Raw genomic sequence first — 72,089 nt, 5'->3', positions numbered from 1 at the left:
CAATGTGCATGTAGACAGGCATTCTTTGTTATGTTGCGGCTACTACTTTTGTGATGCATTTGGGAATTATTTATTTTGGGTGGGAGGTTGTTGGTCAGTCATTTCATCTGATTCCACGTCAGGCATCATTGTCTGATGCCAATTTACATTTTTCACAGGGCAATGTGTACCTTATTGGTACTGTGTTGGTGTATGGCTATTGCTTGCCATGTCATGTTGTGGTTTGGGAGGGTTTGAGTGGCATAACAGTGATGGTCATGGCCTGTTTTGCAGGTGTGTGTGATTCAGACCTTGCATGTCAGGGTCAGCCGCTTCTCGAAGCAACACGGTGGAGGTTGATCTCTCTCCGCGGCAGGGGCCTCACTCTGGAACGGCCTTCCTGCCTCCCTGTAACTTGAGGAGAACCATCTCCACTTGAGGAAGCACCTCAACACTTTCCTCTTTGCTTCTGCTTTCTCTCTCCCTCTCCCTTGCTAATTTCTTCACTGAAACTGCACTAAATCTGCAACTGGGCCACTCTCACCGACCTCGGTCCCTGGCCCAGCCACTCTCCACTTGCACTGCCTCCCTGGCAACCCCTGCACTGCGGGACTGTCTCTGTATCCCTACAGCCCCTCCTTCACAGCACTTGTCTGCACTTACCTTTGCACTTGCCACCAGCTGGCCTATTTATTTATTTTTTATTCTACTTACCCTGTACTGCACTCCCCCCCTCCCCTTCCCCTTGCACTTTTCCCTTCCACCTACCCCTGCACTTGCACGATCTAAATGACACCTGGCCTAGTAGGATTGTTGTCTGTCTTCCCTTGTTCCCCCCCCTCCCTGCCTCATTGCGCCTTGCAATACTTGTAGGCGTGTTACAAATGCCATATCATATCATATCATATATCATATGTGTGCCTTTTGGTCACACAGGATAGCTTGTGTTTAAGTAGCTAGGGATGCACACAATGTGGCACTTCCATGGCAACAATCTCAGGGTGGTAAGGTTGTGACAGTTGACTGTCTCTTTGTCATCATCAATTGTCACCTGGTATGTGCCAGGCCTGTGTGCACTCCGCAGGGGTGGGAGTTTAGGTGAAAAATGTGGCCACAAGCTGGGTCCGGGCTTCCTTGCCACGTGCCCTATCCCCTCCCATGGGCAGCGCCTGTTCCTGTGGTTGGAGTAGTGGGGGCACCACCATGTCCACCGGTACGCCCTGCCATGTTGCAACATTGTGCAGGACACATGCTGCCACAATGATCCTGCACACTACTGGTGGTGCATAGAGTAGCTGCCCGCCAGAGCGGTCAAGGGAGCGGAAGCGTGACTTGAGCACTCCGAATGTGCGCTCCACTATGGCCCTGGTTGCAATATGGGCCGCGTTGTATCTTACCTGGGGTGGTGTGGTGGGGTTCCGGATTGGCGTCATCATGTGGTTGCTCAGAGGGTAGGCACTGTCCCCTGGGGAGGTGATAATAGTTGAGATTATTAGGGTTTGGGTATTTGTCTGTGTGTGACTTGCATGCATGTGCACAGGCATTTGTACTCACCTAGGAGCCATGTGTCACCATGCTGCCCAGCTTCCAGGGCCCGGCTCAGGGCGGACATTCTGTATATGAAACTGTCATGGGTGGAGCCAGGGTAGTTTGCATAGACAGAGGTGATGTTTCCCTTTGCATCGCATACCACCTGTACGTTTATGGAATGCCAGTGCTTGCGGTTTCGGTAGATGTGCTCGGTGGCCCTAGGTGGACGTAGGGCCACATGGGTGCAATCTATGGCACTGAGCACTTTGGGGAAGTGTGCCGCCCTGCAAAAATCCAGGACCACGGCCTGCCTTTCTGCGGGTGTTCTGGGCATGTATATGTGCCTGCGGACTGAGGGGTGCGCTGCCATGATTGCCAAGACCTGGGGCCTCATTACAACCCAGGCGTTAAGGGCTTAACGGCGCCGTTGGCGCCGTTAACGCTTAACGCCTGATTACCATTTAATTTGAAATGCAAGGCGCTTACCCGCCTTGGTGCTAATTACCGTAATTTACGGTGCCGTAATTAGCACCTTCCCCACTCCCATTATGCCCTATGGGGCAAAAATGGGAATGGGGAAGGGTAAATGGGGAATGGGGATTTACCGCCCCACTCACCTTGAATGGGGCGGTAAATCCGCCATCCACCATGGTGTAAACAGAGTAGGGAACTTACCGCCTGGGTTGTAATGACGCCCTTGGTGTAGGCAGCGTGACTGCGTGACCTGTGAGACCCCCCCCACTATGGCAGTGGTCCGCTGAAATGACCCAGTGGCCAAAAAATGCAGGACATTGAGCACCTTCTCCAAGGGGCTCAATTCTTGGGAGCAAAGGGTGGGGGATGTTAGGTCATCTTCCCACTCCCTGACCAGGTCTAGGATGATGTGGGGTGGAAACCTCTACCTGCCGTAGACCTGGTTGTCAGGCATCCCAAAAAGGCTTGTCCGTGGTGAGAAAATGCGTGCCCTGGCTATTCTCCTCCTCCTGCGGTGTCCCACGATCAGTGCTGCGACAAATGGGGCATTCATCGTAGCTGTATATACGTGTTTGTTGTTTGCGTGCACTTTTATACTGTGCACGGGGACGCTTCCGCCTGCCTTCGTGTGGCGGATGCGTTGACGCCGCGCGTCTTTTGTCGTGCGCAGGTTTCCCGTATTGGAATCCATGAATACGGGTTGTTCGCGTGCGTGTGGGCGTTCCGTGTAGTTCCCTGCAGTACTTCCCCAGTTACGCCTTCTTTTTCACGCGTTGTTCCCCATTCCGCGTGTTACGCCCACTGTTCTGCACACTTTTGTTGTGTGCGCCACGCTATGTGCGCTTTTGCTGTCCGCGTAGCGTACGCCGTTTGATCACATGTGTGCCCGTGTGCGACATGCATGGATTTGGCCCACGACCAGCTGGAAACTACCGCAGTGCCTTCCTTGTATCGCACGCGTGCACCGGCTCTTGATTTCTCACACTTGCGCCTCCATGCGCCTGCTTGCGCTGGGATTTTCGGCGCACGTTTGTTCCATGAATCGACCCCGTGGTGTCCTAAAATGTTCGTAGGGGGTGTCCTAAAGACGTTGTCCATATTGTTCGTTGTCAAGTTGAAAATGTTCTAAGAACTCTTGCGGTGTCCTGAAATGTTCATAGGGGGTGTCCTGAAGACGCTGTCCGTATTGTTCGCTGGCAAGTTGAAAGTGTTCTAAGAACACTGGTAATGTCCGCGGACATTGAAAGTTTCCATAGGCCATAGTTGAAAAGTTTGACTCTATGGGTGTGATATGCTGCGGTGGTTGTGGCCAGGGATAAAGTTTCTATGACCTTTTGGTCATGCACCCAACACTCTATGCCCTGGCCACAACCACCGCAGCATATCACATTTATAGTTGCTTATAACTTTGGGTCAAAAACAAATTTATAAGGAACAAAGTTGTAAGATATTATGGGTGTGATATGCTGCGATGGTTGTGGCCATGGCGTAGAGTGTATAATATACTTACTGTTCGGTTTAGTAACTGGAGTACATGTATTTCTTGTTAATTTCTGTGATAAAAGAAAATAGCATGTTAGTATTAGTATTTTGTAATGACTTATTACATTGTATAATCAACAACTTTTTTTTTTGGGACCCTCATATTTAGTAGATTACAAACCAGAGTATTGTGCAATTTGCTCAGTTTCTGTGTTCGTTGCTAAAATCATTGGGTCTGTGGGAGAAAAAAAAATCCATGTTGGATTAAAAAAAAAACTTTTTCTGTTATGCTACAGTTTATTTGGTTGTTTGTTTTCAGTGTTCACTTGTTGCTTCTGGATAATGCTTTATACATTGGTCGCTGCATTGTTTTGGAGCAGTAACATATTATTTATTTGTTTGGATATTATGAAATTTTGGAGCAGTTAGATACCAGTAGGCGCATTCCAACTGTCTATTTATTGATATATTTTAGTGGTATTTATTTATTTGTTTGGATATTGTTAAATTTTTGGACAGTTAGATACCAATTGGCATATTCTAACTGTCTATTTTTTTTAATATATTTTAGTGGTATTCATTTATCTGATTAGTTGTTGTACAATCTTTGGGCAGTTAGATAGTTTTTGGAATATTCTAACAGTTTATATTTTTTTACTACAAGTTTTCTTAAGGTTTAAGTACAGTTTAGTTATCAAATTTTGGTTTTAAGAACATTAAATAAGCGTTTGTAAGATTTGCTGGTAATCTCTGCTTTAGAGTAATGGTACTATCATTACATTCAAACCATCCACATTTCTTTTTTATATATGCAGTGTAGTGCCCTGAATTGGTTGTGGCTCCTGCGTGGTAGATTATACCTATTGTTGTGAAGGTTTTCTTACCAAGTGATATTTGACCATGTGTGAATCCAGTCAGCTTGCAGTTGTTTTTGGTACCATCTGCATTGTAACTTAGAAGCATTAGTATTACGTATTTACTATGTGTTTGTATTACTAACTTGGAGCGATTATCTGAATTGCAGGTAGAACATAATCTACCATGGTTTGAATTTTGTACAAGTTGCTGAAATGGAATGGATTCACAATTAGGTATTGATATATATATGAAGCGTTCATTGGGGATTTCTTCTTGTGTCACATTGTTGCAGAGAGTGCATGTATGTTTCCACATGTATGAAATCTGGAAGATTTCATTTATAGGTATGTTTTTTGTTTTCCAGTACTTGTAGTAAGTACATTAGAAATTCTTGTGGATCTTCCTGTGAGTTTATAGTGAATTTTACCATTCGAGCACAGTAGTCCAATTGTTGTCTTATTCCATAAACACTATATGGGTTGTCAGGATTGTTTGCTGCATTTCTGTGAAGTGCTAACATTAGCATACACAATGGGTCTGTACTATGTAAGTATATGTTGTCAACAATTGGTGGTAACTGAAATAGAATATTCATTGCTACATTTGCGTAGCAACTTACACCAACTATATTTGAGAGTTTAAATGGACCAGGTAGTTCTGTATCTGACTGCTTTTTTTGGAGTTTGTCTTCCTTCTTTGTAGAAGTACCTGGTTTACTTTCCCTAATTGATTATTTTTTGATTGTGGTGCTTGATGAAGTATTACTTTCTTTTACTCTCTTTGGAGGATTTGCAGTGACATACTGTTGCATTTCTGTTTGATTTATTTTTCTCTTATACTGTTTTACTTTTTGTGGAACAGAATATGTGTTTAGATGGGGGGTGTATAGTTAGCGAAGTCTATTGTATTCTAAAATTAAAGGAATGTCAGCGTTTATTTTACTTGCATCAAAGTTGATTAGAAATAGACCGTCAAGTGTACGTAAGCATGATAGTGCTACGTAGCTCATGCCTTCTTTAAAGACTGTGTTACCAATATCTATCATTGCTTTGTCTAGGGTAAGACCTTGTGATTTTTTAATCGTGCCTGCGTATGCAAGAGTTAGAGAAAATTGTTCTCTGAGTACATACATGTCTTTGAAGAGAAGGAATCGAGCTGTTGAGCGTCCTATCCTTTTTACTTCTGAAAGTTTGTCAAAGAGTATATTGACAAACTGAATTTTGTTTTCACATGGGTATGTTTGAAAGCCAACAACTGTACCCAGTGCTCCATTAACTAGTCCTTGGTCCACGTCAAGGTTACGTTTAAGCATTTCTCTGCAATCTAAGGATAATTTTAATATCTTTTCTAAGTCTGCTGTGTTTGAGATTGATTTTTCTAAACTATTTAGTCTTGTTGTGGCTTGGTCACATATGGGTAGTGTCATACCATGTACATCTAGATTGTCTGTGGTGCTAAATTTCATTATTGGTTGAATTTCTTTACTTAACATTATTTCATTGAATTTAAAACAGCTTGCAAGAGTTGGCATTAAGGCCATACAATTGACATTTTTGTGGGCTAATTGTTCCATAACATCTGTAGCATATGCATTATCGCCATAAAGTGCATTAATTTGCCGGGTTTTCAATATTGCTTCTGCTTCTTTAGAAAGTATACCAACTCTGATACTTTTTAAGATGTTGGCATAAGTGAGATATGCATGTTTTCTGTTAATTCTCTGTATTGGAAATGTTGCCAAAGGTTGACATTTCCAATGCTGCCAACAGTTTTACGGCAGAGTTTGTGTCCTAATGTTTTAAAAATAGGCTCCCCTTTTACTGGTGTCAATTGAAGAAGATCTCAAAAAACAATAATGTGTTTTCCTGCAAAGAGCTCTTCATAGTTTGTTTTGAGTACTTCTTGTAATCTGAGGTGAATCAAAGCCAACATTAGGTTGGAGACCATGCTCACTTCATCTATTAGTAGCATTTGCATTTGTTTCAATACTCTGGGTAGTTCCATTGCAGCTTCTGCAGAAAGTTTGTAATAGTCTAATTTGAGCAATAGCAGTAATCGGTGTAAAGTGACACCACCTATGTTGTAGGCAGCTAAACCTGTGGGGGCAGTGACAAAAGCTGACAGTTTGTTGTTTGTCAATTGTTGAAGGAACTTAATGATGATTTTGATTAGGAATGTTTTGCCAGAACCAGCTTCACCACTGACGTACAGTAGTATAGGTTTATAATTACAGCAGGAACATTCTTTATTTTCATGTTGTACACCATGTGCAATTTGTTTTGTTACTTCTTGAAAAATGCTACGTTGTCCATTGTTTAGTTTTGAGTGTAGTATAGTTAAGTCTTCTTTATCTGCATACTAACACATGGTGTTTTCTACTTCTATCATAGCTAATTCTGCCTCATTTATTATTAGTGGTTCTCCCAGTGGTTCTTGGCTTCCTGTTACAGAAGGTAGACTACTGTCTTATCTAGTTGGGCCTGGAGTTCTTCTTCGTGTTGCTGTTCATTGTGCAACATTGTTTTGTATTGTGTAATGTTTACATCAGTTATAGTGCTTTCATTTGCTTTGAAAGCATCTTCATATGAGTCATAGTTATCTAGTATTTCCTCTTCTTTTCTCCATGGTTTAAAGAGTTGTAGCAGGGACATGTAATATACTTCTTTATGTTGAGGAGTCTTTAATGACAATTTGATATGATTAATTAAATTTGGTTTAGTGAGTTTAACTAAGCTGCCTTCACAGTTTGTCACTCTGTATTGACCTTTTTTTTCATCAGGTTTTATATTATTTTTGTATGTGTAGTTTTGGGCTACGTGGTATAGACACATTGTTTCCAAAGTATTACTTCTGTTTGGGTAGTATGTGTCCAATAAATTGTTTTTTAAAATGTCTTGGCTGTTGGGATCACGTTTGGCTATTGTTTCTATATCTTCGTATGATTTTAGAACTCTTTTTCTAGATTTAGCTGGATTTAGCCATACTATATTTTCAGATTTGCCATACAATTTAGTACCAGTTAAACAATCAGCTGCTTCATATGATCCACATTCTCCATGGGAGAGCATTTTTATGCCCAAGCTGTATAATTTCTGAGACACTGTTTTATCTGATGACAGGTCATTCCAGAGTTCTTGGAGCTCTGTCTTTTCTGCTTTGGTTAAGTATGCTGTGACATATCGTGCAACTGCAGTAGAATTGTCTGCAATGTACTGCACATCTATGTTTGCATTCCATAAGTGGGCAATGATTGCATTATAATCATTGATATATTTTTCTTCTTCTTTTCTTTTTATGTAATATGTATTTTTAGGTGACTTACCTTTAACACTATGTCTAACTGAAGACATGAGGTTGTTCACTTGACCTGTATTTGTAACTGGTCTAGAGAAATCAAATCGGCATGTGGTGTAGTATTTCCCTTTGTTTTTGTATTTGGAACGACAATATTTTCCACATTTGTGTCTTTGAAATTGTAAAATTTGTACATGAAGATCACTATTTGTGGCTTCTGATGGAATTTCACAAGTGACATATTTTTTAATAAACTGTAAAACAGTGGCATCACTGTCTTGCCCAAATTTAGGAGCTAATTGTAATCCATAAAAGCATGTGGATATGTGGTGCTCCTCTGGTTTGGTATTCTTTTCTCCAAAAGAAGTGTTGCACTTCTCCAAGGGGAGGAACAGTTTTATTACAAATAAAATGTAGCATAGCAATGAAGCGATGGTGAAAATATCTTGAAACATTAACAGGATCCAAAGAACAAAGTTCTCCAGGTGTTAATATATCTATGTTTGTTTTGTTTTTGTTTGATATGCGTAGGAAATCATGTAAATCTTCCCATGCATATTCTGCACAACTTAATGTAGCAAACCAAGTGGGTGGGCCAAGGTTTCTGATCATACAACGTACATCTCCATGACGTCGAATCCAGTACTCTTTAGTACCATGCATATTTGCTAATAGATTTGTAATATTTGATTGTAAAACCTCATCCTTTTGCTGCACTTTTTGTAATAATTGTGTAGCTGTGATATTTTGAAAGTGTGATCCTGATTTTAATATGTGTGCAACTCTGTAACATAAAGTTGCTAGTTCACTTTCAAAGAGTAGGTGGAATATGTATTCCACATTTTGTCTAAATTTGGGATCTTCAGAATACATCCATAATGAGCGGTATTCTGATGCTGATATTTGAATAGGTCTATCATCATACCTTCCTCCTTTGCCAGTAGGAAAGAGTAGAGGAAATGCATGTGCTTCTATACTTTTTTCCCATATGCTGATTGGTGATCCTTTTGTTTGATGCATTTGGTACGTTTCCAGTACATCTTCTATGGTGTCATTAGAGTGCAAAGGATAAATTGTATAATGGTCTAAAGTATTTGATATTGTAGCCAGATCTAGGAACTCAAATTGACCAGTTTCTTTTGTTTCTTGAATTGTTTCAGTTGTATCCTTCAAGTTTTCTTCAATATGAATTTCTTTGTAATATTCATTATTATCTTTAAGATATTGCAAGGTTTGTCTCACTTTATGCAAATCTACCAGCTGTTGCCATATGTTTTTGTCTTTTGTAGGTACTCCATTCACTAAGATAATTAAAGATTGCTGCATTGGACGTTGCACTCCTAGAGTATGCACATTTTCTTTTAGCTCTAATGGTAAATAAACTACTTTTCCACAAATGCCTTTTACCAATTCAGAAGGAGGTAATGTTGCTGTTTTTGGTTGAAGGCGTATTATTGCTTGAAATGGGGGCACTGTTTGAATTATGATGCTCTCATATAAATTAAGTTGTTGTAGGGGTTTTGGTAGTGGGTATAATTCCAAATTATTTGTGATAGCACGTGAAGGAGTTTGGTTGTTGTCAGGTTTTGTTGTGCAGTAACTGCAAAGTATTAAGGGGTCAGTTATTTCATATTTGTTTTCTGCTACAAGGTAGAAAGCTAATTCAAACCATTTAGAATCTTCATTGTCTTCTATTTTGTATGATAGGTCTACAGTTTTTGTATTACTTTTATAAAAAGTTCTGCGGTAACATACACACACAAGGTTTGGTACTTCAGCTGATGTGCTGATGTACTTTTAAATGTTATTATTTCATTTTTGTATGTGTTTAGTAAAAGGTTGCCATGTCTAGAATTGTTGCTAATTTGGTTTAAAGCTATTTCATTCTGTAAGTGGCTTTCACTTCCAAAATATTTTTTCTGGATATAGTCAATTTCTTCAAGTAGGTCTTTTGCTGTACCATGTAGAAGAATGTTATTTAAATGTTCTAGTGCTAAAGCAGGACTTTTCGCATAGTACACTTTATAGACTAGATTTCTTATATTTGAATGATGTGTTGATATCCTTTTGATATCATGGAAGGTGGTTTTACAAGTAGGTCCTGTAATGCAGGCCAATGAATGTCCTTGTAGTCCTGTGTACTTGTGTACTGGACAGGTATCCATATTTTGCAGTAGTTTAATTTTGATTTTGTCTTTGCTTTTTACATATTAATTGAGGAATTGGTGTAAAGACTTAAAAAATTGTTTGGGAATGTTACACATTGACGTGCATGGCCATTTGTACACTAGATGTTCTGATTCAGTTGAATGAAGGGGTAATTCTAAGTTTTCAGGGCATATTTTTGTAAGGGGTACTTCTTGTTCCATTATGGTATTATTCACCTTTTCATAATCATGACCATTGCTATGTATGGCAATTATATTTGTTTGCTTTTGTTTGTACGCTTTTTCACTAAAATATGGTTCTGTGCTCGTAGTGTGATTCTATTCACCTCTGCATATACTTAAGAAGTTCTTTCTGTTGACATTTCGTTTATTGACAAGTCTTTTTTGTAATTTAGTTATTAGTTTTGTTTGTGGTTTCATTTGGTTTAACACTAAAATAAATAACTTTCTTTTGAGAAGAATTGCACTGTCTATCAACGCTTCTAAGATTCATTTCCTATGATAGGTTTTAAGGGTTGAACCTGGTTTCTCGTCTGTTTTTATAAGATTTTGAAGGACTCTGTGATGGATCATTTTGGCTAAAATACTTTTCTTGTTATGCTTACTTTGAACTTTATCAAGATTTATAGAAGCAGTTTTATCTGTAGTGATAGCTGATTTTCTGTTAATTGTTTTCTAGTTTGTTTTACATTTTGATAGAGGAGGCAATGCTTTTCCACTTGAAACTTCTTTTGTTTCACTAAATGAATGTATTAGCTGTTTTGTTTCAACTGCTTTTACAAATTCCGCTAGATATGGATGCTTATTTTGGACACTTATTTTCATTTGCTCTACTTCTGCATTGTTTTCTATGGACTTGACTTTTGGTAGGCATTCTTTAGGGTCTGTTGAAAAAAATAAAGAAGGTATGGGTTGGGGTGTTCTGCAATGTATGTGTGCTGTGTGCATGAGTGTTTGAGTAAGATGATAAAGATGTATGTAATGGTGGTTGATTGTGCATTGGGAACTACAACTAGTAGGGATGGGTATTCTTGAATTTATATGCTACTAAACCGGGGTTCAGATGACAGAAAAAAGTAAGCTAGTGGTGTGGAGAAGTACAAATAGTAAATCTAATGTATAGAATTAAAACAATTGTTTGTTCTATAATATCCAAATTGTAGCGGTTGAGTTGGGTAATTTGTGTGTCCAAAAATAGGAATTAGATGTCCGCGGACTGTCCGCGGACTTCTAAAAAATACAAAGGACCCTGCTTCATTTATTTTCACTTCTATTTTTTAACTGTGAAAGGCGGCTCTGAAAAGAGCCTTATTTTTTTTTGATTTTTGTAATTTTGTATTTTTTGGGTTTTTTTATACACGACACACTAGGAGAGGAGGGGAAAGGAGGGGAAAAGGGGGGGCACCAACCACAGGGACAAGAAAGGGCGAGCTGAGAGTGGAAGATGTAGAGTGGGTTTTATTTGGGGAGTGAGCAGGTCTTCTCATGCTCTGAGACGACAGTCTCAAAAGCACTGCGAAGTCGCTCCCCCCTGCAGAGTACTGTGTCACAGTACATACATACAACTGTGACCCTCGAAAGGTAAGGGTCATCAGAATTCTGTATGGCCTGTGAGGCAGCTTGAGTAAGACGCTGTCCCACAAAGGTGGTCCTTGTGGTGACAGGATCAGAAAAAGAGGATGAAGTAGAGGAAATCAACCTACTAGGTTCTTCGCAAGGTACAATCTTGCAAATAGCCCCAGAGTGAAATGACCTCAGGTGTCGCTTCATGGTAGTGGTCCCAAAGCCGTACGACCGTGCCTCCCGCTACTGAGTATCATTTTGCACTCATTGCAGGTGACACGGTTCGCACAAGCCTTAGGACCATTCCCATGAATGGTAAACAACCGCCACACCCAAGACTCACACCTAGTGCGGTTAGTAGGGATTTCCTCTACCTCATTCTCCTCATTCTCTTCTTCCTCCTCTGCATCCTCACTCCTGTTCCCCTCTTCAGGCCCTTGGGGAGGTGGTGGTGGTGGAGGGGGTGGGGGTGGTGCTGAGGCAGACACAGCACCAGGTGGCAGCAGTGGAGCCACAGAAGCCATCAGGTTGAAGATGGAAATCTGCAGGTTGCAGCAAAAATCTCTGTGCTCTGTAGAATAGCCAGAAACACATTTGTGATGTCATCTTTGATGTCGTGGATGTTAGTCTTAGCAGTGCACGGTGGTGACACGAGTTATGGTTGCTTAGCTTACCATAACTGGCGAATTTCAGGGGTTTGTCGGTTTTACTTGGAACCATAACGTCCCTTTAACAAAGTTTTTTCACTGAATTTCATAGGTTTTTAGTAGCGCAACTTAACCATAATGTCCCTTTAACAAAGTTTTTTCACTTAATTTCATAGGTTTTTAGTAGCGCAACTTAACCATAATGTCCCTTTAACAAAGTTTTTTCACTTAATTTCATAGGTTTTTAGTAGCGCAACTTAACCATAACGTCCCTTTAACAAAGTTTTTTCACTGAATATATATATATATATATATATATATATATATATATATATATATATATATATATATATATATATATATATAACAAGAAGAAAAAAGAGGAAAACCGCCAGAAAACTGGACATGCAACCTGCACTCCAAGTCAAGGGCATGAACAGCAAGGTCCAAAACATACGGGAAAAAGATGAGCCAGAAACTTGAAGTGATTAGCTCACAAGTTTATTTAAAGATGCACGAAGTGCATCATGTTTGAAAAAAAACCCAAAAACCCCACAACAAGGCAGGAGACCAAGAGAGCAGTCCTGTATGGACGTGTTTCACGCTATACACAGCGCGTGTTCACCAATGGGGGCAGGGGCAAAACACAGTATAAATAGTCAAATAAGTCCCTTCATAGTTTTTACAGCTCAGCAGGTGAATGCACAGACAGCTGATACAATGGCAGACATCATGTAACATATAGGCATAGTGCTTGTGCCTAAAACAAATACTTGACTTTGGGACTAAAACGAATTCTACAGCAACAGGGGTGATAAAATAAATGAAATCACTTACTGAAGTCTGTAAAAAGAATCAAAGTTTCATACGGTTGCATAAATTGTAAAACTGGCAATTTCACAATTATACCAAACAGTGCAAATTCTAAATAGCAATGGGATAATCGTGAATTGTAATAACTTCAAAATGACTATATTAAAAATATTGAAAAGAGCCAAAAACATCAGCCAATTGTTTCAATCACAGTATAAACAGCGCCAAATAAATACAATGTGCACAAACTTGATGGCAGCAAATATAAGCAAAGTGCAAGTACTTAATAACAGTAAATGTTGGTACAGTGCACATTCTTAATAGCACCATAATATTAGCAGAGTGCAAAGCTTGAATAGCAGCATAAACATGGCAATAAAGTGCAAGTGCATATAGCATGACTAGAAAAATTCATTAGTCAAAAATGGCACCATAAAGCAGCAGTTAAAGCACAAGTGCTCAAAACACTAGCAATCATTGTCAATGAAAGAAGTATAAGCAAGGTGCATGTACTTAATAGCAGCAAATATTAGCAAAGTGCAATTTCTTAATAGCAGCATAATATTGACAAAGTGCAAAGCTTGAAAAGCAGCATAGACATAGCAATAAAGTGCAAGTGCATATACATAATTATAAAGATTCGTTGGTCAAAAAATAGCACCATAAAACAAAAATGAAAGCACAAATGCCACATACATCATTGTCAGTAATGAATAATAAACAGATCAAATAAATACACATGTCAAAATGCAGTTTAGAACCCCAAACAGCATAAATGTACTGAAGCAACCATACAAAATATGCAAGAAAAATTATTAAAGGAGATGACGGGAATGTCCAAAGTCAATATAAGATACTTGTACACGGCAATAAAGATATATAATACTGTCGGAAGTACGGATGTTACTCACCATCAAAGCAAAAAAAATATAAGCCAGAACCAATTAATCTAACATTCAAAACCGAAAAGAGAAAACAGTACATATACCAAAAGGAAACTGCATAAGAATCATAGCCCATCAACAAAAGAAGCCCCATTGACACAGGAAACAATTAGCAAATCGGTTTCTAAAATAAATCAGAATTATAAATAAATGAGAAAGAGCAACCCAATACTGTCAATTAGAAATCTAATACAAATGCCCATAAAAAGGAGCAAGAAAGAAAAAAAAATATACCTCAAAAAGAAAGAAGAAACACTGCCACTGGACAAAAACTGAAAATACCAGGATATAAATCGAGGAAAATGCCATATGTAATGCCACAAAAAATAACATTGAAATGAAGGAAAATAACATTGAAATGAAGGAAACCCTGATACATAGAAAAAAAAAACTCTATGAAAATCAATTTAGACTCCCCAAAAGGTATATATCTCCTCATCAACATTGTGACCATGTGGTGTCTTAGTATCAAAATCCAATATATATTTGGTTTCGAGCTGTCGTAATTTTAAGACACGGTCACCACCTCTGGTGTTCTTGGTTACATGTGCTACTGCAAAGAAAGTAAGCAACCGAAAGTCAAGTCATTATCATGTTTCTCTTTGAAATGCTTGGCCATCGGGTAAACTGTGCCAAGTGCTCTAATAGTGAACCACATAAAGTGACAATGGGTCTACCTGGTGGATGTGTTGATGATTTATGGATTTTTGGAAGAAAATAAATTGTGGGTATGGTAAAACAAGAGGGTAAACCAAGAGGGAATGAGAAATTTACAAAGATCCTCATCGAGCAAACCATTTTCCAACCACTTAGCACAAAGCAGGGTCAATTTCAACTGAATTTCAGAGAAAGGATTGGTCGGTGAAGGAAGAAAACGGGCATGATCATGAAGTTGTCCGTTAGCTTCTGCAACATAACTGGTGCAATCCTGAAGTACAATGTTAGAACCCATATATTTGAGTTCGATATTTTAGGGCAAGTTAGAAAATACGAATCATATCTTGGCACACCCTTACTGGGAGGAGCTACCATTCTTTTTTTAAAACTTTTATTTTAACTTACACAGAAATTACAGCATTACTTGACACTTTACTACGACTCGATCGTGTGTTTTACAACATGCGGGTTCAATTAGACACATTATTACAATGGCTCTGATTCCCCATCTCTTCCAGACTTGTTGGACAAATATTGTCTGTATCTGCCCCAAATGTCTCTGGGGCCGTTGTGCGTGGGCAATAGGTCGGCATACACCTCCTCACAGACACTGGCCCACATCATATCTCTTTTCCAGTCATTTATTGTGGGTGGGCGTGCATCTTTCCATCGCATTAATATTGTTCATTTTGCAAGTTTTAAACTGAGATTTAGCAGTTTGCGCCATGTGGTGTTAATTTTACTAACTGTGCCCAAGTTACATATTCCAGGGTCCCACACTCTGCTGGTTTGCAATTGGTGTCTGTAGGGGGAAAGATCTTGGATTTGGTTGAATTTAACTTTAGCTCAGAACACTCCCCAAATTCCTTGACCAATCGTATCGCCCTGCCAAGGGTAGTGTAAGGATATTTTAAATACAACATAATGTCATCTGCGTATAATGTAACAATCTCTATTCTACCTGTCAGTGGAATTCGCATCCTTCCATGTCTAGCTTTCAACAAGTCTGCGAGTAGCGGCTATAACCAGCGCAAATAATAATGGGGATAGCGGGCAGCCTTGTCGGGTGCCACCCGCCAACTCCAGGATCACCGATGGGGTGCCATTGACACAGATCCTGGCATACGGTTTTGTATATAGTATCCGCACCCATCTCATAAAATTCAGTCCAAACCCATAGTTATTGAGGACCCTAAATAAAAAGGGCCAGTAGACCATGAAAAAGGCCTTCTGCATGTCCAGTGCCAAAGCCACCCCCTGTGTATCTTTAGGAATTGACGCAATGATGTTGTAGCAGCGCCGAATGTTAGTCGGTGTAAACCTGCCGAGGATGAAGCCAGCCTGGTCCTCGTGGACCATGTGGGGCATTAGTGGGTTCAACCATGTGGCCAGAATTTTAGCAAATATTTTTGCATCTGTATTTATTAGTGAGAGGGGTCTGTATGAACCACACTCCTCAGGTTGCTTCCCAGACTTAAGCAGCAATGTAATGTTTGCTTCCCTTGTTGTCTCTGGCAATTCTCCAGACTTCAAAGCCTCAGTCCAAACAGCAAGGAGTCGGGGCACCAGGGTTGTGGCAAACTCTTTGTAGAACTCGGCTCCCAATCCAGTAGACCGAGGTGCCTTACCGTTGGGTAGGGAAGAGATGGCTTCCGCTATCTCTAAGTGTGTTAGGGGAAGTTCAAGGGCGACAAAAGTGTAGTGGGTATCCCAGCTAGGTATCTATCTATCTCTTCCTCTGTGGCGACACTTTGGGGAGAGTATAGAGCAGTGTAAAAGTCATAAAAGACTTTCTCTATTTCTTCCTGATCGTTGACCACTGTTCCGTCCTGCCTTGTTATACATGGAATGGTGCTATTGCCACGTTCCCCTCTTACCATCCTGGCTAGGAGTTAACCCGGGCGCTCTTTCTCACCGTACCGCCTCGCTGCAGCCAGCCGGTCAAAGTAGTGTACCTCCAATCCAGCTGCTTCTTTGTACTCTTCTAGCTCTGTTTTAATGTCTACTTTTATCTGGGCTTTTGGGTTAATGGCGTACCATTCCTGCAACTGTGCTATCCTTTCCTCACGCCTGGCAAGCTCCCTGCGAATATCATTAAGCACTACCAGCTTTGTTGACATGGCTACCCCTCTTATATATACTTTGAAAGCTTGCCACAATGTCGCCTGGCTCGCCACTGTGCCGTCATTTTTCTCAAAGTACTCGTCGATATGTTGGGTTAAAGTTGTCTTGTATGCCTGATCTGCTAATGCTGTTGCCTTAAATCTCCAAGGGGGTCTCCGTGGGGAGATCTTAGGGATACTGAGAGACAGCGACACCGGGGAGTGGTACGATAATGTTCTAGGTAGTATTGTCACTTCTGATGCCCAGCCTAGGATTCTTTGAGATGTTAGCCAAATGTCGATCCTAGAGTGGATGGCATGCAAGGACGAGTAAAAAGTGCATGCTCGCTTCTCCCCATGTAGGGACCGCCAAGCATCACGCAGTTCAAGTCAGCCATATGCATGTGTTTTGTGCGCACTGTTTGAGTGAGTGTCCTGGGGCAATTTGATGTAAGGTCCAATTGGGTGCACAGTATCGTATTGAAGTCTGCACTCATAATAATATGTGCAATTGGATATCTAGCACACTTCTGGAAAATCTTAGTGTAAAAGTCTGACTCGTCTATATTCGGGCGGTAGAGCTTGATGAGGAGTACCTCAGTTTCAGCAAGTTTCCCGTGGACAAACACATACCTTCCTTCGGGGTCACACTCAGCTGCTAGGTTTGTGTACGGCAGTGATTTGTGTATTAAGGTGAGTACGCCCCATGCTCTGCTGGAATAGGACGTGTAGAAGCGGTGACTGCCCCAACTCAGTGTTATTTTATCTGCAAATTGTTTGTTGTTTGTTTGTTTGCTTATTAATTTGTATGGTACACCCAACCCGGAGGTAACTGGGCGCAATAGAGAATCGAAATACATGGATACTTAAAAGCTTAGTTACAAGGTAAGGCACAAGGTATATGAACAAGTATACAAGAAAATTCAAAGGTACACGCATGGAGCAAACAGGTCAGAGAATATACAAATGTACAGGCAATGAGTCAAAGCGGGGTGGGGTCTGTGCTGAGTAGCGCATGGTTGATCTTAGGGGTCATTAGAGTCATTGGAGTGTAACCAATTGAGAATATTCCATCTGAAGCTATAATAAGACTGATCAATTCTGACGTCCATAGGGAGGGTGTTCCAATACTGGGCAGCCTTGACAGGGAAACTGTAGCCACCTGTTTTTTTTTGTCTGAATCTTGGTATTTGAAGACAGTAGGAGTTGGCTGCTCTAGTTGAGCGGGTGGATGTTCTTCTCATTATTCTCTCTGTCAAGTAGGCAGGGCTACGTTATTAAGGCATTTGTAGGTTAGTGAGGCTGTTTTGAGTAATATCCTGTCGCTGATTTTTAGCCATTGTTGTTCTCTTCTTATGTTGAAGATGTGCTCTCTAGTAGGTAAGTTAAGGGAAGTTCGCAGGGCATTGTTTTGCAGAGTTTGGCATTACAATAGTCAAGTTTAGAGAGTATTAGGGCATTGGCCAGGATGATGCAACTTGCTTGCGTCAAGAAGGCTTGGCATGCTGTAATGAGCTTGCAGGTGTATGAGTTGGAGGATGCTAGAGAATTAACTTGTTTCTTCATTGTCAAGGCGAAAGCCTAGTGTTTTCACTGCTTTGGCAACTGCGATAATATTGCCGTCAATGTCAAATGCAGAGTAGTCGGTGCTAAGATTTTTTAGGTTAGTGTCAGAGCCGAGGAGCAGAATTTCGGTTTTGTCATCATTCAGGCAGAGGCTGTGATTAGCCATCCATGGTTGCCAGTCAAAGGATCAAATCAAAAGGGTCGACAGGTCAAAGGATCGACACCAAAGGGTCGACAGGTCAAAGGATCGAATTTTTTTTTAAAAAAATTCACATATTTATTTTTATTTTTTGGGGGGTTACCCCCCAAACCTCTTTTTTTGCTAAAAAACACTTTTTTTCCCTAAACGAAAACCTAAAAAAATATATATAATTTAAAAAAAAATTTGATCCTTTGACCTGTCGACCCTTTTGATTCGATCCTTTGACTAGACACCGCCATGCATGCCTGAATGATGAGATATATTTCATTTACCACGGCCGTATCAGAGACAAAGTTTGCCCGAAAGGGGTATGAGGATGTGGGTGTCATCTGCATAATTAGTGTAGGTGACACTTAGTCCATCCAATTTGTCAAATAGGGGCTTAGTAGATATATTGTACATAGTCGGCGAGACCCAGGACCCTTGGGGTACACTGCAGGCTATTTTGATAGGGTCTGCTGATGCAGAGGTAGAGAAAACTCTCATAGTTTGGTTGTCCAGGAATGATTGGACCCAGGCAATAGCTTCCTTTGAAAAGTGGGCTGCTGATGCCCAGTGTTCACACAGGACTGTGTGGTCCACCAAGTCAAAGGCCGCCGACAGGTCTAGAAGGAGCAGCATGGCAGTATTTCCCTTATCGTTGAGCTCATCAATTTGGGTCTTGAGTGTTCCCTGCAGAAATGTGATTTGGGTGCCAGTTCTGTTAATGTACGCTATTACTTTCCTTGTCTTCACTGGCATTCCCAGTCCCCTCACATTCCAGCTTAGTAATGTAAATCCCTTAGGGTCCTTTTTAGCCATACTCTTTCCGATGTCTGATAAGATTCATAATGGTCAAGTTTCTTCGAGTTTTCCCATATAGCCATCTTGTACATGTCTGTGCGTTTTTAAGTTTAACTCCCCATACATTCCTGTCACCCCCCACCGCCACCCCCATAGTTCCCCAAACTCCAACTATGCATTTCCCATCCCCCCTTACCCTTCTTTGCTCACTAAACTCATGCACCTGCATTGGGAGTCGCCACCGAAGCTGCCAAGCCGGGGAGCGTGACATGGCTGCCCATAAGGTTTTCAACTTGACCGTTTCCAGTACACATCATGATCAGTGACACACAGTGGCATAGCTATGCGTTGTAAGTAACAAAGAACCAAATACATAAAACAGAGTATGCAGGTCCTGAGTATCTGTCACTGAGGCCATATGTTCCTAAATGTGGAGGTAGTTAAATTGTTCTGGTCTTCACGACCAGCCAGCGGTGAGCCATCACTGCTTATACCAGTAGTCACTTGTGGCTGATTTGCCGGTATTTTAATGCTGGGTTCAACAAAGGAGGCTTCTTCCTTAGGGATGGTAAAGAAGTATGTTTTGTTGTGCTGTAGGCGTAGCCTAGTGGGGTAGAGCATCACGTAGGGTACTCCTCTGTTGCGTAGCATCTTCTTCACACCTGTAACTGAGCGTCATTCCTGTTGAACTGCCAATGTATAATCCGGGAAGATTCGTATTATGCTGGAGCCCAGCTTCAGTTCTTGTTTGTCTCTTGCTGCTCGTAACACCAGATCCTTGTCCCTATAGTTCATTAGTCTAGCTATAATGGGTCTAGGGTAGGTGCCCAGTTTGGGGCGAGGAGCTAGGGATCTATGCACCCATTCAATTACAAACCAGAAGGACCGTCTCGGGTCGCCCAGCAATTCCCTGAGTAGTGTCTCCACCGCCATCTCCATCGGGCCTTTCAGCACGTCTTCAGGCACCCCCACTATGTGTACATTGTTACGACAGGACCTGGCTTCCAAATCCTCGCACTTGAGCTTCACTGTTCCCAGGTCTTTGGCCATTTCAGTAACAGTATTCTTTGATGTTTCAAGTGTATCTTCCGTAGAGCTGATCCGGTTCTCGGCTTCCGTGATGCGATTGGTGGCCTTCTCAAGCTGGTTTCTAGCCGTGGTCACGTTCGCGTTCATTCCGTCCAGTCTATCATTCAAGTCTGCAAAGCCTTGTTGCATTTAGGCAAAGACGGCTTGAGGGTCCATTGTGGCTGGCATAGCTGCGGGGGCGGTCTACATGTTTGATCCAAGGTTGGTGTTGGGTTTATCGCTTGCTTTTGGCATCTGCGTCATGTACTTTTCAATGGCGCCTTTCCCTTTTTTGGGTGTTGCCCCTTTAGGCATTGCATATCTCCTCCCACACTATCCTTGATAGGCGGTATGTTATGTGGGGTTGTGGGGCTGTATATCCGCTTCCTGGAGTAACCGTAGCTCTGCTGTACCCAGGAGGTGGGCACTGTAGCAATGGTGATGCTTGGTCCTGGCGCTGGTGTCTAAGCAATTATGTGCACCACTCAGTCACAGTCAGTTGCTGGGCTTCCGTGGTCTGCTCTGATAATGTAACTATTCCCTCCTCACGGGCCTTTGGCCTTGCTGCGCAGTGAGAATCTGTATTGTTGATCCCGCTCACTTTGGAGGGCGAGGTATGACCTTAATGAGGGTCCTTGCCAGTATTCCAACATGTACCAGTCAGATTCGATGCTTTGTGTTAGTATCTGTCTGACTTCCGGAGTTTATGATGTTGGGTATGTTCAGGTAGCTGGTCTTTGTGGTCCTGGATTCTCTGTGTCTCCACCACCGCCGGTGTTTCACTTAGTGCATAGTTTGTGCGTGGTGCAGCCTGTGCTCAACCTTTGTGCTAAGTCCAAGCCTCCCTGCGTTATGTGCACCAGTACAGGGTTTCTCTGGTGCCTGGAGTCACACCATATCCTGCATTCCTGCTTGGCACCTGTAGCCATATGATGTTGTTGTCTGTGGGTTGGGAAGTGGGGGGAGCAGGGGGCTCACACTGAGCGAGAGGAGGCCGTGTATGATAGGATGAGCCCAATTAGATAGCTTTATGTGTTCCAGGGGGTAAGGAACCAGTATGTTCTGCAGCTGGTTATGTAGTGCAGGGGAGGGTCTTCTCTCAGACCAGTCACTGAAATTCTGTTTGGGTGCTGTAGCCAGATTGCAGCTCAAGGTGCCTCCGGGAGGACCGCCCGAGCGCCCAATGATCTGTAGACATCGGAAGACAGAGATGTCTCTTTGCCCGACAGTGGCTGCGAAGACCCCCAGGAGGAACCCCTGTGATGTGTTAGAGGCGCGCTGTCCCCCGTTGTGATCCATCGGCACATGTGGGGATGCCGTCCACCCACGTGTTTCTATAACAGCTGCTCTCTTTGAGTCTTGCAGTCCACAGTAAAATTACATGGGGTAGGTTGCATGTCCTGGAAGGCCCCCATGTGCTACGTCTCCTCCAGTATACACCCATTGGACCGTGCTTGGTCGCTGTGCAACCCACAATGTACGCGAGGGAGATGGGGGCAGCGTTAACTATGGAGCGTTGGTGCTGCAGTAATGTTCTGTGCCCCCCCCAGTGAGTGTCGGATCGCACTGGGCTCTAAGTTATTTATGGTGACCTTCTGCCGGGTCCCATGAATCAGTCTGTTGATTGTCTCGCCATAGGCATATAGTGCCGCTTGATGCATGGGAGCGTGCGCAGGGCAATCTCACTTTGAATAACGGTGTACATTGGTAAGTCGTCTGTTCCACCGGTCTGAGTTTCCCATAAAGGTGTCTGTGTGTGCAGCCGCTCGACAGTGTTGTTACTTGAGCACCCTCTTGCACACCTCAGTAGTGCGTGCCACAGGCGCTGGTGAGTCCACAGAGCCGCCTTCTCTGACTCCAAAACCCCTCGGCCGAGCCTGACTTGGGGCTGTCGTGTTGAGTGATGATGCCATGTCCCAGCTCACGAAGCATTCCAGGTCCTCCAGGAGGCCTCACAGAGCCACAGGAATCACACAGTGTTTCGTGTGAACCGCAAGTCGATTCAATTCATTCTTGGTAGATAAGCAGATGATATCCTCATGTGCCTCTTCTGCCAGTTTGATGCAAAACCGGGCAATCATTTTTGAGTTATGCCTCTCGGACTACAGCTCGCCTGCAGAGCTCACACACAAGGTTCCATCCCGGTGTGTGCACAACAGCGCCCCCCAGGAGCTACCATTTTTATCAATTAACTCCTGAGCCGAAATAGTCACAAATCTGACCCTTCAAGATTCAAACCTTACTTCTATAACCTATCACCACACCAACTTTCCATTCCCTCTGAATTATGAGAAGGCCGGAATCATAATTGTCTTCATAGCTCAACTTGTATACATCACAGAGGATTCATGTTTACATGGTACCAACAGGCTTCTTATCCCCTTTAATATGAGTCTGGGATGAGCTCACTTGGACACACATTTCTCTTTTAATCAAAGAAAAGGAAGCCCAATGTTAATCATATGACAAGGCATGACATGTGCCCCTCGGCTCCACAAATGCCCCAAATTTTTTAAAGAAGCATTGCTGTTCTTGTGACCAATAAATACATTGGGCATATGGAGCACTTTTAAGCTCTCAGATAGATTCACCTTCACTTGTACACCTGTCCATTTTAGTAGAATTGCACTAGGCCCATTTCTTTTAATTTCACTAGGCCTTATGCTGGAAATCACTGTTTTGTACTGGCTTTTGTATTTCAAAGGAACTCCACATTAGTCAGCTTCACTCTCACAATAGGGGCCTAGCATGACCTCCCCATCTCTGTCATTATGAGACTGTCAGGGTCATTACGAGTTGGGAGGCAGCCATGGTGCTATTAGCGCCATGGCTGCCTCCAAACTCGTGTCCGGGTTCTCAGAATGGGGACTTGCCGGGTCATTCCAACCTTGGAGGACCCGGTAAGTCCCCATTCTGAAAACCATTCCCCATTCGAGCCCACATAGGGCTCAATGGGAATGGGGAAGGGGCTAATAATGGGCCCGTAAATTAAGGGCCCGTTATTAGACGGGCCCGTAAATTATAGGCCCATTATTAGCTCCCTGGTCCCTTAGCGGCTCCCGCTAAGGATGGCTGGTCTTACCAGCCGGCCTTAGTGGGACCCGCTAAGGGACCTTAGAATGCGGCGGTAAGGGGTTAACGACAACGGCATCCTTACCGGTGCTGTTAACCCCTTACCGCAGCACTCGTAATGACCCCCTGTATTTCTACCCCACATGCTCTGGTGGATCTGAAAAGCAAGAGGGTTAGATGTGGGGGGGGTAAGTTAGTAGGACTGAGTGTGAAAAAAACACAAGAGAGCTGTGGTGTGCTGTTGGCAGCTTCAGTTTAGTTTATACCATTCACTGAGTGTAGGTGTGAGTTTTCGGTCTGTAGTTGTCATGTGCTGTTTTGCGAGGCTATGTGCGGTTTGTTTCATTGTTGTGGTGTAGTGAAGTTCATGTAGTTTGTTGTGCTGTAGAGGTATGGTTGTATTTAGTTTAGAGTTTGAGAGGTGTAAGCAGAGGGATCTGTTTTTTAGTGGTGATACTTTATCGTGCTCCCTCAGTTTTGGCCACCTGTGGACCATATCTCTGCCAGTGCCATGCTTTGTGGTGTGCTAGGGGTCTCACTACTATTTCCGGTGCCAAGTTGTGGGTTGTTGGCAAGGTAAGGGAGAGTTCTATGTTTGCTTTCTCTTTGCTTTGGCTCATTCCTTGAATTTCATGTCATGACGGAGTGGCGGTCTGGTCTATACTCCACAGATTTTGGGGTTTGGTCCTGGAACTCCTCCCTTTCTGGAACCTCCTACCCTAAGGCTGTGAAGGTAAGGAGCTATTAATTCTGCAGAGAGTAATAGCGAGGTTAAGTACATTATACAGTACATCTTTCCCCGGTAAATAGGCATGCAACTTGAAACACAAAACAACATCACATAACACATTCACATTTATTTCTCTTACATGAATATTTCTACACACATTATTTTTTGTCTCATCCTGATTTTTATACATTCTATGTGAGTGTAAATTCCTTTACTCCCTGTAAATGTGTGATATTCTCCATCCGGGTTTCCGTCCTTTCCTTTCATTTTGTAGATGGTTCCTGGGCTCTACCCTCACTGGGCTCTTCGATCAGTCGTAAAGTCTGTCTGAGGTGACAGCTCTTCAACTGATTGATATGGGCCCATTTCTCTTCCGTATGTTCTCCTTTAGGATACAGATCTTATAGGCAACAGGTGAGATTTTATGAATAATTTCAAAGGCACTGTGCCGAGAGGGGAGGAACTTCAGCTCCTTGATCTAGTACCTTTGGAAATTGTACAGGTAGATCCTCTCACCTACTTTGTACTCCTTCTTGGCAGTTTGTAAGTCATAGTAGGCTTTCATTCCTCCTGCCGAATTTTCTAAATTGTGCTAAGCATAAGCAAAAGCGTGCTGACGTTTTTTCCTTAAATTCTCAAAGTACTCATGCTTAGTGAACACGTTGATCATAGTCTGCTCTTAAGTGCTGTAGTGCAGATGCTGAGGTAGCACCATTTTGTTTGTCCTGTCATGAGCTCAAATGGAGACATTTTGGTTGCAGAAGACAGCGTGGACCTAATGGCCACCAGGACAAGCAATAAGCCGTTATGCCAACTTGGTCCTGAGCCCACCACAAACTTCTTCAAGATGCCCCCAGTTGTTTTATTGTACCTCTCAACTCTCCCGCTCGAGGCTAGGCATTAAGCAATGTGGAGCTTTTTTTTCATCCCTAGTATCTCCCACATCTTGGTCATCACCTCGCTGGTAAAATGACTTCCTCGGTCCAACTCAATCCTTTTAGGGGAAGGTCAAACGAGAGAAGATGTGGCTGATCATAAGTGTGGCAGCTGTCTCCGCCTTACAATTCAGGACCAGAAGACATTCTGTCCAATTGGTAAACAAGCATGTCATGGTCAACATGTACTTTTTTACTCTAGAAGAGCAAATCACTGGCCCAATGAAATTGACTTGCAAAACTGACCAAGGCGGTGTCATTCACCTTTTCTGTAAGGCAGATCCGTGTGTGAGAGAACTTGACTGAAACTGAGCAAACACAAAACACCCCTTTAAGTAGATGTGGAAGTTCTGGCCCATTTGTGAAACACTTGTGTATAGGCGCGTTACAAATGCCATATCATATCATTTGTGGCCAATATGCGACTTGCGCAAGATTTCCAATGTTGTATGATATTATATAATGTGATAATTCATTAATAATGTGCCTGTACACAAGTGTTTCTAGTCACAACAAGACAAGGAGGGGAAAACAGAAGGAGGACAAACAGCAATCTTACTAGGCCTTGGGTCATTCAGATCACACAAGTGTGGGAAAGAGGGGAGGGAAGAAGTACCAAGGGAGTTGTGGGGGTGAGAAGAAGTGCAGATGACACATTAAGTGCTGACAGAGCATGTCTCTTAAGTGCAAAGAGAAGGAACTGTAGGGTTACAGATACAAACCCTTAAGTGCTGAGGGAGCCCGGATGCAGTGCAAAGGCAACTGGACATGCAGGAGCCTGGGCCTGAGGTCAGGGTGGCCAGGTGACCAGTGTGTGGAGCTATCATGGACATAAGAAGGAGAGAGGAAGAGAGAACATGGAAGTGAAAAGGAAGGTCTTAAATTGCTTCCAGAACCAGAGGTGGTTCTGCTCAAATTTGAAAGAGGTAGGGAGGCTGTTCCAGAGGGAGTACCCAGCTGAGGAAAGAGATCTGCCTCCGATTCACTGCTTGGAAAAGTGTCTGCCCCTAAGAGAATCATAGAATTGGAGATGGATGAGCAGAGAGCTCGAGAAGGAAGATGTTTAGGAAGAGAAAGTTGGAGGTAGTGTGGTCACAGGCCCCAGAAAGCCTTGTGGATGATGCAAAGGGTCTTGAATTTGATCATTGCAACCACAGGGAGCCAGTGCAGAGATTTCAGAGCTGGAGAGATACGATCCCTGGGCTTGAGGCCAAGGACAAGTCGTGTAGTCCTGTTCTGGATGAGTTGTAAAGGTTGAAGAGTAGAGCCACGTAGATTTAGAAAGAGGCTTTTGCAATAGTCCAGTCCGGAGTGGACCAGGGCTCTAGTGACAGCAAGCTTCTGGGGGAAAGTAAGAAAAGGCAGAATACATCTGAGTAGGTGCAGATGAAAGTGTGACTTCTTCGAAATGTTGGAGATGTGAGGAGAGAAGGAGAGGGTGGAGTCGAAGATGACACCAAGGTTCTTTGCCTCACAGGAAGAAGCAGTAAGAGGGCCGAGGGTGGGCGGCCAGAGAGAGAGAGGAAAGGAGGGAGCAGGTTTACCGATGAGGAGGATCTCAGTCTTATTGGCATTAAGGCATAGATCATTGGCAGCACACTATTCTGAATTGCAGCTATGGTATGCGAGAAGGAGCAGAGGTGGCTGAGGGGAGCCTGAAGGAGAGCTCGGTGTCATCCGCATAGGACTGAAAGTTGTGGGGGCGCTGTGACGCATCGAACAAAGTGGCCGCCTGATCTCGGAGCTCCGAGACTAATGAAATCCTGAAGCATAAATCCTGCAGATCGAGCCAACTACGGCTGAAACAGAGACCTCGAGAAGGTGTCTGAACCTCCCCTGTTGTGTCAGTGTTGGTTGGGGGCGAATCCGTCAAGCCGATCCCGAGAAACGCTGTGGCAAGGAGGGGCCGCCATCACCAACGGCTGCGCGGCTTCGCGCCATAATCCCAGAGGCTGCGACGGACGATGAGAGGGCGACTCACGTCGTGTCACCGCCGACGGCCCCCGGATACTGACCCGCACTGCGCCCCTGGAGCAGAGCGGGGACCCTCCTCCCATGCCAGCGCCACATCTCCTGAGAGCTGGCGGACCGCTGGCACTGCGGATACAAACCTCAGAGCCGGCTGGCTTACACAGGTGCCGGGTGGAAGCGGGCATGAAGATCTTATAGCCCGGAACTAGGCCCCGCGCTATCCCCTGCGCCGTAAAGGACACCATCACCCCTGCTGGGGGGCTCGCAGAAGACTAGAGGTACGTGGGCGCCTGCTACAGCACCCGGCTTATCCCTCCTTATCCGCTCAGCCTAAAGCCCAACACAGTGCACTACCCACACCCTGCCAGCATAATACTACTTAACCCACCATCCACACAGAACGATTGCATCAACAAACTCTTTGCAAGACCCTAAATTACTGCGCAAGCCCACGCAGAATATTGGCCGCACCAAAGACCCACACCACAATTCACTCCTTTCGGGATAACCCCTCGAAGACACGATTGGCCTAGCACCACGCCTGGGCATATAAACTTGTGAAAGAGATGTCCTGTCCCCCCTCGACCGACACATACTACTCTCCTGCCCCAGCGCAATAGCCCAAGGCTACTTCTCAACAATGGCAGGGGGCACCAAAAATAAAGACAAGAGGAGAGGCCACATGGACGCTTTTGCAAACTCCTCCAACCCAGACCAGGCTACTAAACCCATCGAATCCTCCGGGTCACCTATGTCTGACCCACCCCCTCAAGAGATGACCCAGTATATGGCTGCTATGGAAAGGGGCTTTGCGGCGATTAATACTAAACTGGACGACATAGGAGACAACATTGCCTCTATTCGGGCGGACATAAGAAAAGTGAACTCTAGAGTAACAGAAGTGGAAAACAGGGTCTCAACCTTAGAAGACATGGCTACCACACATGGCAAAACCATGGAGAAAATTCAAAAAGATGTCAAGGCACTACAGCACAAGTGTGAAGACTTAGAATCCCGCTCGAGGAGCAACAACATCAGGGTGCTAGGGGTAGCAGAGCACATGCTCAACACCACCATGGAACAATTCCTCGAAGATATGCTCCACACCCTATTTCCAGAGGCACAGTTCTCAAAACAATTCTTGATCAAAAGGGCACACAGAACATTAGTCACCCCTACAAACCGGGAGCACCACCGCAAACCATCATAGCAAGGCTATTCAACTACCGAGACCGCGACCAGGTGCTCCGTCTGGCTAGTGAACAAGGCCCCCTCACATTCGATTCTAACCGCATTCACATCTTCCCAGACTTCTCCACAGGGGTACAGACCGCCTGGAGATCCTTTGACTCCGTTAAAATATCACTGAGAGACCGCCAAATAACATACGCCATGATGTTCCTTGCCAAGGTCCGCATTCAACACGCAAGCAAGACACAATTCTTTGACTCACGGGATGCAGCAATGTCATACATAGAGAGACATATTCCAGAGACGTCCACCGAGAACTGACCCCCTGGAATCCAAACCATGAAACTCGATAAAAATAAGAGTTCCTGCTCTGCACTGCAGCGGCAGCACCAACAGGCCGATCCACGAGATTATGAGCGCTACAGTCCTGCAGCAGAGGTGGGCCACACTGCCCCCACTCTACTTGGTTTCTACTGCAAGGTTGCAAATGGTTTTTTGGGACACACCGCCCAATTGGGGGGTTGGTGAGGGTGGGGGATGGGGAAACTAGCAGGCCAGTTGCCTGTTCAGAAGAAGAGGATGCTGAAGTTACAAAAAGTCACACATTCGAAAAGTTTGTGTTGTTATTAACTGTTGGTAACTGTATAAACCTGGCATCGGCACAGAGGGAAAAAGATCCTCAAATATAACTGAAACACAGGACACATCACTGACACTACACACATGGCACCCCAACAAAAGAACAAAAGCATCAGACTTCTATCTTGGAACGTAAGAGGTCTCCTTAATCCAATTAAAACCAGGAAAGTTGTAGCATACGCCAATAGACATAGAGCAGACATTCTCCTACTACAGGAGACCCATACCACGGAACACATGGCTAATGCACCGGGTCGTGCCTGGGGCCCACAGATATACATGACAAACTACTTGTCGCAATCAAGAGGGGTCCTGACGCTGATCCACCGCAGACTGGGTCTCCAAGTACACAAAACGAAAATAGATACGGATGGCAGATATTTGATAATCTGGGGGATAATGCAGGTTCAGGAACTAGTAATCATAAATACCTACGGGCCAAACATTGACACACCTGAATTCTACCAGTGGATCGTAAATCTAATAATCCCGGCAGAAAACACGGCAATCATATGGGGAGGAGACTTTAACATCACCCTAGATCCTGCACTTGACAGAACTTCCCAGGTCCAACGTACAAACTCCAAAGCAGCACTCACCATAAAACAGGCTATGTCTGACCTACCACGGGCAGATGCCTGCCGAGAATCTCATCCTACCAACAGAGAATATACGTTTCACTCATACGTCCACTGATCAAGCTCTAGGATCGACTACTGGCTTTGCTCCACAGACCGTATCCCCGACCTGAAAGAATGAACCAAAATACCCAGAACACTCTCAGACCACTCTCCAGTAATACTCGAAATCCAAATTGGATCGTCCAACCATGAACGTCAACTATGGAGGATGCCTCCGGACCACCTACGGGATACCTCGGTACACAAACCACTCCGGATCGATGTACAGGACTTCTTCGACCGCAACCGAAACTCAGTGAAATCATGCCATATAGTATGGGAAATCTTTAAAGTGTGGCTCAGGGGACACCTGTTCTCCAAGATTCATGGCACCTTGAAAGGTATATGCATTCAATTAACCCGAATCGAAACCCACATCGAGGAATTGGAGACGATATACGTCAAAGTCCCTGAGCCGGTAACATTATCCAGACTGAATGATGCTCTGACCAAATTCAAGACGCTAGCGGGACAAGAAGTCTGGTATATATCTCAACCAACCAAAGCCAGGAAATACGGTGAAGGCAATACATCTGGCAAGATGCTAGCAAACCTTATCAAGACTGAGCAGGGACACAAGCAAATCACCAGTATAATGGATGAACAAGGTTCAGTACATGTTGACCACTTGAAGGTGAACGCAGTGTTCCGGGACTTCTACAGCAGGTTATACTCAAACGCTGACCATGTTACAACAGAAGAACTTTGCGAACATCTGGACTCCTTCCGACTCCCCAAACTCTCCAGAGAAGAAAGCACCATGATAGACCTACCTCTAACCCTAGAGGACATACAACAAGCAATTAAGGACCTTAGGGTGGGCAGAGCCCCGGATCCGATGGCCTCCCCGGAGATCTCTACAAAATGTACATACACAAACTCACCCCACAGCTCCTAGAGGTTTGGGAGGAGGCCCTTGAAACTGGAATGCTCCCACCGACAATGAGAGAAGCCATCATAGCCATGCTGCTAAAACCCAATAAACCTGCACACTCCCCATCCTCATATAGACCGCTGTCTCTCATCAACATCGACGCAAACATTTTTGCAAAAGCAATGACAGCCAAACTAAATCCATACATGACCAAACTAGTGCATCTGGAAAAAACAGGCTTCACACCTGGCCGTTTCACTGCCCTTAACCTCAGGTGCTTCTTCGCCATCACATCCCAAATGGACCACTGGGCACAAACGGTGGCAGTCACTTTAGATGCAGAAAAGGCGTTTGAGTCCATCTCGGGGATATACATTTACGGAATACTGGAAAAGATGGGGTTTAGCCCAGGATTCCTCTGCTTCATAAAACTGCTATACCGCAACCCCTCTGCCAGAGTACGGACCAACAAAACTTTGTCCACTGCCTTCGAATTACAGAGAGGCACCAGGCAAGGCTGCCCCCTCTCTCTGTTAATATTCGCTCTTACAATGGAAGGAATGGCAGCATACCTACGACACAACAATGCCAGGAGAGGGATCCGTATTATGGGATCTCCACAGTTCATCTCCCTCTACGCGGACGATACGATGCTGTACATCAGAAACCCAGACACACATCTGCCACCGGTGCTACGTGACATTACCAAACTCACCAAGTACTCCGGATACAAAATCAAACAAACTAAGTCTGAAATAATTCCACTGACCGAGTCCACTACCCAGACCGCAACAATGAATGATTTACGTTGGTCCCCCACCTCCGGAAGGTATCTGGGCATCATCATGGCACCCAACAAACAAACCCTATATGCAAATAATTATGCCCCATACCTAATACAGCTTGAACATAAACTTAACGCCTAGACCAAACTGCCACTATCCCTGTATGGTCGTATATCACTATTGAAAATGGTGGTAGTCCCAAAACTGCTGTACCTTTTTAATGGTATCCCGATGTGGCCAGGCAAGAGATTTTTTTGACACACTGCAAAATCTGGCCACGCGCTTTATTTGGGAAGGCAAGGTGCCCAGACTAAGCGGGTCCAAACTGTGTGAGAACTACGATACGGGAGGTCTGGTGGCCCCAGACTTCCAACTATATTATTATTCGTCACAAACACACTTCGCAAAATATTGGACAAACACTGCAGAACAATGTGCACATATACATGCAGAAAAGTTCACAGCATCATTGCTGGACCTGCGAAGCATGATATTCGCTAAAGTACCACGAGAAAAGACCCTGGCTGGTCCTATGGAATCGACTGTAAGAGGATGGGCACAGATTGTCAAGAGAGTGGGATGTGAAATACCATATTGGCCACACTTACCCCTGTGGCACTACCCAGGACTGGAGCCAACAACAGACCACACCATACAAGTAATATGGGACCCTACAAAACAAGCCAAAGTTGGCAATCTCTTTCCGGAAAGTCGATTTCTCACGGCGGTACAGATCCAAAACAGAGCAGGCAATAGCCTGACTACAACGCTACATTATCAAAGATTAAAAGCCTCCTACTAGAAGAAATGGCCGTCCTTTCCTATTGCACCACCAGTCCACAAATTTCTATCAGAAGTCCTGACAGAGGATGGCTTTATGGGCAATGTGTCCAACCTATACAGAATCGCTCAATCCAACACTTCATCCAAGAACGAAATGAGAGTCAAGTGGGAAAGAGACTTGAACATTCAAATAGGTGATCAACAATGGACACATTACTGCAAACATACAAAAACCATATCCCTATGTGCAAATTTCAGACTTATTCCATTCAAGATGTTGAACCAACTACACATTACACCCAAACAAATGTCCAAGTTCAACCCTACCAAGCCATAAACATGCCCCAAATGTAGCACAACCGAAGCAACAGCCATCCATATGTACTGGGAATACCTGCCAATTAATCAATTCTGGACAGAAGTGTAGACATTATGGAAGACATATTAAACATGAATATTCCTCCCACACCGCTGAAATACCTTCTGGGAGATATCGGCAAGGCTTTGGTTGCAGCCCGCAGACTATTCACAGTAGGGGGAGTTGTTGCTAAACAGAGTATCCTTAGGAAATGGAAATCTAAAGAACCCCCCACTCACAAAAGTTGGTTACTTGACCTAATCCACACACAAGAAACTGAAGAGACGTATGTACGAGGGATCCAATCCACGTCTAGGCCCAAGGACATATGGGCCCCCCACAGGGCATACTTACTGGCGGCAGAGGAGGAGGAAGGAACTGAGAATGCACCAAGTCTAGCTGTATGACTCATTGTGATGTGTCCCCCTTCTCCCGCCCCCCTCTGTCCCCCTCTCATTTCCTAATTTCACCCCATGCATTGTGTATAAAGTTACTAAAGATATATCTTGCTATAACTGTGAATTGTAACACCTCCTCCTGAACATGTTTCCCATAATGTGTCAATGCCAGTATTAAATAAAGTTTTTTTTTAAAACACTGAAAGTTGTAACAGAATGTAGCCATGCAGTGGGACAAAGGTGCAAGGTAGTGGTTGAATAGCCAGGGAGAAAAGTTAGACCCCTGGTGAACACCACAAGTAGAGAGAGAGATACAAGAGAGGAAAGACCCCAGTTGGACCTGTAAGGATTGGTAGTGAGAAAGGAGGTCAACCAGGCAGAGCCCGGCCAGTGATACCCAGGTTATCACAGAGGCGATTGAGCAAGATGGCATTGTTGACTCTGTCAAAAGCAGAGGATAGCTGAAGGAGAAGGAAGGCAGAAGGAAGATTGGAGTTAGGATTAGAGAGCAAGTCTTCATGGGTGTTCAGGAGAGCAGTTTCCATACTTTTGGAAGCTCTGAAGCCAGACTGGTGGTCGTAGAGATAAATAACAGATTCAGTATGCAGATTACGCTGGGAGATGGCCAGCTTTTCAAGGAGTTTGCCCAGAAAAGGAGTGATGGAGATCGGCAGATAGTTAGCCGGAGAGGAAGAATCGGCAGAGGGCTGCTTAAGAAGGGGGTGCACATGGGAGTGCTTAAGGGGGAGGGGAAGGTTCCAATGGCAAAGGGGTGATTGCAAAAATCAGCCAAGTCTGGAGCCAAGGTGTCAATGTGGTCCTTGATGGTTCTGGATGAGCAGGGGAGAACCTGCTTTGACAAGACTTTCATAGATCGGACTTGTCTAGAGGTATTGTCGGGGGGAACAGGTGAAAGGAGGAGAAAGGAGGAGGGGAAGCAGCCGAAGACGGGCCAGGGGTGGCAGAGGAGGAGGAAGAGGTGGTAGAAGAAGAGAGAGTTGACATGATGTCCTGAGATATGGTGGTAAAATGAGAAGCCATGGTCGTGCAGTGGGCCTAGGAGGGAACAGAAGAGGTAGGGACTTCAGTAATATTGGCCTGCACCTTGCAGATTATGAAAAATTCAGCTAAGTTGTTAGATGCTGCAGATGCAGGCTTAGATGTAGGCTCTCTTCTTAGAGAGGACAGAGAGTCTGTACTCCCTTTGGAGCAGTCAGCGGGCCAGTTTGTCAGAGGGTGTGCATGCTGCCCTCCACTTCCTCTTAGCCGCTCTACACTTGTATTTAAGGGTGCGAGGTTAGAATCATATCAAGAATTGCACTTGGAAGTGGGCTTCAAGTGGATCCTCATGACAGTGGCAAGGACGTCAAGAGTGTTAGAGATAGAGAGATGAAGGCTAGAGAGGGCTGCGACAGAGTGTGAATCAGCCAAAGGTGTAGGAGGAGAAGAGAAAGTAGCGGCAAAAGCATCCACTGACACACGCTTCATGGGTCGGATGACTGAGAAGGTAGTTGGCAGTGCTGGGGATGGCTTGACCTGAGGGGTAGAGAGAGAGTGTTGGGAGGGGTGGAGGAAGTGGTCACTCCAAGAGAGAGGAGTGGCGGAGAGGTTTAGAGAGGTGGAGGTCTGAGGAGATCAGAATATCCAGGGTGGGCCCTGCAGAGTGTGTCAGGGCAGAGGGAAGAATAGAGAGAGCAAGAGAGTTGCAGAGGTTGCGAAAGAGCCCCGAAAAGGGGTTGGTGGCATCCAGATGGATGTTCAGGTCTCTGAGGGGTAGAAGTTGAGAGGTACAGGCAAGGAGGGAGGAAGAAAGGTCAGCCCATTCAGAGAGGAAGATGGCGACCTGGTAATGCGTCAAGTAGATAGTGGGCACAGTGAGAGAGAGGTCAGGAGAGAGAGAGAGCTTGCAAACTAGGCATTCAAATGAGGAGTAGTCCTGCGTAGGTATGATAGAAGCAGGGTTCTTCTCTGGGAAAATCAAGGCTACACCCCCACCGGGAGGATTAGTTCTGGGTTCAGAGAGGATCTTGTAGCCATCAGGAAGTAAAGAGTCAAAACTCGTGACAGAGCTGGCCGTGAATCAAGTCTCGGTGAGACCGAGTACATCCAAATCAAGCTATTCCAGGAGACTGCAGATGTCAGAGGAGTGTTTGGAACCCCCTATGACTGGCAGGGTCTGCGTCATGGGTGTGATTTAACAACAGGCTTTGAAATGAGGCAGGTACCGCCCACTGCTCATATCCAGATATGGATCTCCATACCAACAAATCATCTTGGATTCGGAACATTTTGTAAATCTTCATCAACATCTGGATATCCTCTTTCCCTATATAATCGGATTCTGTCACGAAAATTCCTGAGGTCTTGAATATGTTCATAAAATTTCCCAATAATTGGGTCCTCTTTTTGTGCAGTAATCTGATCTGCATCTGAATTTCTTTACTCCACTGGGCAGTTGCGAGTTCATTATTGGCATGGGTTTGGGACCTGGTGACAGCAGTGACCTGGATTTTCCTCAACAGGGATTTGGTTTCTCTGAGATACCTGTGAATGGCTCTGGTTTTGGCCGACTGGTCAGCGAAGTCATTTCCAGTTTTGTCTGGTGCCTCGTTTTAGAGTGACATCGGATCTTTTTCCAATAGATGGTCATCTCATTAGAGGTTACCATATCATCAATTAATTGAATTATGCCTCGATTTTATTTTGATCGATGTAGGGAAGGGGCCATCTTGACATGTAGACCCATTTATTTAACTCCCTTAGGTCTGCACACAGTCTCGATTGACCACTGGGTTTGAGTAACACCAGTACTGGGTTGTTAAAGGCACTGTGGATTGGACACATTATCCCATGGGATTTTACATTTTTAATAATCTCTGTGACTCCATGGATGTGGGAGAAGATCGGTGTTGCCTCACAAATACTGGGGCCATCTCAGGGGCAGTGGTTATGGTCGTTGAATGTACCTCTGTGCATCCACAGTCATATGAATCCACTGCAAACATATCCTGATAATCTAGAAACACCTGTTTCAGATTCTGTTTTGCTCCTCAATCTCACAGGCATCAGTGAGATTGATTCATTCTTCGACCATTTGCTTAAAACATGCAAAGACCTCAGGCTTGCCAATTTCAGCGGTATCCTTCAGTTGGGCGGAGAGATCTTTTGTGATGGTGTTGGCCTGGACAGGAGGTTCCAAGGATGGAAGGTAGTCACTTTTGACTCGGAATACCACCTCATCCTTCCTGATGTCACAGGTCATCTCTTCCACACCATAAGGGCAGAAAGAGTACACCAAGAAATTCCTCCCTTGCCTGGTGAAAATCTTTTCTGGAGGGATACCGTTGTTGATATGGAAGCAGTCATTTGGAATTGGCCCAAGGATCTCGTTACCTAAATCAATAGAATAATGTTGGGCATCAAACGCCACTCCAATAAAGGTGTCTGTGCCCAAAGTGATACTTCGAGGGTCATTGTTATCCGCCAATATTCAAAAAGGTGTTGGGTTCTAGGTCAGCTAGGGGTGTCGGATGTAAATACAAACCTTTTAGTTGGAGATGATAATTCAAATTTATGTAGGCGTCCTGCTTTTTGAGGTTCTGTCCTGGCTTAATTTGTAGGGGAATTGTAAATTGTTGCACCTGTCCTGGGATGGTAACCTCTTCTCTCACTTGAAATTCAAGTGTATAAGGCAGCAATTGAGCTGACCAGAATGCGTTCTCAGTGTTGTCAAAGCACATGGGGTTAACCCCAGTCAGGACCAAGCTTTGTTATTAATTAGGTCCAAATTAATTGCGAATCGATTGAGACTGTCACTGCCTAGGTAAAAGGCAGAGGGGACATCTCTCACAACCCATCAATTATGTTCTATGCTTTTGTCGCCAATGGACATTTTTAGCATACACCTGCTAGGCAGGAGATGTTTGGAGTTTCCAGGTTCATTTTCCACTTATCAGTCAATTTAAATTGGGAATGGTCTGATCTTTTGGGAGTTTCCTGAATAATGCTTCGCTGATAAAGCTTCTTCCTGTATTCAGGCATACTCTGGCGAGAACAGCCTCCTCCCCCTCATTTACCTGTATGGGGGGAAAAAAGCTGTTTACCCTTTATCTGGATGTCGGTCAAACCTTGAGATGGTTTTTCATCATCTTTTGTAATGGGATTTGGGTTTTCCTCTGATTTCGAACTAGTATAACATTTCAGAGTATTCCCTTCAGGTGTGAAATGCACTTAAAACTGGAAAGAAGGTTGATTTTCAAGAATGAAGAAGGGTTCCCATAACCAGTTTGTTCTTCTACTGAGATGACGGCGATGTCTGGGACTTGATTGTTCTTAAAATGGAATTCTATTTTTTCGGACCAGTGTTCAATTATGTGGCATGTGCCATTCAAACTAACATAGTTTGTGCTTTGTTTTAATTTAATTGGCTGGTTAGTTTGAGTCCAGAGGACCTTGTTCACGCAGTCAATCAAGGATGATAACCTCCGAAGGAGGTCATTCTCCAATAGACAAGGTGTGCCTTCTGGAGTGATGACTATCACCAGCTGTTTTACCCTAGGTCACCTCATTTTTATCACCAGATCTGCTGTCCCTTCGGTGGAAATATCATTCCCATCAAAGTTTTGGAGTTGTCCGAGAGGAAGTGTGAGAGGAACTTGGTGACTCTCCCCCTTCCTGAATTTAGTTGGTGGAATACTTTTTTGGCAGGGTGGCTTGTGATCCAGTATCTACCAGTGCTGATAATGCACACTGAGCCTGTACCTTGACAGGAGTGTAAAATCTTCCTCTCTCTCCTCAAAGGAGCAAATAAAATGTGCAGTATGGGCCAGCTTGGCGGTTTACCTTTTCCTATTGAACTCAGACACTTTGTGATCTTGGACAGTTTTTTGTGTCGGAAGACCAGGAATCTATAAAAAAAAAGATCTTGTGCCCATAAACAGGTGGGATTGGGAAGCCCCTTTTTTCCCCGGATTCTTTGCTGCCCCCCCTTTTTCTTGAGACAGTTACCTGAACCTTTTTGGGGGGAGGATACCTCTGTGATTTCTGGGTCCTCTGGGTGACATTGTTTGGGTTTAAGAGCTTTTTGCTCTGGGCCGGGTTCCATACTTACCCTGTCAAAATCTGGGTGTCTTGGGACCCATCTTTCTTTGGTAGGGATGCCACCATCCCTGAAAGAGAAGATTTTCTTACTTGAATCCTCCAGGGATTCTTCTCCTTCGAAAGGAGTGATGTGGACTTCCTCCACAACGTGGGTTGTCTTTGACTTTCGATTTCTCCTACTTACCCTCTGTTCTTTAGTTTCCAACTTTTCAGGGGTAGAAGATTCATGTTCAGGTTCAGGTTGTCAGAGATTTTTTCCCATCATTGCTCCTCCAGTGCACCAGACCCGAGGGTTGAGTTATTCTGGGCAGCAGTTGCCAGTTGAGGGTTCTACTGAGCCCTCAACAAGCGACCAGGTAATGGGTTAATGGTTGGTAGGGAGGCCTAGATTCATACCTTTGCTGCTTCCGGAAAGAGTAGCTGTTCCTTCTACCAGAGTAGGTTGGGTATTGGGAGTTTTCCTGATAACCTTCCATCCTAGGTCTCCCTTCTCTCGAATTTTGGAATATATTGTCCTGAAAGTGGGGAGAGAGAGAAGGATTATTCTAGAAATTAGGGTATTAATGGTATCTGAGTAATAAGCTTAGGTTTGGGGTAAAATACTTCTTCCATCCTGAGGGAAATTTTGAAGGACATTTCCTGGGGCGGTACCTACCTGGTTGGGCCCCCTTTCTGTGCTGGAGCAGTGCAGACATACCCCAGGATGTGTCTGTTACTCTTGTATCTCGGACTGATAGAGGTGGCTAGGTCAGATGGAGTGTTGGACTGTTATCCTGCCTGGCTACCACCCAATTGGTTTGGATCCAAGGGTCTCCTGTGACTCTCATTCTGTTGATTGGTGGGAGGAGTACTCTGAGGCCCCCATGTCTCCAAGTCAAGTGGGGGAATATGTTTCACCTCAGGTACCTTTGCAGCGACAGGTGTGTGTGATAGGTTTTCTTTTTTCATTATTCAAATTTTCAAAGGGGTTTTGGACCTCATAGATCCTGCTGGCCTGTTCCCCTAATAATTGGGTCATTATGTGTTTTGGGAGCACGTGAAAATATGTGTTGATGAACTCCCTATTTGTGTTCACCCGCCTAGACGTCTGTGCAAAGGCACGTTTCAGCTCCTTCACAAACTCTCTAGGCGCTTGATCTTCCCCACACTGCACGTTGTTTGCTGCCCTGCGGGCCTCCTGCAGGTTCCTATTAATTGAGAAGTGTTTCAGAAAGGCTGCCTTAGAGGTTGCCCATTTTTTGTGATCTTATTGCTCCAGTCATGCGAAGAAGCTGTAGTATTCATGGGAGAATGTCCACTTAGCAAAATCCATGCAAATTCCTATCATTTTTAATACCAAAAAGCTCTAGATGCTACCATACCGAGTATGCATTCTTATGGTAGGGAATCATGAAGCTTTTTATGGCCTTTATCTGCCAAATTGTGTATTTCACTAGACCTTTCTTCTGTTTGGTAGGCTTCCTTTTCCACTGCACCTGAGTCCACTCATCCTCTGACTCAGAGCTGCTACTTTTGGTGGTCCATTCCCTGTCCTCTAGGCATTCCCTATATCTCTATAAGACTGGGAATACCTCCCACAATTATGGGGTCTGAACTCTTCTCTCCTGTAGTGTTGTGTGGTCTCGGGGTCATTTCCCTTGTACTCCCCTTTGCGCACAGGAGAGTACACATCCTCCTCATCCACCTTCCTGAAGATGTGGAGATTTGTAAGATGCTCTTTTGAGGCCTAAACTCTGGTTCTTCTCTTTCTGTAAAGCAGACCGGGTGGTCCCTTTGTAATTTCCTTTTTTTCCAGTCCAACTCCCTGATCTTTTCAACATAGGAGCCCTCCTGGTCAGAGGTACATGCCAGGGTATTTTTAAATTCCCAGAGACCACCGGTCCCGCCACCTTACCTTCTACTGGGTAACCCTGAACCCTCATCGATGTTGAATAAGGACTGGCCTTCTGGATCAGTTGGACTAGGCCTGGGTGAGTCCAGATGCCTCATGTTTCCCTGTTCTTGAGAAGTGGTATGCATGAAGTTAGCTGCACTGTGTAAATATGAAGTGGTGAGTTGGCTTGAGGTCCCTGGTAAGGAGGTCATCACTCTGTAATCGCAGGGTGCTTCTCCATACCCTGATGGGTCGGGGTGCCTCAAAGCCTGTTTGTATTTGGCAATTTCACTTTCCAACCTTTTCTCAGTCCCTATCTCTTGGCGGTATGCGGAGGCCTGAGTTTCAATTCTGACAGCAGTGCTTGAGTGGCTTCTAGCACTTTACTTTGTGCCATTATTCAGTCCCTTAGTCCCTTGTACTCTTCACAATGGGACTCATTTTCCTTCTGTGAGGCTTGCATCATCCACGCATATTCAGAGTGTTTCTTTTTTTTTCAGGAGACTAATCTCCTCTCCTTGCGCAATTCTGGCCTGTGTTGCCTGCTCTAGATCAATCTGTGTTTGCCTGACACGTTCCGTTAATTGTGCATTTTGTAACCTACTGTCAGTCAGTTCCTGAGAACATGACTCACTTTTCTCCACGTCTATTCTTAACTGACACACTTCCTGAAACAGGGCACTATTCTCATGACTTAATTTGTTATTTTCTTCACTCAACTGATCTCTATGCTGTTTCAAGGTGTTGAGCTCTTGGAGCATCAGATCAAACTCACCCTGAGAATCAGCGCCTTTAATAATTAACTGGATGTTTTCAGCTTTCAGTTGTTTTACCTGTGATTGAAATGTGAACAGGTATACTAAGCAGGCTGTATTATGAACAACCTGCTCATTTAATTTCTTTTGACTTGTGCTCAGATTTTAAGCACATTCTTTGTACTCTCCTTGCAGTGCAGAAACGTTAGTCTCTCACTCTAAAGTTTCTTGCTGCTGTGTTTTAAACTCATCTTTTAGCTGCTCAATAACACTTCCTAATGTTAACTCTAAATTGTGGCTCTGTTGCGCTTCCACTTCTAATTGTTTCAGCTCTTTTTGGTACTTGATTCCAAAGCTCAGCCTGGTTTTGCACAGTGGCCACACTATTCTGTTGTCTTTCTTCCATGAGCAGTATATGGAAATACATGCATGCTGTGAGCTAAGCTATTTCAAATTGCTCCTCAATGCTGGTTTGTGCCATGTAAAAGTCTGTCAGGGCCTCATGTAACAGCAGTTGTCCTGCCACATGTCAACATTTGCAGAGGTAGCCTCGTGCATCATTCTGCATTGCGAAATTTCATGTTCTTGTTCTACCCATTCACCTTTAATAAATAATTTGAATAGGTGTTTCCTGGCCATATTGATTTCTACGGTGCACATTCTGAAATGTGTTCTGCAACCATATATACTCTCTATGCAAGGGCAAAAACCTCAACCCTGTTCCTGCTTAGTTTCCACTCACAATGACAACTCAAAATCAAAATTGTTTTATCCATACACCACCCTGTAACCCAGGGTACAGGTCTGAATGGCATCATCAAAATGCAACACAACTTTCCATCCAATGCAATGCAATTACAGCCAAATAAATAGTCTGCTGCTACTGTACTGTCACAAGAGAAGACTCTCTCTAAATCCCAGCCACAAGCCCCCAACTTTGTCGCAATTTATTTGGCGGTCACTCTCAACTATATAAATATGTGTATGCTGAATGTGTATTTGTTAAGCTATTCTGGGTGAATGTTATGTTATGTCAAAGTATATTTATACCACGCACTATCATCATCTGAGAGGTTCCCTGGAGCTTGTCATGATTTATTAGATGGTCACTCTGAACTCAGGGAGTTCCTCCCCCCCAAGCGAGGTGGTACGCAACAAAGTGCTTTGCAGATTCAACTTCAGTGAGCCCTCCAACCTATCTCGCACCATCCAAGCAATACCCTCCTTACCACCAATGAGCTAGGAACCAGGCTGGTGTATAGTAAGAAAATATATATTCATTTAAGGTTTGACAAAGAATAATAGAACGACCTAAACATCAGCCACCAACGCTGTGGCACTACACAATGTCACAATTTCAAATTACTTGCACCAATTTACTGACTTATATTTCTAATGGATTTACAGATACTACAATAAACAGGTTGAATTTAAAGACTTTACATCAAAACACACAGAGGATATATTGCACATTAACAATTAGGAAATTTGAAACAACACCCAGTGATTGCTTGTGTTATCACAATGCTCTTCTCTGCCTGCAACCCCCACCCTCATGCATCAGTTATATATGACTCCCTAATTTGAAGGCAAGGTACAGGGAGTGGGAATACTGTAGCAAAATCTTGTTGGCTTTTTATTAAAAAGGTGAAGTTTGGGAAATAGACACAAAGAAATAAAATGTTGTTTTTTTTTTATTTTAAGGGCAGAGTCAGGAAAGGTACTCAATGAGAACATCATTTTTTTATTTGAAAGGCAAAGCTAAGAAAAGACTCAATGGGAAAACTGTTTGCCCTTTTTATTTGTATGAAATGCAGGGCCTTGGGATTCTGTTTTGTGAGGCAAGTACATAACTGGGAAATGTAATTTTGCACACTCTACATTCACTAGAATGGCAGAGTTTTAGGGTTACTTATTTTGGGATTATATACACTCTCCTTCAGGGATTTCAGAAAGGTAGAGTCACCCAAGTGCTTTATTGTCTATACCGGCTCTAACACACTGGGGATGAACGTTGTTAGTTTCAAACTCTAACAAAACTCATCCCGTGATTTTCTATATAGGAATTAATTGATTTAACTTCAATTCAATGCACTAAGGATCTACACAGTTTCACAGCCCCACAATTTAATGGAAAGTATTAAGGCAGATCTCAAAACAATTCAATTTAAATGGGGAAGGTGATTTTCTATAGTGGAATTATTTTGAGTTAGAGTTAATAAAATGTGTCAAGGGTCTTCCCAGTTCGGCCCCCCTAACCACAATGCAAGATGGTAATTAAGGCTGCCAGATTCCCCCCCAAACCCTTGTTGGCATTTGGATTAATCTACTTACATGGGAGGCCTTGGTTCTGGGGCATCCAGGGAAACAGCAGGGCTCCTATAAGGACAGCACAGATTGGGTTGAAGGCTTTGGTGAAGGGTAGTCCACAGCACCCAGACTTCCTCTGGCTCCTCAAATGGCAGGCCCAGCTAGCTTCTAGATTTCCCAGTCTCTGTCTCCCACACAATGTTTAAGTTCTTGGTAGCTCTCCATGCCTCTCTGCTAGTTGTTCCTTGTAAGAGTCCAGAAGTAGACTACCTCCAGCAATAGAGTGGAAAATTCAAGGGAAATAGCCAAAGTCCAAAGAAAGTCCAAAAGTCAAAAAGCCCAAGAAAAAAAGTCCCTCACAGATTTAAAACTGATCTCTTATAGGACTCGTGACACTCCATTATCATCATAATTCCCACAAGACGGATTGGCCAGCTCTATTGCTCCCACGCTTCCTATACACCTCTGCCTGCTGATAGGACAAGGAGTTGGGAGGTGTGGATGATGGAGGCTAAGGGAGGAGAAAGATTCATCATATGAAAATTACAAGGACGTTTAACTTTTAGTGTCCTTAAAACTCACAACATGGCAGCTACCTTACCCTTTCAGATAACTGCAGGCACATATATATATTTGATTTCCATATTTTATGGTGAGTTGGGAGGATCTATTGTTTTAATCGATTTAAACCTTACTTCCATAACCTATCACCACACCAACTTTCCATTCCCTCAGAATTATGAGAAGGCCGGAATCATAGTTGTCTTCATAATACAACTTTTATACATCATACATGATATATATTTACATAATACCAACATGCTTCTTCTTCCCTTTAATATGTGTCTGGTGTGAGCTCACTGGGACAAACAATTCTCATTTAATTAAAGAAAAGGTGTCCCAATTTTAATCACATGGCAATGCATCACATGTGCCCTTCAGCTCCACAAAACCCCCAACTGTTTTTTAAAGTTTAATTTCTGTTCGTGTGGCCTGACACGAACATCTGCGTATCAGCACAGTCTGTTTCTTACGTAATGTTTGAAGATCCATTAGTGGATCTGAAAACATTTCTTGAGGTTGAGTCATCCCTAAAAAAGTCACTTCTGTTGGCCACTAGGGCACAGTTAATGGAGAGACCTGAACTTACAGGTCATTCTGCTGGCTGTGTTACCTTCAACTCCCACAATTTTGATCAAATTCTTTTTTATTTCTTTGTATTTCTAACTGATCCAGGCCTACTTTTCCTGGGGGCTCAGCCCACAGGTCTTGTGTTTAAAGTTTCAAAGGCACAGACCTTTCAGTTCAGTGGGGACAAGACCACATGCTTCCAAATATCTTCCCAAATATCTTCCTTCTCAAGCTCTTCGCTCATCCGCTTCCAACTCCCTCAGGGTCAGTCGCTTCTCCAAGCAATGATTTGGTGGTAGATCTCTTTCTTTGATTGGGGCCTCCCTCTGGAACAGCCTCCCTGCCTCTCTGAAAATTTAGGAGAACCATCTCCAGTTCCGGAAGCACCTCAAGCAAGACCTTCATTCTTGCTTCTGCTTTCTCTCCTTCTCTCCTCTTCTGAACTCCTTGCTGAAACCGTAACTTCGCTGGTCACCTGGCTACCCTGTGTTCTCGGGCCCAGCTCCACTTCCCACAAATTGCACACCTGCACTGCCCCCCTGGCAATCTTTGCTATCTGGGGCTGTTTTCTGTATCCCTATAGCCCCCACCACCACTTGATGTCTGATGTCTGCACTTACCCTTGGACCTGCCAACAGCTGGCTGCACTTCTTATTTATTGTTCCTATTTATTATTTTTGTTTACTATTGTTATCCTATGTACTGCACTTCCCCTCCCCCTCACACTTTTCCCTTCCCCCCCTTCTGCACTTCCACAATCTCAATGTCACTTGGCCTAGTAAGATCATTGTCTCTGTCTTCCCTCTGTTCCCCTCCCTTGCCTCGTCGCGCCTTGAAACACTTCTGTATAGGCGCGTTATGAATGCCATATCATATCATATCATACTTCAGAAAATACAACTTTAAATCAACAAGATGTGCTTACATGTAACATTTTGTCTTATATCTGGACTGTTTCTTTATAATAGCATCTTTCTTTACACACAATTTGGACAGATATACGTTCCCATTTGGTATTATTCCCACATAGGCCACAAATACATTGAACATTCTTGTTCACTTCTCCAACAAGTAAACCTTTCCCTTTAAATGTCAGTTTATTTGTGAAAAGCAAGTGTCTTTCTTCAAAATATGTCACTTGGCTTCACTTTTTAAATGTAAAGCACAATTCCTTCTTGGTATTTTTCACATGACTAGAATTTCAATGTATCTTTTCCCAAGTGTACTGCTGTTGTTTTGAATGTGTCAAAAAGTGTCTTTTCCGAGTTTATACGTAGTCAGTATCCGCAGCACCACAGGTAATTTCCCATTCACTGGGGATATCCAGCACTTCTAAGCTCTCAGGTAGATTCCCTTGCACGTGTGCACCTGTCCCTTTTAGAAGAATTGCTCAAGGCCCATTTCTTTTCATTTCAATATGCCTTATGCCGCAAATCACAGTTTTGTACTGGCATTTATATTTCAATGGAACTCCACATTTACCTGCTTCCCTCTCACAATAGGGGCCTAGCATGGCCTCTCCATCTCAGCCATTCTGGGGCTGTATTTCTACCCCAAACACTCTGACGGATCTGAAAAGCAAGAGGGTTAGATGTGGGGGTGTAAGTTAGTAAGACTGAGCACGAAAAAAGTGCAAGAGAGCTGTGAAGTGCTGTTGGCAGCTTCAGTTCGGTGTGCAGCATTCGCTGGGCGTAGGTGTGATTTTTCGGTCTGTAGTTATCATGTGATGTTGTGCGAGGCTATGTGTGGTTTGTTTCGTTGTTGCGGTGTAGTGAAGCGCATGTGGTTTGTTGTGTTGTAGAGGTATATTTGTATCAAGTTTAGAGTTTGAGAGGTGTAAGCAGAGGGGTGAGTTTTTTAGTGGGGTTGGTTACTGGTGATACTTTATCATACCCTCTGTGTTTTGGCCATCGGTGGCCCATATACCTGCCAGTGTCGTGCTTTGTGGTGTGCTAGGGGTTTCACTCCTATTTTCTGTGCTGAGTTGTGGGTTGTTGGCAGTGCTATTTAGTGATGATACCTCCTCACCCCCCCTTGTTCAGATTAACGGATGTCACATCCCTTTTTCCCCTGGCACATCCTGGTGTGCAGCCACCATCGCCTTCCTGGGGCTCTTGGGGGTGGGGGACCTCTTCCCTGTGCCCTTGAGCTCCCTGGGCCCCATGATTCATCTGTTGGGTCACCACTCTTTCACCTTTAATTCTGATGCCCTCTCTCTGTGGTTCAACTTTGGTCTGTCATATCTCTCTACTTTGTTTTCAGTAGGGCCCTCTATGGGAACGTGTGTACCTGGGTCTCCCTCCCATTCGGAGGTCTTTCTACTTCCCGGCACTTCATCGTGATCTGGCCTGGTCCCCTGTCTTGCCATTTGTGTGTTCATTCTGTGGGCTGTGGGTGTTGCTCATTCATTTTTGTTCAGTTCTATGTTGAAGAGCTAGGTTTTTATGAGTTTTCTGAAGGAGTTCCAAGGTTTAGCAGCTAGGCAAGAGAATGCGGATCCAACAAGTTTTTTCCTTGTGTATGGTTTAGGTTCCAGGCGAATGTCGTCGCTGGATCTGAGTGTTCTGATTGGCTGGTTAATGGTGATTTTGTTTTGTATGAATTCTGCTCCTTGACCATGGATTTGCTCCAAGTGTTATGCACATTGTTTTGAATGTAATTCATTTTTTTACTTTCAGCCAATGTAGCATCTTTAGCGCTGGAGTGAGGCTGTCAATCCATGGGAGTTTGAGGAGAAATCTGGCCGCTGTGTTCTGATTATGTTGCAGTTTCTTCAGTAGATAATCCAGCATTGTGAGGTGTAGGCTGTTGGCGTAGTCTATCCTGGACCTGATGAGGTAGATGATGACCAGTGTTTTGTGTGTGAAGGAGAGGAATGGTAGAATCTTTTTGATTGTGTGCAGGTGGAAGAAACATTTCTTGATTATCGCGTTTACTTGTGATTCTAGGGTTAGCTCATTTTCCATTAGGATTCAAAGGTTGTTGACAATATTGGATGGTGTGGGCATAGTTCCTAGTTCTGTGGACCATGGGATGTATGGGTTGCTTCCTTGGTTTTTGTATATAGTCATGATTTCCGTCTTGCCCGGGTTGACTTTGAGGCTGTTTATGTTCATCCATTTGTAGAGTTCTTTGAGACAGTGTATTAGTGTTGCGCTCATTTATATATTTGTTTGCGTACGTTACTACAGTCTGTGTACTTTTTTAGGCCACGCCTGCCCCACAAACCACACCCCCAAATGAGCCCCCCCCCTCGATTTCTTACCCCACTTATAGCCATGTTCATTGCCCATCGTGGCCCATCTATTCCTTTGGTGTCTGCTTCAGGCAAAGAGAAAGGACAGGCTAAGCACACAAAGAGACTGTAGACACGTGATTGCTGGCTAGTCAAAGGAGCACCATTGAGACTTCTGGAAATTGTCCTTTACTGCAGAAGCGCCAGCTGGAGCATAGCAGCAATGGCGTGTGGGAGAGACCAAAAACTAGGATGGCGGAGGGCATTGCGGGGGTTGGGGGGATTATGCCACCTCTCTCTTCTCTGGGACGCCTATTTGAGTCCCTCGTGTGCTTCCTTTCACCTACACCAGAGGCGTTCCATCTTGATCACTGTCCCCTGTCTGGTGCTGCCTGCGGGTCAGGCAAGTAGGAAGCAGAATTCTGTGCAGCGGACACCGGAGCGCCCCTCAGTTATGCCTGGCAGTTTGCCACTGCTCTGCATCTGGACCCCGTCACTGTGTTGATGAAAGACTTAGAGACCGCTGACCCGAGTTATTTGTATAGGCCTGCTTGGAACATTTGCCGGGACCTTTCTTTTAAAAGAGCTGGAAAGTATTGCTTATCCCTGGAGTCTCGGGGGTCTGTAACTGTGCCACGGCTGTATCACATGTGCAGAGCCTCGTGCATCATTCTGCATTGCCAAATTTCATGTTCTTGTTCTACCCATTCACCTTTAATAAATAATTTGAATAGGTGTTTCCTGGCCATATTGATTTCTACGGTGCACATTCTGAAATGTGTTCTGCAACCATATATACTCTCTATGCAAGGGCAAAAACCTCAACCCTGTTCCTGCTTAGTTTCCACTCACAATGACAACTCAAAATCAAAATTGTTTTATCCATACACCACCCTGTAACCCAGGGTACAGGTCTGAATGGCATCATCAAAATGCAACACAACTTTCCATCCAATGCAATGCAATTACAGCCAAATAAATAGTCTGCTGCTACTGTACTGTCACAAGAGAAGACTCTCTCTAAATCCCAGCCACAAGCCCCCAACTTTGTCGCAATTTATTTGGCGGTCACTCTCAACTATATAAATATGTGTATGCTGAATGTGTATTTGTTAAGCTATTCTGGGTGAATGTTATGTTATGTCAAAGTATATTTATACCACGCACTATCATCATCTGAGAGGTTCCCTGGAGCTTGTCATGATTTATTAGATGGTCACTCTGAACTCAGGGAGTTCCTCCCCCCCCAAGCGAGGTGGTACGCAACAAAGTGCTTTGCAGATTCAACTTCAGTGAGCCCTCCAACCTATCTCGCACCATCCAAGCAATACCCTCCTTACCACCAATGAGCTAGGAACCAGGCTGGTGTATAGTAAGAAAATATATATTCATTTAAGGTTTGACAAAGAATAATAGAACGACCTAAACATCAGCCACCAACGCTGTGGCACTACACAATGTCACAATTTCAAATTACTTGCACCAATTTACTGACTTATATTTCTAATGGATTTACAGATACTACAATAAACAGGTTGAATTTAAAGACTTCACATCAAAACACACAGAGGATATATTGCACATTAACAATTAGGAAATTTGAAACAACACCCAGTGATTGCTTGTGTTATCACAATGCTCTTCTCTGCCTGCAACCCCCACCCTCATGCATCAGTTATATATGACTCCCTAATTTGAAGGCAAGGTACAGGGAGTGGGAATACTGTAGCAAAATCTTGTTGGCTTTTTATTAAAAAGGTGAAGTTTGGGAAATAGACACAAAGAAATAAAATGTTGTTTTTTTTTATTTGAAGGGCAGAGTCAGGAAAGGTACTCAATGAGAACATCATTTTTTTTATTTGAAAGGCAAAGCTAAGAAAAGACTCAATGGGAAAACTGTTTTGCCCTTTTTATTTGTATGAAATGCAGGAAAGTATTGTTTATCCCTGGAGTCTCGGGGGTCTGTAACTGTGCCACGGCTGTATCACATGTGCAGAGCCCACATTCCATGAACCTTTTGTTGTGGCGCTGTGGCCCCTCTTCACCTCCATCTTTCAGTCCACACCCTGCTCCTCTTCTTGGGATTCTCACCACTGGAGCTGGGGCTGCTAGGGCCCTGTTCACACTAGGAACCTGCTTCCACAGTCCAAGCCTGAACACGAATGGATGCACTGTATAGCCCACTAATGCTCGCCGGTGAGGCCCTCTAAATGGCCACCCTCAAATACAACCGTGATTTTGATGGTCGACCATGTAGATTTCTGGGGACACTGAGCAGCCTCCTGACCCCTGCTGAATCACTGTCTGAGGCCGTGATCCCCACAAGCCAACTCCAATGCCCCCTGAACTCACAGGTTCTGGCTCTCTCCCAGCCTGTGGTGAACTGACCCGTGCTTCACGACCCTCTTCATCTGACCCACTGGATGCTGGGCATGAACTTGCTTCCATTGATCTGGCTGTTGTCCACCCACAGTTGACAATGTACGCCCAACCTCTCCCACATCCGCCAGGCTTACGGTACCCAGCTAGAGTTTAGAAATGGGGAACACCAAGCATAAGGTTAAGCTCAACACTGTCTCACAGCATAGTGCCAGGAAGGCTCCCTGCCGCACTACCATCCAATTACCAGATCAGCTAGAAGACTTGACATAGAGGGCAGGCCTCATGAAAAGTATATGACAGTGTTTGAGAGGTACTCGATGAGCGGAGTTGTTGCGATGCAACAGGGGCACGTAGTGAAAACTTGCGATTGCCTCACTGAGACAGAGTAGCGGGTGCATGGTGCACACAACGGGATTCACCAAACATAGACCGATATCACCAGAGCCGAAATAGATCTCAAAGTAGTCAAGATGACAGTCAAAGACCTTGAGTAACAGTTGAGAAGAAATAATATTAAGCGACCCGTCCCCACCGAGAATGTCCAAGAGGAGAGCAAGGAGCACATCCTTCAAAATGTCTTCTAGACCTTTTAAACCGCCTCCATAGTCTCCACATTTCCTGGCTGGCTGTGCCTGCATGTTGCTGGCATTGGGGCTCCACAGCTGGTAATTATCTGCTTTATTATGAGTTGTCGTAATAGTGACGCTATCCAGTAGGCTGCGAGAATAAAAGGCGAAAGCTGCTATGAAATCTCAAGGATTTCCGTAATTTCCAGACTTTACAGTCATTGTGCATGACGCTCGCTGGCATTTTCTGGACACAAAACAGCTTCCATGGAAACATAATATTAAATATGCCATGCTCTCTGCTGCGAAACTGATCCAAAAAGATCACAGCAAACATCCCCTGCGCCGAGTGTGCCCTTGCGTTCTTTAATTGGTAGATTCAGAATGCAGCTGCTGCTAGAGAGCGAAAACATATTCCAAACCATTTCGGACCCCAAGGTCCTTCATCTGGGAAACCATCCGCCTCCTTGAAGTTTCTTGAAGCTTTCAGATCCATCTGACCACCGAGGTGCCTTTACCAGGCCCAATTATAGTGATTTTCCCATCAGAGAAAATGCTCTGTCTGGTCCAGGTCTGAACAACTGCGAAATTGAAGATAATGTTGAAGGCTGCGTCTTAGTTGTTTCCAGACGCTCTGGAAGCGAAAAAGTCCTGCCTGCGGGAGTCTGAGCTGCCTTGCTTCTCACCTAGATCATGGTATAGTTCGGATTCCTGTCTGGCTGCCATGACATAGCCGCCCCGTGGCTCACACGGAGCAGGCACCGCCAGTTTGGCTGCATGCTGTTATGTTTTTGCCAGTTTTTCTGATTGCGGCTTCTTTCTGATAGTTATTGTTCTGGATGGTACGGGTAACAGGCCAGTCTGAGGGAATTAAGGAGGTTTAGGGACATGCTTGTTTTCTGCAGGTCTAAAGGGTCACCCCGATGTTGTGCCCCCCGCGCTATGGCAGCGGCAGATAACCATAAACACTGGTGTTTGTTAGGACTGTGGGCTAATCCGCAGCCTTTGAATCACCATTTAGTCTAAAAATCAAAAGTGGAATGCTTGTGGCTTGAATGACCCCCAGGAAATGAGACAGGTCATGATGCGAAGCCTGGCCATGTTAATATTCTCTTTTTTGCAAGAAAACCACACCCCCATATCACGCAACCCACAAGGTTAAACGTTGCCATCTCTAAATATTTCCAGCTGCGTCTCATTGTATGCAGCATAACATGATAGTTTTTGCCACAGGAACCTCCTTGTGGGTAGCCTGAGAAATCCAGGACACCAAGGCATTCCTAGTGCATGTTTATGCAACTAACTACAATGACTCGCTGGGGACAAAGTGCATCATCTTTGGCGCGTGGCATCGCAGGGCGAGGTGATTTCGGTCTGACCGTTGACTTGAATCTGCAATGTACACACATTGCTTGACTGGGCTGAGTTTGTGGCCCTCACAGATGCATAGAGACACTGCGGATAGATTCCCTCCTTGTCAGTAACTTCTTGCCTAGGCAGGTTGAGTGTCGCTTTATACTTCCCTCAACATTGTCCAATCGATCTCCATTCGAGCCTGACTGATACTAAGACATAGCAGGACTTTCAGTGATGGCAGAAGCTGAAGCTGGGGTCGGAGCATAGTTGCTTGGTCATATTGGAAAGTCGCTATGTGTTTGCCAGATGCATTTGTATTTCCAAAGACAGTGTATTAATGATATGATATATGATATGATATTTTATTTATATCGCGCTTTTACGCGGGTGTTTTAGAGCGCGACCAGGCAAAGGGAGGGGAACAGGGGAGAAAACACAAACAACGATCTTACTAGGCCCAGTGACATTGAGAAAGAGCCATTCCTAGACCTCAGGAAACTGGGAGTGGGATTTAAGGGAGCTTGAGAAACAGCACACAGCGGGTTATCAGGTCCAATTTAGAAGTAGGATCAAGGGAAGGGCAGGAGGGAAGCAACATTTCTAAGTGCCTCGTTACAGGTTTGGTGGAAAATTGGCAGTGAATCTGCATATTTCCCACAAAATCGTTCTCCATTAATACCTCTCTAATCCTTAGGCATGGTGGTTCCAATCCCCATTTTTGGAGTTCATAGGACGCCATGTGGGATTTTTTTACGGGATTTACCGTGAGCAGTAATCCGTGTGGTAAAACCACAGAATAGTGCAGTTAAAGAGGAGGATTCATCTCCACCTGCCTGCTGGAGGTGAACCCTCCACTTTACCTTCACACTCAGAATGTGCTGCTGCTGTAGACGCGGTGGCAATTCCATTAGAACCAGACAAAGTGGAGGCAACAGAATTTCCACCAGTGTCTTACCACACCGCCAAAATCGCAATGAGGCTGTAGGCTGGAAAGTTGCAGCTAGATCATGTAGGGGGGGCAAAAGACTGATGAGGCTCCTTGCATGGTTGATCCGTGCAGGTCCCGAGAATGAGGATATAGCTGAGATTGGGGGCCCGACGGTACACTGCTGTCTGATGATGTAGGTATTTGCAAGACATAAGAGGTTTTTATCAGACCCTGTAGTCTGTAAAATATCAAAAATACCCCAATTTCTAGATCAAGTGTCTTTAGCTTGGATTGATGAAAATTTGAGGGCACACCGTTACTGTACCCATACATATTGATAATGTACAGAATTAGGTGCTCAGCCAATGTCAAGGCCCCAGCACCTGGGGGACAGACTGTTGAATTTTACAAAGAAGACAGGTAATTTCACCTAACACTTTCACTGCTGATGTGCTGTTGGCATTGCTCCTAAAGGCCAATAAGCCTCCACGCGCTGCATGTCCAATAGCCCACTGCACTGTGCCTCATCGACACCAACAATACCATTTGCCAAACCTGCTTGACAATCGCCTGCTACCCTTCATGCCATTCCTAATAATTAATAATCATGCAGGTTTTGTCTAAGAACAACAACGAATAATGCGTGATACCTTTTCTCATTCCTTCACCACATTAACCGTGATGGGTAGTGGCTCTTCCTTCTCTACACATGCAGAGGGAAGACCTTCAGCACTGACAGGTGGCCTAAGAAGGTCAGCAGTGAGTGGGTATGTTTGGTTGCTCGTCCGTTTTTTGTTCTACCCCAATGGTTTGGGGGGTGGCAATACCTACTTCTCCTCTTCAACAGGTGAATATCGAAGCTACACATCCTACCTGCTACTTTTTGCTCTCACGACTGGCCCACTCACTTTTCTGCTCGGGGTACAGCTCATTGACAGTTCCATGAAAACGTACCCCAACAAAAAGGAATATCCTTACATGCTGATGGCATGCTACCCTATGTGCGAAACTGCTTAATTCATCTGCTCCAATCGCGGAAATAATTCCCACCCGCAGTGAGTTTGTGGGCTTGTGTATTAACTGAGGAGAAAAGTCTGAGCTCCTGACTCTGATGCCTTTGGCTGTTGAGATCGATGACATCTTTGGGTTTTAGAGTGCGGACGGAGTCAATTAGAGATACCTGTGGTTATATCTCACACCACGCAAACATTTTATACACTGCCCTTCCTCCAAGGCCCAGCCTTCAGACCACCTTTTTCATCAGACCCAGAAACACTCGCAACAACCTATGATACTGCCATTAAAGCAGCTATCAACTCCATTGCCCCTCTCAAACCACGCAAATCCAAACCCACTACCCATTCCAACTCTTGGTTCACACCTGAGCTCCTCACACTCCGCAACGAGAAAAAAGCTGCACTCACACAGTGCCAAACGTCCCACTCTGAAAAAGACAAGATGTTCTTTAAAGCCCTATCCACCAAATACAAAAAGGCAATCACCCAAACAAAGGCCAAATCCTTTGAATCCAGAATCTCGGAAGCCCAATCTAGCACCAAAGAAATCTTCGCCATTTTCAGAGAGCTCGAGACACCCACTCCCGCCCCCCAGAATCTCACCAAAGACAAAGACTGGTGTGACAAAATACAAACGGCCATGCAAACCAAATTAAGCCTCCTCAAAAGCAAAATACTAGCCACTAAACAAGCCCTACCCAGTAGCTATATCCCTATCCCGTCACACGCCACGGATCCCCCCCTACCCTTCTCCTTCAAACCCATCCAAGAAAAAGACATCATCAACATTATGAGGAACATCAAGCCCTCTAACTGCAAAGGTGATGCATGCCCAGCCTCCATTATCAAAGACTGCACGGAAGCGCTAGCGCCCTTCCTAACAGCCTTCGTTAATGCCTCCTTTACCACAGGGAAAGTCCCCGCCTCCCTCAAGGAAGCTTGGGTCCGACCTCTCTTGAAAAAACCAACTCTCGATCCCACCTCCCCCAACAACTACAGACCTATCACCACTGTCCCTTTCCTCCTCAAAATATTGGACAAAGCAGCCTACTTGCAGGTCCAGCATTTCATTGAAGAGAACAAACTCCTTGGACTCCGCCAATCTAGCTTCCGCCCTAGACACGGGACCGAAACCGCCCTACTTGACTTGAAGAACCAAATGGACGATGCTAGAGACATGGGTAAACCAGCACTTCTCCTACTCCTTGACCTATCCGCGGCATTCGACCTCGTGGATCATGGCGTCCTATGCCACCACCTTTCCTCCACCGCCAAATTCTCCCCAGAGGCCACATCTTGGATCACCTCCTTCTTACAAGACAGAACTATGCAAGTATTCTCTGACCTAGCCGCCGCATCCCCAACTACTATACTTTGTGGTGTACCCCAAGGCTCCTGTCTCTCCCCCACCCTATACAACATCTTCACACGACCCCTCTTCCTCATCCTCGACGCTATGGGCATCTCATACACCAACTACGCCGACGACACCCAGATCCTCCTCACTCTCACAGGTAACTATGACACCGACTCCCTGACCCTCAACAACCTCTACAACACCATCCAAGCCTGGATGGCTGACAACGGACTATGCCTCAACTCTGACAAGACGGAACTCCTCCTGGTAGGTTCCCCCGACACGCTAAAAAACCTAGATGTCCAATTTAGCCACTTCACCATTGACTCCATTAAAATCCCGGTCTCCGATTCTGTCAAAACTCTGGGAGTCTACCTGGACTCCAGCCTATCCATGGATAGACAAGTCAACGCAATAGCATCCGCAGCTGCATATCATGCTAAACTTATCAACGCAATCAGGCCCTTTCTATCCAAAGAGAACTGCACCAACATAGCCAGAGCCATCACCGGCTCCAGGCTAGACTACTGCAATGTACTCTTTCTTGGAACCTCCAACAAAAACTTAGTGAGACTACAAGTAATACAGAACAATGCTCTCCGGGCAGCCCAAGGCATTGCTAAAAGAGAACACATCTCTGAAGCCAGGAAACTAGCCCACTGGCTCCCAATAAAGGAAAGGATCGTATTCAAAGCCCTGACACTGACCCACAAGTGCATTCACTTCACTGCTCCTGCCTACCTTTCTCAAAGGATCCACCCTGTCTCCACCACCAGGCCAACCAGATCCCCGTACACCAACATGCTCTCTGTGCCACTAGTGAAAAGAGTAAAAGCGGGTGGGTCCAGCTTCCCCTACCTCGCGCCCACCCTCTGGAATGCCCTACCTCCCACCATCCGTGGCGAGGACTCCCTCACCACCTTCCGCAAAACACTGAAAACTACCCTCTTCACATAAGGACCGACACATCAGCACAAATACTTATCATTTAGGTTTGTAATTTACGCCCAAATGCAATATTTGTAACAACAGTATGATTTCCTGTACTACTCATAATGTGTCAACAATCGCTATCATATGTACCATGTAACTAAGTTATTGCAAGTAACAGCGCCTCAATGCCCCTGGGCTGCTTGCGCGCTATATAAATTTAAATAAATAAATAAATAAATAAATATGAGTATAATAATGACAAAACCTAACCTTGGAAGCCCTTACAACTTATGTTTGAAGGAGGACGCCTGTTTCTAAGCCTGATAGCCCACATAGCTGTGATCTAAATGGCTATGACACATACATTTCTGTGCATTTCCTTTTATTGTCCAGCTTTCCCTACCTGTCACTTTTTCGCCCACTGTAGCAGTTGCTGGTGAGAGTAATCTGTGTTGGCAAACAGCCTAGAGTGGCTCTTACTGCCTTGCCAGCTCCATACAGTCAAGGAGGTCTTTCAGTCCCTGATCTGTATTAATACTGTGATTTGATTTAGTTATTTGTAAGGTACGCACCCTGAAACAGTATTTGAGCGTGCTTCCGACAATGATAGAAGTTAGGTTATTTATGAAACAGATGAAGAATGCTAAATTCAATTATTGCCAACCGGACAGTAACTAAACCACTCCTGGTGCACTTCCAATGATCTCTGCCTAATTGCCAACAAGACTGAAATCCTTCCTATTGGGCTTCGTGGCTCCCTCTTTCTTCCCCTCACTCTGGGCTACCTCTCCCCCTTCTCCTTCATCTGGAGCCAGAAGCCTTGGAGTCATCTTCAACTCCTCTATTTCCTTCCTCCCTCGAACTCAGGACATTGCCAAGAGGTCCAACTTCCAACTCTTCCTTCTCAAAGCAATTCTCCCTTTTCTGACTTTCCCCCAGAAGCTCAATATTACCAGAGCTCTGGTTATCTCTAGGCTAGACTACTGCAATAGCCTTCTCTTGAATCTACCCTCTTCCTCTCCAAGACCCCTGCAGCTAATCCAGAAGAGGGCAGCACAATTTATCCTAGGGACCACATCTCTCCGGCCCTAATAACTCTTCACTGGCTTCCGGTTGCTGCAAGGATCAAGTTCAATTCCCTCTCCATCATCCACAAGGCTGTCTGGGGCCAGGGAACACACTATCTGCAACTTGCTCTTACTGAATATTCTCTCTCTAGACCTATACGTTCCTCTGGTACCAACTCTCTGTGTGTAAAGCGTTTCGCTAAACAGAGAGCTGGAGACCCTTCTCTTTTCGCAGCTGGCTCTATCGTATGGAACAGCCTCCCCTTCCTCTTTGTCTTCAGCCGGACCTCCTTGAATTCCGGAAGCACCTCAAGAGATTCCTTTTCACCTCCTAGTTCCCTCCTCTGCTAATCTCTCAGTTGATGTGATTCAGCCTCTGCTTACACACAGCACTTGTCTTTGGCACTTACTGGCCTTCGCCACTGTAGGCCTGCACTTACCCATTTATTTTATTTTTACAGTTAAACGTTCCCTAGCACTTCCTACGCTGGGCAATTACACCTGCTGCTCACTCACAAGCATTTGAACTCCAGCACTTACCCCCTCTCCCTCGTACCCTCTCCACTCTCTGCACTTGCACGCTTTGAATGCGCACAAGGCCCAGTACGTTTGTCTTTATCCTCCAGTGTATTCATTCTTGTCTATCCCATGTTCCCTCCCTGTTGCCCTGTGGGCACTTTGAAACAATTTACTTTGTTGTATAAGTGCCTAACAAATGCACAATCAAATAAAATATTAAATAAATGTCTTCAATGTTCATCGGAAAATAAGTACATTTGAGTCAGGGTACTGGAAGAGAGTTCCACAAGTGTCCAGCCAGGACAGAAAAAGAATGTCCCATGGTACAACCTTGATGGATATGGGGTATGTCAACCAGAAGTTTGCCCAACAAACTTAAACGCTTATTTGGGTTGTAAATTATAAGTTGGTGTTTAAGATACTGTAGATGGATTTATGAACAAGGGTTAAAGCTTTAAACTTGACTCTAGCCCTGAATGGTTAGTGTAAACTAGGTATGCTAGAGGACCGAGGTTCGTGCTACACAATCACATTTCGGCAGAGTATCCAGGGCTCAAAAAACCCTCCCCCGGCAATGACAGAGGACAAGTTAGAACTGTCATTTTTTTCTCCATAAGAGACAGTGATCAGACAAGAAAACGAATTTCCAGCAATCACAGCTTCTGAGCCTATGTCAAGAGTTTTTGTTAGCAAATGCCATCACAACTAAGAACCACTCCCCAAAGACCTATGAGCCCATACTATTGGGTGGCTGGGATGGGAGGGCCTATAGAAGGCAGCTATAGATGTTAGCTAACTGGTCCTTGCATGTCAGGTGGTCTAGCCTGAGACTTCCCCAAAACTATCTATTACATTGTTGGAGTGTCGCAGGACTACCATTGGCCCTTGCCTATTACCCTCCACTCTAGGATTTGTGCTCCCGGATTGGCTGGAGTGGGTTTCCTCAGGCCTAGGACTCCACTCTTTTCTCAGCGCTTAGTGTACCTTCTCAAGGTGGTGAGAAAAACTATGTGTTCCCATTGTTGCCACTGGTATATGCAAGTAGCCTGAGAGAGTGCCTGCAGGTTGCAACATTGTTAGACAACACATGTATCAGTTCTTGTCTACTTCGCTGGAAACTGCTTCTCTTCCCACCATGGGTAAATAGCTATTGTTCAGCTCAGCCGCATCAAGTGGGTGAGGACCGCAAAATGGAGGTTTTTCGTCTGCAATTAGTGAGGATTTATTCTGCTATTTTGCAGGTGGCTACTTGCCCCTGGAGTCAGGAATGTTCTACCAGCATTTGTCATTGGCTGCGGGCAAAGGCCCTTCGCTTCGTGCTGCAGAGTCTTCATGTCTTCGTTCCTTGTTCTGAGGCATGTGGCTTTGTGCATTTTCACTGCAGTTGTTCTATGGTTTCTCTCTGTCTATATATGCTATTGTATTGCTTTCTCTGGAGGTTAGCATTCTTTGGTTCTTCTAGGTTCCTTATATGTCCCTGAAGTTCCATATGGTTAGTTGCAGTAAGTGGCTGCAGGCTTGTTTTGTGTGACTCTTGCTCTCTTGTGTTTCTGCGTTTCTGCATTTGGCTACTGAAAGAAATATAAGAAAGACTTTTGACAGTATGTGCATCTATGGAACTGTGTATGCATGTTCTTTGTGTGTGCATGTGTGTTTCCATGTAACTTCGTGCAGAGATGTAAGCTTGCTTCGTGGCCAAGGTTACTATGTCATTGTGTTTCTAACGACATTGGCACAGTTGGACATTTATCGTTATTCAACCTGGTCAACTGTTGAGGCACCTGTATCCATGAAGATGTCAGCTGGATATGGTTTGAATGGTTGTGTAAGAGAATATTTGCTCACATATGTAGAATGTACTGGCCCTCCTGTGGGCTGGCCAAACAGTGACTGACATCTCTCGTTCCTCAGTCTTCGGGCTGTCATGCATATGGGGATCACGAGGGGCATTGCAGGGACCCTCTCTTCATAAGCAATGTAAGCTTTGCAATATCGGGGGATATATGTTGTCTTCGGGGTGATGGTAATAATCCTTGCAAAAGAATTACCCAATGACTGAAGACACTTGGCTGCATATTTGCAAGCTCCTAAAAACAGTGAGTTATAGCGATCAGTTCTTGAACAGATGATAGCGGGGTGACGAATGCTAGGTGATCCTGTACCAAGAAGAGTTTGATATGTCGGAGTGGCATGGAATAATATGTAGTAATACAGACTATCTGGTTAGCAAATTCCGTCATTCTCAACTTTGCATCAGAAATCTCTCATAATGTTTTTGCTTTATCTTGAGACTCTATGATATTCACTTGTATGTTCATTTCTTTAAAAGACGCTGTCACAGCTTGTAACGTTGTTTTCATTGAGACAACACGGGGTTCTGTCTTAGAAGGATTTAAGCAGAGCTAGTTCTCTCTCATCCATGTTTCAATTAGGTCAACAAAGAAGTAGATCCAATCCACAACGCAATTAGTCTGGCCATGGAGATTGAATACCAACTGGGTGTCATCAGTATAGTTTTGAAATTATACATCCTGGTCTAGCAAGAAATCGTGAAGAGGTTTAATATGTACATTGAATAGGAGGGACTAGAGGAAGGCTCCTTGGGAAACACTAAATTTGAGATGGACGGACTTTGATGAGTATGTTGCCAGGCATACTCTACTAATTTGATCACTGTGGAAATCTCCAATACATTCTATAGCATTGTGTGTCAACCCTGCAACATTGACAAGCCATGAAAGGCAGATCGGATGGTAAAGGGCGTCGAAAGCTGCAGAACTAGGAGCATGAACAATCTGTCATGGCCTCTATTCGGGTATGAAGCACTTTGTCATTTCTATCTACCAGAGCCAGTTCATTGCTAAACTCTGACTTAAAGTCAGATTGGAGTTCACCTACGATGTTGTTTTCTTCAAGATGATCCCGCAATTGGCAAGTGGACATTTTGTCCAATATTTTCAGAAATTGACATTAGCTATGGGTCTATATTCAGAAAATTGAGACCGGTCCTGAGTAGTCTTGGCACAATCCAAATATATTCATATTCCTGAGGAATTATGTTCTCAGTAAATCAACATTTGACGAATAGTGCAATGAAACGGGCTGGTGCATCAATGTAATGTTTTACTATAAATGATGAGCAAAGGGCACCAGGACAGAAGGTGGAGTCCATTGTATGTACTGCAGTAATTACCTGCTCAGGACAGACCATAGAAAAAAAGAAGTGTGGAACATTCTCTGCAGTGAATTAACATTCACCCAGTTTAGTTAACTGGATGTTGTTACTTTTCAGGTTGTCAAGTTAGTATAAGGCAACAATGCTCGATTCCTCAATATTATCAAATATATCAATGATTTTTGATGTAAAAAGCGAGTTTATTGCATCATTCTTCGACAGGGATAACTGACCTAGTGAGAGGGTATGGATTGGCTCATTTTGCTAACATTTGAAATAGGTCTGCATAATGTTCCTGTTTTGCTTGCAAGAATGAAGTCTTGATAGTTTCTGCATGTCCATAAGTGCTTGGATCACTCTGCGAGTTGGGTTCCTATGCCCCTTCAATTCACGCTGTCTGATTTGAAATGTAGCCTTTTAGGTCAAGGTGAGAACCAGACATTGGGTTTCTGATCAAGATTTTGACTCAGAGTGTTGGACAGTGGGAGTACTTTCTCTCGGGTCAGTGTGTCATCTCTGAAAAGAATGGGTGATGGCTCCGTTTTCATCTGTATTGGTGAAAAGTATCGCTCTGTGGTCATATTTGTAACCTCTAGGTTCCAAAGCAGGATTCAGTCTAGGGTGCAACACTTATTATCAGTGCTATCTCGAACTGCTTGTTTAGGACCTAGACAAACAAAGGGCCCTGAAAGGTATTTGGCCTGAAGTTCTTCTGTGGATTTAGTCATATAGGATAATCTGATTACAGGAAGTAGAGCCTGTAGTCTATCATCAGATAATTTTCTCAGAGGGTGAGGTTGATGATAAATAATAAAAATGTGAATTGTAGGAGATATCTGGGTGAAGTGTTTTACACAGAAAATTTCACAGCCCTCAGTAAGTATTGTGATGAATCTGTGGATGCTGTCCCTTCTACCCTGGGGGGGGGGAGGGCTTTCCCATGGGGCCAGAGCATTGCATTCACAGTAGAAAAGTCCCCCTGGGGCTGGTGTACAGTGGGAGGATCACATGGGAGAGGAAGCCCCTTATGGGATTAGGGACAACCATCACCTGAGAACACGATATACCTTTGCTTTGTTACACCCTCACTCTTTCCCAAAGCCAAACTCTCTTTCCTTCTTCCCAAGCAGTGCCAATATCTTTTACTGTAGAGTCAGCCAACCTAGTATGTTAAACCTGACTAAGGCCACAGAGAAAACAATGTGCTTTCCATATAGTTCCAATGCAAGTACTGTGAAGAGGAAGATGACCAGTAGTATGAAGATCACTCCAGAGAACCAGAGGGAACGGTCTAGTCTCTCACAGCACTTGATTGGTGAAAGACAATACAAAATAGCAGAGGGAAACCAACATGGTAAGAGCCATTCTCCGAGGGGGAATCCCGGGAGATGCCAACCTGGTAAATAGGGAAACACACCATGAGAAGCCGTACACAGAGGCAAATGGCAGCACAAAGGTAGTCAAGGATAAAGGAGCTGCCCCACCCTCTGCCCAAGAAATACTTTGGGTGTCCCAAAGTCTGGGGAGCTACTGGAGACCAAAACTGCATCCCGAGAAGAAATCAGTGACCGGCAGAGCAACCGCCAACCCAATAGAGCACCAGAATGCTATTGGAGCCTCACAGCGGCGCACTGGCAGTTGGAGGTCGCAAGACCACACAATCAGATATGTGGGTAGACTGAGAGGTGCTAAAGGTCTGGGAGGAATCAGGGACCAACTACAGGGTATGTGATAAGTGGGACTTGAACGCTGAGAGTAACAGAGAAAGAAAGAAACAATGGTATGCTTGGCAGGAGAGTATACCAAGCAGGCAGGAGACACTAATGGAAGTCTGGGATCCCCACCCATTTGAGAGCCAGAGAATCAGAAGGTCTGGGACCCTGAGAGAAGCAGAGACAGTCCAAAAATAAATATATGCTTGGCAGGAGAGTAAACCAAGCTATTGTGATACTGCATTGTGTGTCTGGGACCAGCACCCACATGAGAGCCGGAGAATAAAAGGGTCTTGAACCCTAAAAGCAAAACCGACAGACAAAAAGAAAACATATTCTTGGCAAGAGAGTACACCAAGCTGGTATAATACCTCATTGCGAGTTTGGGACTCGCACCCATATGAAGGTATACAAATAAGGGGAAGTTCTTTCACGAAAGTACAGAGTCTGGGACCCAAGGAGATAAAAGGAAGAGATTAACAGAGACTATCCGTTATCATTTTCTGGAGTCTGTTTGGCAGGAGAGTGAACTAGACACAACCCCTCTGTGACCAAAGAAGAGATGTTCACAGGAAAGCTGGAAACGTATGTTGTGCATTGTTGGGAAATCCTGGAAAGTCCAGGGAAGTGGAGACAAGTCCCCTGGCTGAGTGAATACTTTGCTTTCTTTTGTCTTAATTTTGCAAAGTAAAGGAAACCACATAAGGAGGATATGATCTCCTAACTTGTCAAGTAGAACAAGAAGGAATCCAGGGGAAAGGATCTACTCCCTGTTCATTGGAATGTTACATGGGGGAAAAGAGACACTTGTTTTGTTATTTTGATAACCGAGACATTTCCAAGTACTTTCTGTTGGCAAGAACTGTAATCGTCATTTTAGTTCTTAATATAGCATCCATGTAAATTAGATTTAAGTTACTAGTGTTAGAGTCAGAAGCAGGGGGTTTGGAAATAACAGTGATTGACTATTTATTTGACATACTGACGTTTTCCTGAGATTTCTTTGAGGCAGGGAAACCCCCCTTAGCTTTAGGGACAGAGAGTCTTTGTGTCTGAGCCTTAATCCTGCACCCTTACAGTATACAGAGACTTAGTCCAAAATGAAGGGGCACCTTGTGTTTAATGTCAACCCCACCACCTCTACCTGGTTGCTGTTTGATGTATTGGATGGAGTAGCCATCAGGAACGGGTAATGTGAGGGAGAGTCCAAAATGAGTCTGGAAACAGGTCTATGTGTATGCCAGCAAGTTATTTTCGTAATTAGGTCTGAGATTCTAATACTGCATTTGGGCACTTCTGTCTTTGATGCATTCATTAATATGATCAAGATGAAGACGAGTCGAAGAAACCTGCAGAGTAATAAAAGGTTGCCTTACCATTGTGTTAAGGTTAGCCCAGGATCACACAATTAGTCAGAATAATGCTCAATGATGGAGGACTCAGGTGTAAGTCGAAACCCATCTTATTCAAACAATGAATCCAAGCCTGGACAGCATAAAAGCAATTCCTCTCATAGCTCTCACATTTCAAATGATTGCAAGCTAGTTTTGTTACAAACGTATGTCAGAAATTATGTCACTTTACATTATCAGTTTACAAAACCTACAGGGAAGTGGGGTTGGCTAATGGTTTGAACTACATATAGAATGTTTAGGGGCTTGTCACTCCATTGGTCAAAATATATCTGATGGCTCCATCTGGACCCATCCTACTACAGATACTATTTCTAATGCAACATTATAAAGTCAGTTAATTAGTTACTTTTATCCTTTATACGCGGTGTGGCAAAGTGATTTCTTATTTGTTAGCATCTAGCTTACTAACATTGGACACCCTCTCTGCCATATTTCCAATTAAAGAATACTTCTAATTATCCTGAGGTGATGAGGCTTTCTGTATTCTCTGAATTTGGCTTTGTGTGCCATATGCTGTCTGTGTGCATGCTGTTGGAGTTATGCACATGTTTTATCTATGTTTGGCTCATAATGAATAGGCAGTTTTTTTCCATTTCTGGATCACATGCTTGGATACTATGTATGGGAGTGGATTTCCTTCTAATTATTAAGGTTTTAGCTAATTCAAACGTACATGTTGTGTTCTTTCTGGCCACTCATGGCGCTAGTCAGTTTCTTTCAGCAAAGGCTTTTGGCTTGCTGATCTCATGCAGCTGGACATCGATGGTTGTTTGGTCTCTTATTAAAATTGATTGACTGGGGAGTCTACCGCTTCTCGTCCTGGGAACTGTTATCATGTGCCTGCATTACGTGAATCCATTACTCCCTTCCTAGTTTCTGACCTTGGCTCTAATCGTGAGCTACTGCTTCTGCTCTGCACACATTTCTCGAATACATGTGTTTTTGTAAATTCAGCATTTTGTGTTCTGAGGCCTTGTTAATTCTGAGACCTGCTGCTGCCTTTCCATTCAGGAAAATGGCTGCGCCTTGGTAGATTCTTCCCCATGTTGTGCAATGCATCTCTTACATGTTAATTGTTAATGGGTTTAGGGGCTACATATATATGTGTGTATTTTTTTCGTGCCTACGTGCAAAAACTCTTCATGTCTGTTTGCATTTGTTCTCATGTCTTTGTGCAAATATTCTTTGTGTCTATGTGCTCTTCATGTCTAGATGTACATGTTTCTACTACTTGTACTTTGTGTGTATGTGTATAGTCATCTAGTTATTATCTATCTATGTATGTAATAACAACTATCTGTCACCCTACTGGTCATACCATCTATTTTATTCATACTGGCAACTTCATGGTCTTCATTTGTTTTGTGTTTTACCCCTAGACTCTTGGGGTGGTAGGGCTGTCTCAGCTGGTATTGTTTCTCACCTGGATGATACTGGCGAAGGGCAGGGAGAGGAATCAGTACTTGCATATTCATATGAGTAGGGGCAGTGGGTATTACCTGCATATTCATCAGTCTATTACACTCTCCCTAATTGTCCAGTCATGGTCCACCCCTTCACTGCTGCTTATTTCCTTATAACCCTGCTTTGGAAGCCATATTTTCCTAAGCCCCCCCCCACACTACCTCCTTGTGTCACATATTCTTCTGGACCACATGTCATAAAACAGCAATCCCCATCAGCTTCACAATCCACATAGTGTTTGTTGTAATTTTGGGGGTGGCTGGGACATTCAGACAGTGTTCCAGGAGGACCAATAAGATGGTCAACGGGGTACTTCTTGGGCAGTTAATCTGTTTGAGTATACTCATGTACTTGGGTATCCATGTTTAATATTATGGTCCTTTCCAGTGCCTTATTGTCCGCTTTTTTACATTGGTTTAGTGCTATTTACGGAACACAGATAGCTGTCAGGACTAGTTCTAGTATGACCAATAATATTTTATTTTAAATGCATTTGCCAACCAGATGGGCACCGATAAAAATAGGTAATCGAGCCAATCATCATCTTCAATGTCTTCCACCTCTGTCACCATCTTTGTAAGTAGCTCCTGTAAAGGCTATTATAGCCTCTGTGAGGGTCCCATTCTCATAGTTTTCTGTGCTGCAAGTACAGCAAGATGGCCCAATTTTAGCACAAACACCTCCCTCCATGGCTGTTATCAAATCAAGGACATACGTATCTTAGAAGGTCATTAGCCTCACTGCTCTCAATTCTTCCCTGATTTCATTAAACCCTTTCATAGTTGCATTTATTGTTTACAACAGCTTCCATCTTGTTATCTGTAACCACTTGGCATTCACAGCTGTTTGCAAGATAGGAGGTAAAGAGCATTGATACACTGCCAAAAAGTTTATGTTCATCTGGTATGTCTTGATGGGCCTCTATTGATGCTGCCGAAAATAGTATCCTCTTTTGATGCATTTTAGGGTAAGAGATCTTTTATTTCTGACATTTTAACTCATCAGGGTGAAATCACCAATCTGCACCTCACTCTGAGGCACCACGAGAGCTAGTGCACTTATTAACACGATGGAGCAGAGACCTCCCCATTTTGGGGAAAACTGTATGCAGGCCTTTCAACCACAAGCCCAATAGTTGTCCATTATTGCAGCCGTGCCTACGTGCAAGCCAGGCACATCAAAAATGCACCCACGCCCTGTGTTCATTCCAACTTTCACAGTGCCATTATTTCTGAAGCACAAGGTAGCATTTTCCACTGGTATTGTGGGTACTGGTCCTCATTCAACCTCTATCCAGGTGAGCAGTTTCGGATATTTAGGCCATTCTCCAAGGCACTCTTTATTTGCATTCAGCACAACCTTCTCGGGGTGCTCTAGCATTGCTAGGGCTTTGTATCGTATCAGTCCATCAACCCATGTTTCAGTGGTAAGTGCACTCCATTTTATTTGTAGTTGGCCTCTATCCCAGCAACCAGGTATTACCTTTCCTTGTGCATCATTGCACTGCAGCAGTTTGTGATCTTCTATTCTAATCCCTCCCCTACTTGGACCTGACAGTATGTATTTCATTGCCTTATGTTGATTTTTAGCACTGATCATCAGGGGCATTAGTTTTATGAATCTATCCTCATGTGGCGAGTTTGCCTACGTTGCAACTCTATGGAGACGGTTTGACCCTGGTATTGTCATTGTGTCATGCATAATGCAAGATGTGTGAGGTAATGTGCTGTGTTTGTAGGTACTTCTGTTGCTATGAATATTCTACAGGCGCCCACGGCATACGGTATGGGGGAACTGACAAAACCGTTCTCATCAGTCTTCTCCCGCCCCCCTTCACTATCTTTCTCACCTTTTGTGGACTGCACATCAGTGCTCCCCCGATCTGCTCAGTCAGCGGAACCTTGCCTTCAACAGGCCAAATGTCTGTTCAGTTGTGCCCTGAGTACACACATGGGCACGGTTGTATGCCTGCTCGTGGATGTTGTGTGGTTGCCTCATGGGTGTCATCAACCATCGCGACAGGGTGTGAAAATAGAAAAAGAATATTGAGGCTGAGTACCCCAAAAGGAAATACACCGAACATGGGTTACAAAGGAACATACAAAGTACTTTATTTTATACTTAATCCAGTTAGAAAAACATAGCAAAATCAGATAGCTATCGGCCCTCAGTACAACACAACGAACTCCAACGTGTTTCAGTGTGTTCAGTGAGAGACGCTGCACATTAGAATGCATTTGCTTTTTATACATTTAGTGGGTGGGTGCCATGTCGAGCCCCACTTCGGGTTAATATTCCTTTTAATACATCACCGATCTACGGTTCGTGCAAAGTCTCAAATAACCCCATATTACTGGTTTGCCTTTAATACATGTATCAACAAGCGTATGCAATAACTGTGTATTCTAAAGTTTTCCATGCAGGCCTTCTTAAACATTAATACAATGTAGTTAAACAGATGTTCTTTGTTCAATATTTGAATACAGTGTCTCAACATATGCTTGTGGATTAGTTTTCATTGTACGAGTAATCCTTCTACACATAGGTCAATGAAGGACAAGGTCTCAGTTCATGATCTCAACAAGTGGCCTGCAGGCAAATTACATATTAGCTATGTACAGAGGTCAAGACGGTCAGGTTGTATTCTGGAATGACATCGTCCACCATTTTAGCTCACAGGGTGACTTTTACACGACAAATCCTAAAATGGCGGTTTGACCTAAAATGGCGGCTTACTTGGATTTAAAGTCAGGAACTTGCAACACAGATTTCTTTTGCAAGCGACTTTCGAGCAGCTTGGCGTAGGCCAATATTAAATATATTTATTACAATAGGAGGCACGGTATACTTTCTATTTCGACAAACCCTCCTTTTGGCCTATGCCAAGTGCTAAAAACTACTTTGGATCTCCTTGCAAATAACTCCATTCATCATTGTCCATGCACCCTGAATCACTATCAGAAATATGTATTGCCATTAGGTCTTTTGATAAAATATCCTTCAATACGTATCGTTTGGAAGTCTTATCTGGGGCATACACTTTGTGCCTATCAAACCTATCGCTTGTGCGCAACATTCCCCTAGTATCGAACACATACCAGGCAGATACTGAATACAGAAAAAAGAAACAACAGTATTCCCAAAATAATCAATAAGACCGAAAGCACCTTCCAACCCCAAGATCGCAAGAAGTCCCAGAACTAAGCGCTTAGATCCCAGTTTCCCTCGGGAACATGCACTTTGGAACTAAGGACGTGCAGATTCTGTATTGCCTTGAAGATAGTTGGGGAGGAATCTGGTACGAAAATACAGCAAGCGGGCCCCACTAATTTGCATACTCCACCACGCTCAGCTATGATGACATATAATGCCATTCGATTTTGAAATGCTACTAATCTTATCACTGTTTTTTCTAACGTCATATTATAGAGTATGTCCGTGGTCCGGTTGATGGTTCTCTCCAGTACTCTCGCTAGTTTTCTGATATCTTCTGAATTCGCTATCTGCCCCCAAAATGGCACAACTGATTTTGCTATATCTCCCAAGACTTGTGCTGGGGTGTCACCATTCTCATCCCGCCGTGGACGAGCCTTTGAAACTTCTTTTGTACTAGCTATAAACACTCCAGGTAATAGGATCTCTAAATAACAGGTTCCCTACCCATCCCTGGGCAACCACGGGAATGCTACATTACCACAGACAAAGGAGATAGGTTCGCCTACATACAAAGGTCTGTTCTCCCCAGTCAATTTTGCAACGTTGGCACAACCTAAAAATGTTCCCATTGACTGAACTCCATTCCTCTGTATGCAAAAAGAAACTGAATCAGGCTATGGTTAACAGTGTAAGAAGGAGGCATGGCATCCTTATTGCCTATCGGAGCCATTTTAAAGGAAATCAAAGATTGGAAAGGACGAGACAGTTTGTCAGAAGGCCTAATAGAAGCAACATTCGGTTTACTCCTATTTGCAAAAAGCGAGCATCCCAGGGGAGTCAAAACACGTTTCTCAAAACTATTCAAATTGGTGCCATCAAAGTTCCCTGAGATGCTATCATTCCATCGGCCAAAGAACAGTGCTCTAAGAGAAGCATAGCAGGTAGTTGTCAACGGTAAAGGATGAATATACCAACCTAGCCCCTTATCCCTGCGTTGTGGTGAATGTGAGCAGACCCAGCAGTTGGATTTATTAAAAATGGCATGTGTAGCATTCATGATAAGTAGTAGAGTGTTATTGTGGTACCTTTGTCTGTGCTGGGAATCCGGAGGAGATAAAGTGTGCAAATGTACAAAGGGAGTAGGAACAATGGGTGCACTTTCAGTAGGCAACAAAAGTTCTAAAGAGTGAGTTTCCTCGAGGTACCACAATCCTAAGGCAGCGACTATTAAAAAACCAAATATCATTGTAAGAATACAGCAATACGTTTTCGGGGCCCAGGCATTTTGTCCATTGTCCCGGTTGGTCACCCCCTTATTTACAAGTCCAATACGAGCGGTGGTGGAAGCAGGCATTGTAGTCTTCAAATGGAAACCCCAATGTTCATTGCTGGCGACCCCCCGGTCGTGCGCCTTCTTAGCCCTTCCACAACCCTAGCCAACAGAATCCCTTTTCTGAAATTTGGGCAAAAGCTAGCCCTCGATGACTCTTTTCCTTCTCCGAATGAACAGTCGAACTGTGCCGTAAGTCTATCTTCGTGGTCGCAGGTTATGTCGTACTTTTCCTGGTACTGATTGATCCGGAAACAATATGTCGTCACTTCCTGCTGGAAGCAACGTGTCGGAGGCAAGTGAAGAGGCTGAATCTGAAACAGCCGTTTCCGATTGCAAAATTTGTGGAGAGTGTGGAGACAAAATGGCAGCTTCCCCAAGCCTCCCGGGCTCAGAGATATTCTCCGACACACTCTCAGTGCTGCTTACTGCTTTGGGATCATTGGTTGCACTATCAGCAAGGGGTTCTGTTTCTTCTGTAGCGTGTGGCACAGGGCGAGGAAGTTTCTTGATGTGTGACGCGTGGATCCAGTTCTTTCGTCCAGCTACCCGTACTGCTGTCTGGGTGACCAACAGGACTTGGAATGGCCCACGCCAGCGAGGCACGAGGTGCGCTCAAATGATTTGATGAGCACCCAACTCCCAGGCGGTATGCCGTGGCCCAGGCCCTCTTATCGTACAGGTAAAGCTTCTCGTACCTGGTGATAAATCAAATACAGGTTTTTAGTCAATTGGCTACAATAATCTGAAAGTAGTGCATTTTCAACATTCTTTAAAGTTCGACATTTTGGAAGGTTGCAGATATTGGCAGGTCTCCCCATTACCACCACAAATGGAGAGAGCCCAGTCTTAGTTTGAGGGGTTGTAAGCATGGCTAGTAACACGATCGGTAAGGCGTCCAGCCATTTTAGTTTGGTGCCGGCACACGTTTTAGCGAGCTTGTTCTTGATGATACCGTTGTGTCTTTCTACTAGTCTGGCGCTCTGAGGATGTCTGGCCGAATGGAACCGTTTGTCAATTCGTAACGCTGTACATATCTGTAGAAGTTGATGTCCCCTTTCCCACATTGTGTTGCAGGCAAATCATGCAGTTCTGGACATAGCGCTGGGCAGTTTTCGAAATCTTGTCATTTGACAACCATCATCATGACATAGGCGTCAGGTAAGAGCCATTTTCCTTCGACCATGTCCACCCAACACGCATCATCATCAGGTTTCCCCAAGCCTGCAGCCCACCTCTTAGAGTCTTCCATTGTGGCATCAGCTTGGATATCCCGTACAGACCCAACACCCTCATCCATTACATAGGCATTTACAGTCTCCCTTGAAACATACATCTCTGTGAAGAGATCTGTGGCAGTTTGTCTAGCTATCTGATCAGCGAAAGCATTCCCTTTTCCAATATCATCTACAATCTTTCGATGTGCTGCACATTTCATAACTGCAAACTGAGTAGGGAGCGCAAGCGCTGAGAGTAGTTGCACTATTAGGGAGCCATGTTGAATCTTGGTGCCATGCGAAGTTAGGAACCCTCTTTCTGACCAAAATCTCCCAAAGTTGTGAACCACCCCAAAGGCATACTGACTGCAAGCCCATCAGAAAGTTCACAAGCTCGGGTCAATGCTATAATCTCTGCGGCCTGCGCAGAATTATGCGTCATCCTCTCAGTTTCCACAATGGTGCTCAATGTAGTGATTGCATAAGCGGCTGTGGATGTACCATGCGGAAGTTTAAACCAGGAGCCGTCACAAAACAGCTCTCCTTGCGGATTATCCAAAGGAGTATCTTTCAAATCAATTCTACCCTTTGTTTCTTGTTCGGTCGTATACAAACAATCATGTGACTCTTCATCGCCGAAAGTAGTATCTTGCGGAAAAGGTAGGAGTTCAGCCGGATTAAGGACACAACCCCTCTTAATTTGAATGTGAGGAGCAAACAAGATCAATTAATATCTTGTCAACCGTGCAGAAGTGAGGTGTTGCGTTTGAGTTTGGTTCAATAGAACATCTACAGAGTGAGGCACCATTAGGGTTAGATCATGGCCTAGGACTATTCCCTCACTCTGTTTTACAGACGCAGCAGCAGCAGCGACAGCTTGCAAACATCTTGGCAAAGCGCATGCTACAGGATCAAGGGCGGAAGAGTAGTAACCGCATGGCCTATTCTTCCCTCCATGTTCCTGTGTTAATACAGCCAAAGCACATCCATCACATTCATGCACAAACAATACAAAGGCCTTTTCATAGTTTGGTGTGCCCAAAACTGGTGGAGAGCATAATGCAGTCTTAAGGAAGTCAAACGACTGCTGGTGTACCGCGTTCCATGGCAATGGCGAAAAAATGCCCTTCTTTGTCAAAGCCACCATCGGTTTGATCACTAGTGAGAAATTCAGGATCCACAACCTACAGTAAGAAGCCATACCTATCAAGGCCCTAACTTCCTTCTGTGTATTTGGGACAGACATGCCAGAAATGTGTTTTATTCTTTCAGGTGTCAATCTTCTTCCCTCATTTGACAACAATATTGACATTTTTTAAGCGAAGCTTTGTGACCATGCTTAGCTAGATTAATAAGTAATAACACAGTGCCCTCCTTACAGGCACTCTCAGAGTCAGCAGCTAGAAGCAAATCGTCAACGTACTGAAGCAAAATACAGGTAGAGGGCAATTCAAGGGTATCAAGTTGTTCTTTCAAAGCCCTACTATAAATACTAGGACTCTCTGTGTACCCTTGAGGCGCACAAGTAAATGTAAACGAGCGACCC

Source organism: Ambystoma mexicanum, chromosome 1q (assembly GCF_040938575.1).
Source record: "Ambystoma mexicanum isolate Mex_15411 chromosome 1q, UKY_AmexF1_1, whole genome shotgun sequence".
Lineage (NCBI taxonomy): Eukaryota > Metazoa > Chordata > Amphibia > Caudata > Ambystomatidae > Ambystoma > Ambystoma mexicanum.
Note: the sequence above shows the minus strand (reverse complement) of the source record.